This window comes from Vicia villosa, linkage group LG4 (genome assembly GCF_029867415.1).
Source record: "Vicia villosa cultivar HV-30 ecotype Madison, WI linkage group LG4, Vvil1.0, whole genome shotgun sequence".
Lineage (NCBI taxonomy): Eukaryota > Viridiplantae > Streptophyta > Magnoliopsida > Fabales > Fabaceae > Vicia > Vicia villosa.
This window is the reverse complement of record NC_081183.1, coordinates 33,521,016-33,583,969: the sequence shown is the minus strand read 5'-3', so window position 1 is coordinate 33,583,969 and position 62,954 is coordinate 33,521,016. Positions and strand designations below refer to the sequence as shown.

The 62,954-nt window shown below is 36.0% G+C and overlaps 2 protein-coding genes across 5 annotated transcripts; both read left to right on the top strand.

Annotated features, from left to right (window-relative positions):
• Window positions 1-33,827: 33,827 nt before the first annotated feature.
• Window positions 33,828-38,667, top strand: LOC131597012 (uncharacterized). Its single transcript, XM_058869734.1, has 2 exons — window positions 33,828-34,245; window positions 38,546-38,667. Exons 1-2 carry the CDS (start codon window positions 33,828-33,830, stop codon window positions 38,665-38,667), a joined length of 540 nt encoding a protein of 179 aa, XP_058725717.1.
• Window positions 38,668-50,167: 11,500 nt separating this feature from the next.
• Window positions 50,168-53,874, top strand: LOC131594693 (probable receptor-like protein kinase At5g18500). Of its 4 annotated transcripts, none has more exons than XM_058866887.1 (8): window positions 50,168-50,353; window positions 51,431-52,084; window positions 52,168-52,272; window positions 52,389-52,511; window positions 52,628-52,798; window positions 52,879-53,008; window positions 53,126-53,338; window positions 53,426-53,874. In XM_058866887.1, the coding sequence occupies exons 2-8, from the start codon at window positions 51,435-51,437 to the stop codon at window positions 53,540-53,542; spliced, it is 1,509 nt and encodes a 502-aa protein (XP_058722870.1). In that variant the 5' UTR covers window positions 50,168-50,353; window positions 51,431-51,434; the 3' UTR covers window positions 53,543-53,874. The 4 variants fall into 4 exon arrangements, with proteins under 4 accessions (XP_058722870.1, XP_058722867.1, XP_058722869.1 ...); XM_058866884.1 differs by having other exon boundaries at window positions 51,415-52,084; XM_058866886.1 differs by having other exon boundaries at window positions 50,168-50,761.
• Window positions 53,875-62,954: the final 9,080 nt, after the last annotated feature.

Sequence of the window (62,954 nt, the reverse complement as noted above, 5' to 3'; positions counted from 1 at the left end):
GTGACCGTCCTTGTAGGGATTAACTCATTTTTCTCATTCTTTATCATCGTAGTTCCTCCCTTCTTTGGTACCACATGAACAGGGCTCACCCAAGCACTATCAGATATAGGATAGATCATCCCTGCATCTAAGAGTTTAACCACTTCGTTTCTGACCATTTGTTTCATTACGGGATTTATCCGCCTTTGGAGTTGGACTATCGGCTTGTGATCATCTTCCATGAGAATTTTGTGCATGAAAACCGTAGGACTAATCCCTTTCAAATATTCAATTGACCATCCCATGGCACTTTTGTGCTTTTTTAGAACTTCGACCAGCTTGTTCTCTTGGAGAACTTCAAGGTGGGAACTTATGATAGTTGGGCATCTACTTTCGGTGTCTAGGAAGACATATTTGAGGTTCTCCGGTAGTTGTTTCAATTCAGCCCCCTTCTTTGGTTCATCTTTCTTTTCCTCCACTAAAGGTTGCCTTAGATCCTCCCACCGGTTGTGTCGAGAAACTTTAAAAGATGGTATTGCTCCCATCATGGCTAACACTTCCATCTCTTTTTCTTCAACCTCTTCCGTTTCGTCAAAAATTGATAAACTTAACACTCTTTCTAAAGGTAATTGTTGTGACTTCAAAGCATGTTCATTAATAACAACTTGATCAATCACTTCAATATGTTGACTAGTTGCAACATCATCCTTGTATTTCATGGTGTTTCGCACATCAATTTTTAACTCTTCATCATAGACCTTCAGAATCATCGTGCCTTCTTCTATATTTATCAAACATCTCCCGATCTCTAAGAATGGTCTCCCCAAAATGATTAGAATTTCTTCATCTTCCGGCATCTCTAAAATGACAAAATCCACTGGGAACACAAACTTGTCAATATTCACAAGCACATCCTCTACTATCCCGTATGGTCTCTTCACAGAGTGGTCAGCAAATTGGAGTGTCATTCGTGTATCTTGCACCTTACCTATCCCCAATCTTTTGTAAATGGATAATGGTATAAGACTCACACTTGCTCCAAAATAAATAAGGGATTTCTTGAAGGACCTGTCCCCAATGGTGCACGGAATAGTCACAGAACCTCGATCCTTCTTTTTCACTAGAATCTTCATACCCTGTAAAATAGCACTACAAGTTTCGGTTAGAATAATGTCTTTCATGAACTTGGCATTTGCTTCAATGCCTTCAAGAATGGAATGTTTATTTCAAGCTTCTTGAATATCTCCAAGAATTTTTCGAAATTCTTCTTATTCTTCCCCTTCTTCTTATATCTAGTGGGAAAAGGAAGTTTAACGACCGGTTTTGGCTCAATAATCTTCCCTTTCGTCATCGGTTCTGATACAACCAAGTCTTCAGCTTCTACCTCATTTTCCTTTATTTCCATATCAACTTTAAGCAATGGGTCTTCTTCTTCAGCATTTTCCTCTAAAACCTCTTTTTCTTTACCACTTCTAGTGGTTATAACACTCACATTATTATGATCTTTAGGATTTGTGACCGTGGCGCTAGGTAGAGCACCAGGTTGTTGAGGATTTGCAAGTTGTTGTGCTATTTGACTCATCTGAATTTCAAGATTCTTAATCGATGCTCCTGTGTTTCGGAAATTGCTCCTTGTTTCTTCTTGGAACTGGGAGCTTTGAGCGTCCATCTTTTCGATGGCGATCTCCCAATCCGCTTTCCTCGACCCTTGTTGCTGAAATTGTTGTTGAGGTTGCTGATATGGTTGTTGATACGGTTGTTGTTGTTGTGGCTGATATTGCTATTGTTGTGGCAGACCCTGATAAGGAATAGACCCTTGTTTAGGAACATTCCCTTGTTGATCTTTCTAGGAGAAATTTGGATGATTTTTCCACCCCGGATCATAGGTGTTGGAGTAGGGATTGTTCTGCTTCAAGAAGTTTATTTCCTCTACCTGTTGTGATGTTGCCACACAGTGCACGAAAAAATAAGGTACTCCATATATTTCACAATTAACCGCTTGTATTGGTTGAGCTGGTTGAACCTGTGCTACAGTTTGTTTCTCAAGAGTCATTTGTTCCAGTCTTCGTTCAACTTCAGTCGCAATTTGGTCTTCCATTTTAACAACTTGATTTGATAACTTCAAATCGACTAACCCTTCAGGTTGATTAACACAACGGTCATATAACTCTAAATGTTTATTTTCCATATATTTCACAATTAACCGCTTGTATTGGTTGAGCTGGTTGAACCTGTGCTACAGTTTGTTTCTCAAGAGTCATTTGTTCCAGTCTTCGTTCAACTTCAGTCGCAATTTGGTCTTCCATTTTAACAACTTGATTTGATAACTTCAAATCGACTAACCCTTCAGGTTGATTAACACAACGGTCATATAACTCTAAATGTTTATTTTCCGCAATAGCATCAATGATCTTCTTTATCTCCGTGGCTGGTTTAAAATTCGTTGAGCCACCGGCAGCTGTGTCAATGAGTTGCTTCGTCTTCAGCTTAAGACCAATAACCTTGAGCTTTTATACATGTCTTTTATACATGTTCAACTCAACAACCTTAAACCAATAACCTTGAGCTTTTATACAAGTTCAACCCAACAACCTTGAGCTTTTATACAAGTTCAACCCAATAACCTTAAGCAAAAACACCTAGAGCTTTTCCACAGGTTCAACTCAAGAACCTTACACCATGGTTTTTATAGGTTTAGCTTGAAATCTCAAATCTATTACAAAATATCACAATAGATCTAAGCACTTGAATAAACAATTATATCACAACATCAGTACAACACAACTCTGAGATGAATTTTTGTGCAACACAACTCCGAGATGAAGTTTTTCACTCTCTTAGCACTAAGGTTGAAAAAAACTTATAAAGGAAATAGAATGAGTGATATATGAGATTAGTTTATTTAGAAAACTAGTGTGCTGAAAATTTAGGAAACACCTCCTTTATATAGGAAAAATCTTGCTCAAAAAGGAAATAATCCATGGCCTTTTTATACTTTTTAATCGATTAAAAACATATCTTAATCGATTAGCTTAAATCAAAAAAAGGAAAATTTGAATATCACGTCACTTAATCGATTACAAGCCTCCTTAATCGATTAAGAGGTGTTACACTTTATTTTAATCGATTAAAAGAAGTTCTTAATCAATTAACCAGTGTATTTTGTAACACCCCGTAAATTCTTATTTATTAATTTAATTAAGTTTTAAATTAATTATTCGAAATTAGCATTTTATTGGAATTATTGGGAAATTATAAAACGTTAGTCGTTGGGCCAAATGGTGGTGTTAGTAATGTAGGGGTGCTAAGTGAGTGAGCCCATTACTAATTTATTTTATGTTTTCATAAAATAAAGGAAAATAAGAAAAAGAGTTAGAACGTGAAAAGAAGGGAAGCTGAAGGAGAGAACTGAAGAACGTGAAAGAGGAACCAAATAGGGAGAGGACCAAATCAAGAACTTGGCTAAGGTAAGGGGGGACTCTTCGATTAACTTCTCTTATCGTATCTTAAGTGATGATATTGATTAGGCATATTAGTTAGATCAATTGGATTGTATGTTTAGGTTTTAGGGTTTTGGGAGATTTAGGTTGTTTTGGTAGAATTGATGAAATTGATGAATTGATGAATGATTTTAGAGTTAGATGACCTCTAAAATGTGTTATAATTGTGGTATGTTATGTTATTTGATGATATTTTGGTGTGGGAACTGTTATGGTGTGATTGGATTGAGATTGGGAGAAGAAAGATGTCAAAATCGTAGAAAAAAATTATGTATCAGCGTAGCGTGCGTCGACCTACAGGTTCCCAAAAGACCAGCATGAGTCGACTCATGGGTCGACCTGAGCAAACCCGAGAGGGGCAGAAAATTCTATGCGTCGACCTATGGGATTCGTGCGTCGACTCACAGCATGCAAAATTTTTAAATTTTCCGAAGGCCATAACTTTCAAACCGTATGTCCGTTTTTAGTGCCATTTCGAGCACAATGAACCTTATGAGATAACCTATGTGTTTAAATGATGGGATGAGGTGTAACTTCAACTATTTTGAAACATGATTTTATTTCTTGATGAATGATGTATTATACATATATGTGATGAGATGTGTTAATACATGCTATGTTTGAAGTAATAATCATGTGATGATTTATGAGTTGTATAATGATGATAATTGGATGATATTTGAATGATGCTAATATATATTTAAACATGCTTGATGATGATGATGATGATGGTATAATTATGTTATATATGTTGCATTCATTCATAACCATTTGTTGAGGGCTGAATCCTGATGATGTGGGGATTCAGTGAAGGGCATAATTCCCATTGTATGGAATTTGTGCTGGCAGGGCCGTATCTTGATGATGTTGGATCGCTCGGTGGGTTATTCCCATTGATGATGTTTGGTACCACATGCATAGTGTCAGTTCATTCATATGCATGATTTTCATAACATGATTGGATGTGTTTCAATGTTATAAATTGATGATGTGTTGGTTGTGTAGTTGTTGAATTGTCTGAATATGATACAATTGGGTGATTAATATAACTATGATGTGTTATTATTTATGATGCTATTATATTTGTTAATTGCGATGAGACTCACCCTTACTGTTGTCATTTTCAGATTGAGGATAGCGGCTTTTCGACTTGGTGAGGATTAGCTCATGAGTCAGTGCGTTTAGTTTAGTGTCATGTGTCATGCTCTGTTATTATAACACTGGGGACGCGATGTTTTTAAGTTTATGTTTTATAACTCTAGTTTTTTATTTTGATGTTTGAAGGATAAAGTTTTAAAGATGTTGAACTTATCCGTGCGATTTAATTTCCGTTGTGTTACCATGAAGTGTTATAATTTTGTGATGAATTTCCCTCAGTGAATGCATGACATAGACGTATGATGTTTGTTTTTAAAATTTGAATTATGGCACCCTTGTTTTCATGTACTCTGAATAATTTTATTTAATTGTCGCGGGGTTTAGAAGGGTATTACATATTTTTCCTTCATAGTTGATTAAACAAGCTTCTTAATTATTTAAGCACTTGCTTGAATTAGTTTTAAGAAGTTTTATAAAAAAGATGAAAAGTTTAAAATACTTTATGTGTGTGTGTGTGCATCCCCTTAGTACCTTAAGGCATACTCTTGCTTCATTTACAATTAATGATAAAAATAAGATAAAATGTTAAGCAATTTAAACTTGATTTAAACTTTATACAAAATTTATATAACACTTTCAACAGGAACTTGAGACATTGTATTTTGTGTTTGCTTATTTACTAATAAGACTTTAGATATATTCTTTCTTGTTTAATTGTCATCAGCAAAATCATTAGAAGAGATTATATGCACATCACATAGAACCTCTTTTTGTCTTTGAAGAAAAACGGGGAAAAGGTGAAGAAGGTGTTGTTATTCAATCTAGAATTTTCCAATGATGTTGAAGATTATTTCTGGGTGAACGATGAAATCTTAGGAACATGGTCTTTCTACAGCATTGAGGACATGTTGGAACTTTTGTGCCGAGACGTGGGAGCGTCCTTAGATTGGAAATAGAATGTCCATAAAGTGACATGCTAGTTTGTATCCATTTTGAGGTATGTGATATCCCTATGTATGAATGTATGTTCTCCAACCTGTGTGTCACACAGACTATCAACGACATTGAGATTAAGGTTCTTAATCACTTAGAGAAAGCTCCTTCTCAACTCCATCCAGTGAGTCGGACATATGTAAAAAATTTCCAGTATTTATGTGAATATAAGAAGAGATTTCCAACACTAACCTTGCACTTCATACTATTCCATGTTATGAGGAAGTTTGTTGACCCTAATCACCCTCAAGTTTTGGTATGATTAAAACATGGTCATAAATTTTTTGAAGTATACATGGACTCTTTATGGAATTTCAAGGATATGTTCTTCTTCATCGTGCCCCTCAACCATTCCGTGCATAAGAGACTCTATGAAATACCAGAAAAGGTGCTTATGTATGAGAGACAGTAGAAGCATGACTTAGAAACACACGGAAATAGATTAGAGGCTGCTACCTCCAATTATTTTTTCAAGGTACAAATAAGTAATAGGGCAGAAATTAGGTACTCCAAGGACCAGAGAGAAGTTGATGACAAGTTTCCCAAGTGGTGGTCTTAGAGATATTTTCTAACATTTATAAAACATACTTCTACAAATAAGTTGATCTCTTTTATGAGGAAATGAGATTACTGAAAAGACTTGTAGAATTTATACGTGACTTTGAATATGCAGTGGATGCTGACGTCGTCTTCTTTGAGAAATGTACTTGGAAAACTGATTGATGTTTATTTGATGGCAAACCATGTTGGTATCGAAGCCTGTAACCTCTTTAAGGGTGCATGCAAACAAGTATGTGTTGTCCTTGAGGCATTTGATGAGTTAGTCATCCACAAACCTCGAATGATTTGCCCTAAATTTCATAATACATGTTAGGTTATCATCCAGATGGATGAATATAAGGTCTTCAGTTAGGGATTGGCCTTTTAATATTCATTGCGACCTCAGTAGGGAAATGTATCTCTAGTACATGCTCTTCCTTAGACATGGCTTCTTTTATATGTGTGTTGAAATATGCAATGTTGATGATTAAGGGGTGTTGTCTAGAAGAGTCTACCTCCTTCACCATCGATTTTCCCTGGACGGCGACCACGTCCAAGTTTTTATATAAGGCATTGTGGCACCACCCGAATCTCTTCTAGTTTGTATATACTATTACAATTTCTTCCTTGGTGTTATGGTACTTTATTTTGAGATGGAAAATGGATTTAATTAACCCCCCCAAGGTTGTTATGTTAGGTCTCTCTAGAATGAAGTTGTAGATGAACTTGTATGGGATGAAGAGGAATTGAATTTCTACAACCATCTTTGTGATCTCTTCTCCAAAGGTAACCAGTAACTCCATAAAACCCCAAGGGGGAGTTACCTTGTTGTTGAAACCTTGTAAATATGTTCCAATGTATGGAACCAAACTTTCACTTCTCGAGCCTAGTTTGGTGAAGCCTTCATCGAAGAGAATTCTTGATACATCAATTTAGGCCATGGTTATCATGATTATCAAAGGAAAAAATTAGGCTATGAATCCTTTATACCCCTTTGTTGTCTCTAAATCTTAGAATGGGCCTGTAACACCCCAAATCTACCCGGTAAATTATAATACAAAAATTAGAGTATTTAAAAACTTTTCAACATATTCAGGGTATCATATTTCAACATAAACTTCAACTAGTATTTTACTTAACATAGATACAGAGCATTCGAGTGACAATTGATAACTTACTTCATTCTTATAACCACAAAACAACTTCTTTTATCAATAACGCAGCGGAATTCACAACTTTTAACTTAGAAATTATTTAACAATATTCATTCAACTAACACCAAATTCAACTTATAATTATTAAACAACTACAGTAATTACAACATAGGAACCACAATATAAACACCCCCCCGAGTGCTACGTATCAGGGCGACACACCAACTTGGACTCGATGAAGCTACTAAATCTTCAATACTGCGTATCACCTGCACGTTACCAGTATAAAGGTAACGGCGAAACAAAAGAAAGAGGTGAGACATCAAATCAATATAAACAGGTGTATGATAAACAGTATATTAGATCAGATCATACAATTTTTACCACTTTCTACCAACAACTATACAACAAGTAACAGACAGACTTAAATCAGCACCACTTGTTAACAACAACAACATTAAATTAACCATCAGCATAATGACCACAACAATAACTTAATTACAACAACAACTTAACACCAACAACCACTTAATAAAAACAGCAAAGTATCACAACTTAATAGCACCTCAAACAACATACAACTCTAAACGTGACTTAATTATGCATATGCATGTTGTACCAATGGAGCAGAACTCCCAACTTAAAAATCCGCCAGGTTATCGAGGCGTCAACAAGGCGTAAGCCTTCAACTTATTTTGTTAGTCCAGGCCAACATGGTGAGCATTAGCTCCAACTTAAAAATTGCCAATCCAGGCCAATTTAATAATGCTATATTATGCATGCGACAACAACCACAACATCAAATTAATCAATACAACACAACAACGACAAAATGCAACAACAGCAGACAACTTAATCAACATTGGTCACAAGACCGGCAACTGCAAAACAACTTAACAACGTTGGTCATAGGACCTGGAACTTAATCAACGCATCAACAACAACTTATAACAACAACAACTCAATTCAACCAACATTGGTCATAAGACCTGCAACTTAATAATGTCCATAAATCGGGACAAATCAACACAATTCAATTGTACCAATAAATCAACTCATTCAACATAATCCCAAAAAAATAAACCAACCAAAATACCTACTAATATATATGAACTACTCCGACAATTATCAACTAATTCCGAACAACTAATTATACCGCTTAAATCCACTAATTCGGCTAATCGGTATTGTTTTTATATACTGTCATTACTACTACTAGATTATACCGCTCCTGACAAATTAGATCTACTGATACAATTTAATTCCTGTTGTCAAAACTCAGATTATCATCCAATCTGCAACTATGCTAAATTTCAGTTTCTGCCAAATACCAGATTATTATCAATTGTTCAACTCTGTTTATTCCTATACCGGTTTTCTACCGAAATTGCTATCTCTGCCATATTAATATTATTCTGCTACTTATATATATCATCTCTATTATTTTTCTGCTAAACAATTATCCTTGTTGTTCTCTTTATACCATTGTATTGCTAGCACTGCCATTAAATTTACATTTTGCAACTTAGTTATTGAACCTACTATATGCTACTTTAAATAATTCTACTAGCTAATATTATACTACTATGGTCTTCATTAATTAGTATTACTAAGTTACAAAGCCACACCTAACTTTCTATATATTACTAGATTACCATCCATGAACAAGAAAAGAAATAAAGAAAATTATATACATATATACAAGGAAACAAAACAACAAATGAAAACAAAAGCATGTTGGGGCCCCCACCCTTAAGCTAAGGAGCGCCCACCCCACACCTTTGTGGCCCCCGCCACAGATAGTTTTTTTTATCAACTATCTCAGGCACAATATACTCATACTCACTGCAACATTAATTTTCCATCACAACTATAATTTCACATAAAACCAATTTCACAGTAATTCAATGCCAACAAATTTTCATCATACACAACATGTACCGGGACAATTTCAATACTTTCAGACACAACAATCGCAACAAACATACATAGCAGCAAATTCGTACAACTCAATCTCGCATACGGTCTATCATATATCCGATTATAGAGATTGAACCCCACCCTTACCTTGGATTTATGGTCTCTCTAATAATTTCCGGTCGACTCCGTGCTTCGCAGCAGTTTCCAATCTTTTTCCAACAATCCTGCGGCAACTTCTCGTATGCATCAACCCTCCTCTGCCAAATCCTTGTGCCTCTCTTGCCAAAGCCTTGCATGTTTGCTACGTAGAAAAACCCTAGTTTTCTTCTTACTGATACCAATAACAAACCTAATTCCCTTATTTCTTTTTAATTCCAACCACCCAAAAATAATGCTCTTAATGGGCCTATTATTTACACCTCCTTATTTTTTATTTCACACCCAACAACTAAACTCAAGTAAATAATAATAGTCTATTTAATCCACTATTATTTCTAATATAAATTCTCCGACTAAACTGACTAAATAATCCGACTAACCACTTAACATCTCAAATCAACATAATAATCCAATTGCGCTTCTTAGAATAATACTGATAATTCCCAACTTCGACTAATTCCAATAAATAAATCCTTAATTAATTTAATTAATCAATTAATTAAATTCGGGGCGTTACAGGGCCGATCATAGCTCTCTTCTGAAGTTGATTTTAGATTCTCATATATGGACAATGCTTATATGATCTTCCTCTTCATGGTTCCCTTGGACGACTTCCTTAGAGGCAAGAATCCCCATATGATTAATGTAATGAAATGAAAGACTCCTAAGATTGGATTTATGAAATATCACTTTCCTTTCTCAATAGTATTCCTCTCTGTTTCTATCTTGACCCTAATTGATTCTTTCAAGTACTTCAGATTTATTTCTAGGTAAAGTATCACCTTGACTATGGACCGCTTTCTTTGCAGAGATTCATTCATGTCGACGATTTTCCATGGATAATCCATATGTCTCTTGTTTTCCTCTCTCCAAACATATTTTTAGTGTGCCAACCAAGCCCCCTCTTCTTAATTAAATTTTGAATTTCATCTTTGAGATGGATGCTGTCATACCCCAAAATTTGCCCGATCAGATCTACATCTTTTAATTCATCAAAGGCAAAATTAGGAGTCATGGGGTTTGACATCCCTATTGTCAAACCCGCCCTCTTATAAAATATCCTGAGAAATAAATGGGGTGAAATTAACAGGTATCTTGGGTCCAAACATTTGGCCCATCTATCTCAGGTTTGGATCATTTGGTTGGAGTATTTTTATGGGTTTTATTCTTCTAACAATTTAATTGGTGTGATGTTATGTTATTAATTTATTAGGTTCATTGGCTATTATCAAAATAATTAGGGGATTATTAATTATTAATTTTGGTATTATTATTATTAGAATTATTAATTAAGAGCATTATTGATAATTGTTGAACAATAGGCCCATTGGGTGTATAAAACCCTAACCTAATACATTAATATAAATAGGTTTTATTTCTAACAATGAGGGGAGGCCAATTTTCTAACCCTAATGACCGACCTTTTTTTCTACCGTACCATCACAAATCCTCCGATTTTTGCTTCCAAAGAAAAAGACTTTGTTGATAGTCATAACAGCAGCCTCGTGAAGCAGTAAAAATCACTAACTTCCCTTTTATCATACCATTACCTCACCATTATCATCATCCAAAACCTCATACAAATTACACCACCTGTTCAAACTCATGAAATCCACAACCTGTAAATAACATCACCTTCAACCATTACAATAATTTTGCAAATTCAATTCTAACCAATAAATCAAGAATCAGTACCATAAGCCTTTTGATAACCCAAAAGCACTCACTTTTCTTTACCCATAATTTCATCAATTTTCGACTTTTATGTTGCTGTAAATACAATACCACAATTAACAAACTTTTTCTTCGATGCTAAGAAGCAATAACAAACTTGCATTCGTACCAATTCAATCATAAGAATCTGCCGTTTTGTTAGTTTGTTTTGGTTGCAGAAAAAAAAAGAAGAAGAAAAGGAATCGGAGACGACACCGATACGATGCCGGTCATTCCGGCCACCCCAAACATCAGCCGTTTTCAACCAACCGCGGGCAGAACCTCCTTCCGCCGCAGGAACTCATTCAGACAGCAACAACGACAACACGACGGAAACAACCGGGATACCGCCGGTCAGATCTACACCTTCAGACCCGCCGGTCCAATCCGCCCCTTTCGTCTCCGCTTCCGGCGAAGCGCTCACGAACCGCAGCAAGCCGCGAGCGCTGTCCCATGCTCCACGTGAATCATCACTCAACCGCGAGACCGCCATCATGATCCTCTCACTGCTGGCTTGGATCCACGAAAAACAACAACAAGGTTAGGGACGAAGGGATGCTGGGGAACGCGTAGGTTTTTTTGATTTTTTTTTCACGTGTTTTGTTCATATATCATGGCTTGTGGCTACGAATTTAACATGGAGTTGATGTAGCGCGCGTGGCTGGGCGTTTTGTTGGTGAGCGAACTAACCTGGGTTCGATTCCCAGGTTTTGCATTATTTTTCCAAAATCTGTCTTTGCAGATCTCATGTGTCTCACGCGCAAAAGACCACCATACACCTTCACATCCAGGCCACAGGATCTCCTATATACCTAATCTAACGTCCAGGAAATGTATGTATACCATGGACACTTCAAGGCCAACAACATGTGATTATAGCCAGGTTCTTTATATAATTTTTATTATTATTATTATTATATAATTTTTATTATTATTGCTTAATTATTTAGAATTAGATGATTAGATGATAATTAAATATGGTTTTAGTTAATTTATTTAAATTAGGATTAGGATTATGATAATTAGTTTTCCGATTGTATTCCTGATTATTCGACTATTTCGAGTAATTTGATTTAATTAATTTTAATCACAACAAACCCTATAGAAGTTACCCACATATTAGGGTTCGCCCAATCCCATTGGCCCTTGGCCGAATATTAGGATTTAAGTTATTATTCGTTCCGACTAAATCTATTGGTCGCTATGGTTAATAAAGTGATTAATTTAGTTAATCAAAGCCTATAAATTAAAATACAATTATTTTGCTAAATGGTTGTAACCATCGTATTGGTTATGATGATTAGCATACCTTATCAATTTGTTATTATTTGTAATCGTATCAATCGATTATGAGGGTTAACAGTACAAAATAAAATTAATAAATTAATAATTAAAATACATTAAGTCATTATTAGTGATAATCGAATCAATCGATTTGAATTGGTAATGATGCAAAACCCCAATCTTTTAACTATGGTGATCAAACCTATTGATTATTGCGGTTAATTGTGCCAAATCAGGGTTGTACGCCCGAAACATCTAAAATACACTAAACCACAATACTACAGGATTTTTATCCTGGGCAACTCAAAATGCCCTTTCAAATCAAATTCAAACTGCGATAGGCAATTCCAAGAGCCTCAAGACAATTTCAAAACAACTTCATATACAATCAAATTTCAAACCTTAAGGGCGTACAACCCGTAGCCCGAACTACGTTGACTCTGATTCTCCCTAGGGAGATACGTAGGCACTTGGCAACAAGGCGAGTCCCCCACCCTAAAATCTCAATTTTCCCCTTATTCAATTCTTTAGCATAAACCTTACCTTAATACTCTTAGCCATCAAACCTTTGCCTTAGATTCAAAGCCAATAGGAAAGGGTTGAGGGTGCCTAACACCTTCCCTCGACCTGAATATGGTAACTTACCCTGAATCTCACATCTGCGTAGGGTTTCCTATTCGCCCTTCAGAATAGGTGGCGACTCTCTAAGTTATAAAATTTTAGGCAGGTTGCTACAGCTGGCGACTCTGCTGGGGACACACTTAACGGTGAATTACTATGCTCCTAAGGCTTGAGAGGGTTTAGGTTTAGGTTTGTGGCAAACGGTTTAGGTTTTTGGCGAAATTTTTAGGGTTTGGCTAATACGCCAAAAATTAGGGTTTATTTATTTTTGTAAATATCTATTTTTTAAATTTTTTGTTATTCATTTATTTGTGAATATATATTTTTAAATATTCGCTGCTTTAATATATTGTCTAAACTATAAGCGGCCGGATTTCGAGGTTAGTATAAATATTTAAATTTTATTTATTTATTTCCTCTGCGATTTCATTACTGCAATGTAATTAAATATTTATTTAAGTGAATATTCTATTTATATTGCATCTGTTGGGTATATTATATTGTTGTTAAAACCTAAGTGTGGGAGTTAACTTTGAGACCAAAAGGGGACATGAATCGCCTTACGAGTCTCACTGATAACTCCACTCGGAGTGGGTTAGGTATTCGGAAAGGTCCGAAACGAAGCTTGACTTTGTGGAGGGCTGGACTGGATACTTAGCTGATCTCTCCGGGAACCTACCCCAAAAATTCGAACCCCATGGATAAAATGAGTTGTTCCAAAATCCGAAGAGACGAAAAGTCTCGGAGGCTACGAACGACCCCATGAGACCTTCTAGAACACTCCCAAAAAAAAAAGGGTAGGCTCCCTAGAGCCCCCTACGTCGGACCTATGAACCTAGGACTTTTGTGCTTATTATTTGTTTGCAATATATATACTTCGAATATCTATGCGTTGCAATTTTGCAGGTATTCCTAAGTGGTCCCTAGCCTGTAGGGATTCAAATTTCTAAAGACCATGTCTTTCCCACGAAGGACATCACCATCTATGCATTCCCTAGCCTGTAGGGATTTTATTTTTATATCCTTGTATTCTTACAACTACGCGTCCTTCCCACGAAGGACATTTCCATTAACGCACGTCAATTGGCCTCTCGATGGCCATGCGATCTAGTGACTGTCTCGAACGGTCACCCCGTGTTTACACATCACATCCCTAGCCTGTAGGGACTTCTCTTCGTCCATATCGTCCTTAGATAGGTTGTGTTCCGCATAGAGAACCTTCCCACGATGGACAAATTCATTGGTACATGTTGATTGGCCTCTCGATGGCCATGATATTTAGTGACTGTCTTGAACGGTCACTAGCCGCTATCTTCTGCATACTCTCGAATCCAAGGGATTCCCCTTAGCGCGTCATAACATTTACCCTGCAAAGATTCCAAGAGGGTCTAATGTCGCCTCTAAGGCTATCCCTAGGATCATATGTTACACGTCTGCATTGCATACACGGAGTTACAATATAAGGAGTCTCTCGCTTACGCGTGCATTTGCATTTTCATGCATTCATACATTCATGCATTTACATTTGCATCTTCGCCCGCATCCACACCTACCGCGCTAGCCGATTTCCCGAGGCTCACAAAGAAAAGAAATCAGAGGATCATAAAACTATGGAGAAAGGAGGAATGAGCCTTACTAAGGAAAAAGGGGATGTCTTTCACCACGCCAGCCGCATGTCCATGCCTTTCCGTAACGGGTTTGTAAATACAATAAAGGTTGTCATCGAGCAAGGATTAGTTCAACAAAGAAGTTCCCTCATAGATACACTCAAGATGTATCTAGTCATAAAGGGGTTCATCTTAGAACATATCAAACTTACAAGGACGCTCTACGATAACCTGGAGGCAAGGGTCAGTCCAACTGGGGCAATACCCTGAACAAAGATGCCTATCTACAATGGGGAAAAGCGACATATGTTAACTCCCCATCAAAGGTCAAAAAGGGTCATAGGTGTTCTTTGTCAATTTACAAACGCTGAAGGTTGCGAATGGTGTGATACTATCCTTTAGAAAAAGCAAAAGAGGTTCAGTCAAAGGAAACTCATGAAGTTCCGATACGACGAAAACCCACCGCTAACAAATTTATTCCCGACAGATTCGACATGCCCAAGGAAAATTCGAGGTTGCCCTCACTTCTATAAGTCTAAAGAACTATGGAGTGAAACAAGGTCAGTGGATCTACAAAGGAGATTATCCCCAGGATTAATAGGTGTTTACCATGCTCACAATTTCAACCCTTACGATCGCTACGTGTTACTCAGGATAGAAGTTGTACCTTCGGATTTAACAATTCTAATGGGATGACCATGCAGGTTTTGGAGTCAATTTATTCGCTCACTACTACGAATTTCAATTTCAAATTTAGGGTTATTAACAAACTTGAGGGAGAATGACGAATACAAATAACTAAGTCTAGCTAAACATATGCTTTCAAGGTAAGACCGAGCCGAGGATGTACAGGCATTATTTCAATTCCCAAACAGTGGAGATATAAGGATGTTAATCCCTCGTTACCCCCTCGAGCCAGGAGTTGGAGTTTGTTTCTACTTTTAAAAAAAAAACCTTGATTTTAACCAGGGGCAGGGTAGATTTCAATTAATCCAATGGTGTATTTTGGTTGTCAAGAGAATCAGTCAATCCAAGCAAGGGTTCAAGCATAAGGATCAAGCAAAGCAAAGGTTCGAGCACATCTTCTTCCTCGCATTCATCTAAGAATGAGGAAGTAATGGAGATAACATTTACAACAATCTTCTTCCTCATTACATCATTCAAGATCGAGGAAGTATCAAAGGCGAAGCTTGCAAATCAAAATCAACATAGCAGTCACAACATTCAATATCCAAGGATCAATCTCAAAAGGAGTATTCAAAAGAAAAAGGAGAAAAGCGCCCGCTAAGTCAAAATGGAAAATTTCATAAAAGAAAACAAAAATGACTTAGGAAAAATTTAGGGCATCTCGATGGATCAAACTCAAAAGGGTTGGTTCATGCAAAAAATAAGGGGAAAACAAAGGAGAAATACAAAGGATAATCTTGTGACTGCTAAATCATCGAAGCTTCTCATAAACGCTTGGATCTTTACAACATTTTTCATCAGTGCTTGGATCTCTACTAGGGCTTCTGCTCAACATCAAAACCAAAGCGGTTCTCTTGCAAACAAAGCACATCCATTGGATTAAGCGAACTTTTAGGATTCGGAGAACATCAAGGAGAAAGGGGTGGGGTAAATAAACTTTGAGCCTTATATCCATTGTTTCTTAAAACTGTGAACCAGGCCAAGTTACAACATTCAAAAGTCCTAATTGAGGCAAGGTTAACTATGAAAGCATATTACGCAGGATTTGTTATACTGACTCCTAAGTTTGTTAAAAAACTATTTCTAAACCATTGTGCTTCTTCAAGCATTCATTTCCAAATCATCCCGTCCTAGTTCATAACGGACTTCGATTTCAAAACTTGCATACGCATCACATTGGAGTTACTTCTCAAAAGGTACAACGTCATCTGCGAGTATACACTTAGCATCGAGGAGATCTCGAAATGGGTTAATCAAAGGTGATCCTTCCTAATTAAGACTCTGGAATAGGGATAACCACATCTAGGGGGTTCTCCTAAACAGGGGCAAAAATTTCAAGGATCACAGGGGCATGCAATCAAACATCCTATTAACTAGGGGCATTCTTCCTAAGGTTCAATCGACTTGGGGCACATCTCGAAACAATCTCAATCAGGGGCATGTCAAACATGGGAGAAACTTTAAAGGATAGAACACTATGGATAGTACTCCATACCCTGGAGATCAAGGGCATACCCTTCAATCTAAACGTCAAAGCATATGATGAGGTTATTTCCCGGGGCACTTCCTCCATAGCTTGAAGATCATAGGCACCTTTTTTCCACTAAACATTGGGGCATCGGATATCAAATCCATAAGGTAAACAATTCAAAAGGTGTAGAGAACCTCAAAAGGTTAAAGGTGTGGAGAACCTCAAAAGGTTAAAAGACGTGGAGAACTTCGAAAATAATCAAAAGGCATGGAGTAATTCAAAGGGTCAAACTGGGGCAAGGGCGCACAACAAAAGAAAAAGGTGTTCCCACACTTTACAAATCTTTCTCCTAACTACGATCTTCCGAGCTCAAACAAGACAGGTATTGGGAAATCGCGCTAGCATCACACCCCATCCTAGCAAACAGACCTGCAACTCCAGCGAACTATATATGCTTTGGTTATTAATAACCTACCGTTGGGGCATCACACAAATACATACAAATCATGCATTACATACATTGGTTGATACATTACACCGTAACTCTTTATGTGGTCTTCTTCAAGACAAACATTCACATCCATTCAAAAGACCTTTTTCGGGTAATCTTACAGAAGACATTACTTCGTTCCACTCATTACGTCAACCAAGCATACGCATATGCATAAGCATACATAAACATTACAAAGCCAGCATAAGCATAGTCAGGGTATAAGTGCAAGCATGGAATAAACAAGTTCAAAGGGTTTGAGGAGATAAAACCATGAGATTGCATCAGCATTAGCATACATGCATACGCATTAGCATTAGCATATACATATCACAAAAGCCCAATTTTTATTGGCAATCCAAACCATTACAAAGTCCAGTTCCCGTCTGGTAGTCAGTCCTCGTCTGACCATTTCATCAGTATACATACAACATATACATGTGTAAGCATTCACACATACGCATTATACAAACAACAGAGGCATGTGCATAACGCATAAGCATGATGCATACGCATTTACAAAACAAAATTCTACATAGGTAAATTTCGCGACAACACTCGCGAATAACCCTATTGGTGGTACAGGTAAATTCTGCGACAACACTCGCAGATAACCCTAATAACATAGGTAAATTTCGCGACAACACTCGTGAATAACCCTATTGGTGGTACAGGTAAATTCTGCGACAACACTCGCAGATAACCCTGGTAACATAGGTAAATTTCGCGACAACACTCGCGAATAACCCTATTGGTGGTACAGGTAAATTCTGCGATAACACTCGCAGATAACCCTGATAACGTAGGTAAATTTCGCGATAACACTCGCGGATAACCCTATTGGTGGTACAGGTAAATTCTGCGATAACACTCGCAGATAACCCTGATAACATAGGTAAATTTCGCGATAACACTCGCGAATAACCCTATTGGTGGTACAGGTAAATTCTGCGATAACACTCGCAGATAACCCTGGTGACATAGGTAAATTTCGCGATAGCACTCGCGAATAACCCTATTGGTGGTACAGGTAAATTCTGCGATAACACTCGCAGATAACCCTGGTAAAACAGGTAAATTCTACGACGATATTCGCAGATAACCCTGTCAGTACAGGTGAACTTGCTAGAATTATAGCAAGCAATCCTATTGGGGTCCACAAACTACAGAAACTTACTAGAACTATAGTAAGTGGGGGTTCACAAACTACAGAAACTTACTAGAACTATAGTAAGTGGGGGTTCACAAACTACAGAAACTTACTAAGACTATAGTAAGTGGGGGTTCACAAATTACAGAAACTTACTAGAACTATAGTAAGTGGGGGTTCACAAACTACGGAAGCTTGCTGACCATAGCAAGACAATCACACAACCAACAGAAGGTCCTCGCTATTCCTTTTCGGGAACCTTTTCCAGGAAGTCTTCTCCAAGACGTATTCCATCCTTTCTAGGAGCTTTTTCAGGAGCACAAGGTTTTTCAAATGATTCCTCAACTGGGTTTATCACGTTAGTCCCTCGGCAGTGATCTTCTCCAAGACATCAGCAATGACGCACATAGGTTTTATCTTTCTTTTCAGAATTTCTAACATTTTTCAACTAACATAACTAACAATCATGCATCATTTCAACTAACTAACCTCATTCATACATTACGCATATACATACATGGCTCTCATTTATTTTGAGAAGCGCACTGCATCATGCATCGCATGCATCATAAACATTGCATAAAGTCAAAATTGCCTTTTTAGGTCACGCTACAATCTGAATGCGTAGCTCCTAAAAAAAAGAGAAAAGAGAGAAAAAAAGAAGAGAGCATTTGCTCCACAAAAAAGAGAGAGAAGGAAGAAGGAGGAACATTTTCCCTGGGTGGCATCTGTAAGCCCATCTCCCTCATAAGTCCTTCTCGACAAATGCAAATTTTAGGGCATTTCAGTGTCCAATCATCTTCTACCTTTAGATCACGATAGGCAGACGTGCCTATCCGATTCTTCAGGTTTAAGAAGATTGAACAGGGGCAGCTGTCATACCCCAAAATTTGCCCGATCAGATCTACATCTTTTAATTCATCAAAGGCAAAATTAGGAGTCATGGGGTTTGACATCCCTATTGTCAAACCCGCCCTCTTATAAAATATCCTGAGAAATAAATGGGGTGAAATTAACAGGTATCTTGGGTCCAAACATTTGGCCCATCTATCTCAGGTTTGGATCATTTGGTTGGAGTATTTTTATGGGTTTTATTCTTCTAACAATTTAATTGGTGTGATGTTATGTTATTAATTTATTAGGTTCATTGGCTATTATCAAAATAATTAGGGGATTATTAATTATTAATTTTGGTATTATTATTATTAGAATTATTAATTAAGAGCATTATTGATAATTGTTGAACAATAGGCCCATTGGGTGTATAAAACCCTAACCTAATACATTAATATAAATAGGTTTTATTTCTAACAATGAGGGGAGGCCAATTTTCTAACCCTAATGACCGACCTTTTTTTCTACCGTACCATCACAAATCCTCCGATTTTTGCTTCCAAAGAAAAAGACTTTGTTGATAGTCATAACAGCAGCCTCGTGAAGCAGTAAAAATCACTAACTTCCCTTTTATCATACCATTACCTCACCATTATCATCATCCAAAACCTCATACAAATTACACCACCTGTTCAAACTCATGAAATCCACAACCTGTAAATAACATCACCTTCAACCATTACAATAATTTTGCAAATTCAATTCTAACCAATAAATCAAGAATCAGTACCATAAGCCTTTTGATAACCCAAAAGCACTCACTTTTCTTTACCCACAATTTCATCAATTTTCGACTTTTATGTTGCTGTAAATACAATACCACAATTAACAAACTTTTTCTTCGATGCTAAGAAGCAATAACAAACTTGCATTCGTACCAATTCAATCATAAGAATCTGCCGTTTTGTTAGTTTGTTTTGGTTGCAGAAAAAAAAAGAAGAAGAAAAGGAATCGGAGACGACACCGATACGATGCCGGTCATTCCGGCCACCCCAAACATCAGCCGTTTTCAACCAACCGCGGGCAGAACCTCCTTCCGCCGCAGGAACTCATTCAGACAGCAACAACGACAACACGACGGAAACAACCGGGATACCGCCGGTCAGATCTACACCTTCAGACCCGCCGGTCCAATCCGCCCCTTTCGTCTCCGCTTCCGGCGAAGCGCTCACGAACCGCAGCAAGCCGCGAGCGCTGTCCCATGCTCCACGTGAATCATCACTCAACCGCGAGACCGCCATCATGATCCTCTCACTGCTGGCTTGGATCCACGAAAAACAACAACAAGGTTAGGGACGAAGGGATGCTGGGGAACGCGTAGGTTTTTTTGATTTTTTTTTCACGTGTTTTGTTCATATATCATGGCTTGTGGCTACGAATTTAACATGGAGTTGATGTAGCGCGCGTGGCTGGGCGTTTTGTTGGTGAGCGAACTAACCTGGGTTCGATTCCCAGGTTTTGCATTATTTTTCCAAAATCTGTCTTTGCAGATCTCATGTGTCTCACGCGCAAAAGACCACCATACACCTTCACATCCAGGCCACAGGATCTCCTATATACCTAATCTAACGTCCAGGAAATGTATGTATACCATGGACACTTCAAGGCCAACAACATGTGATTATAGCCAGGTTCTTTATATAATTTTTATTATTATTATTATTATATAATTTTTATTATTATTGCTTAATTATTTAGAATTAGATGATTAGATGATAATTAAATATGGTTTTAGTTAATTTATTTAAATTAGGATTAGGATTATGATAATTAGTTTTCCGATTGTATTCCTGATTATTCGACTATTTCGAGTAATTTGATTTAATTAATTTTAATCACAACAAACCCTATAGAAGTTACCCACATATTAGGGTTCGCCCAATCCCATTGGCCCTTGGCCGAATATTAGGATTTAAGTTATTATTCGTTCCGACTAAATCTATTGGTCGCTATGGTTAATAAAGTGATTAATTTAGTTAATCAAAGCCTATAAATTAAAATACAATTATTTTGCTAAATGGTTGTAACCATCGTATTGGTTATGATGATTAGCATACCTTATCAATTTGTTATTATTTGTAATCGTATCAATCGATTATGAGGGTTAACAGTACAAAATAAAATTAATAAATTAATAATTAAAATACATTAAGTCATTATTAGTGATAATCGAATCAATCGATTTGAATTGGTAATGATGCAAAACCCCAATCTTTTAACTATGGTGATCAAACCTATTGATTATTGCGGTTAATTGTGCCAAATCAGGGTTGTACGCCCGAAACATCTAAAATACACTAAACCACAATACTACAGGATTTTTATCCTGGGCAACTCAAAATGCCCTTTCAAATCAAATTCAAACTGCGATAGGCAATTCCAAGAGCCTCAAGACAATTTCAAAACAACTTCATATACAATCAAATTTCAAACCTTAAGGGCGTACAACCCGTAGCCCGAACTACGTTGACTCTGATTCTCCCTAGGGAGATACGTAGGCACTTGGCAACAAGGCGAGTCCCCCACCCTAAAATCTCAATTTTCCCCTTATTCAATTCTTTAGCATAAACCTTACCTTAATACTCTTAGCCATCAAACCTTTGCCTTAGATTCAAAGCCAATAGGAAAGGGTTGAGGGTGCCTAACACCTTCCCTCGACCTGAATATGGTAACTTACCCTGAATCTCACATCTGCGTAGGGTTTCCTATTCGCCCTTCAGAATAGGTGGCGACTCTCTAAGTTATAAAATTTTAGGCAGGTTGCTACAGATGCAATCATCAGCCTCGTAGACGTGACACTTGTGGAACCTACAATACTTTGTTTTTAAGTGGGTGGGGACTCCTTCACAATTTGGGGGTATTTTACCATATATTCTTTGAATTATGTATTGAAAGACTCTTGCTAGATTCTTTCTCTAAACGTGTTCAAAAAGGTGTGCTCTAAGTACCTGGATTGGAGTCCCTTTTTCCTCTCCTTGTCCTGGTCTTCACTATGCTTGTTATTCCTGGATTTCCATGTGTTTTGTTCTCCTCAATTTCTTTGGCCAATAACTTCTCTTTATAATAGATATATAGCTGAGCTCGAGCAAGTAGTTTGATTATGCTTTGTGACTATTCTAACCCCATCCATATTCTACCTAAACATGCAATTCGAACACAAGCCTTTATCGAATATCCATCACTTAAATTCATCATTAGTTCCTTTAACCTCCACAACTTCTCTGGTGAACCAACTGGTGCACTCTCGTAAGATCTCCTTCTTCCTTTGTAGAATTGTGCTAAGTACGACCATTTTAATTAATAGACATTTCTTGGAAATAAAGTAAGATGTGAATTCTTTGCATAGTGCTATCTAAGAGCTAATTGAGTTATTTTTGAACCAAGTCATGGATGTTTCATTCAATGTGAAGACAAAAAGCTTCATTTCATTGTGCTCCTTGCCTGATGGTAATCTAAAACAATGTTCATATGCTCGATGTACTCGTCAGGGGTCTCTGGTATCATCATAAGTCTCCAACTTTGGGAGTTTCTTTAGATACTTAGGGATAATGCATTTAGTGAATTGTTTTGAGAATGAGTTTCGTCAATAACAAGCGACGAGTTGTTTGATGAAATTATGCTCATGCCGCCTTTAGATTAGTTGCTCTCAGGATCCTAACGATTGCAAATTAGAGTCGATGAGCATGATCACGGAAATATATTTGGAATGGCCGCATTACAAGACCTTTATTTATGTTGCAATCTCTGTTGAAATCTTTTTCTGGTTCTCTTTGATACAAAGAAGCCCGACATTTTGTTGTTGTAGTATATTGAAACTGTTAAACAAAAGCTCGTTTGCATTTGGTGCATCGAGTGAGGCTTAGATTTATTGGATAAGATGTATCAGTGGGGGAACTAAAACGTGAGGTGAAGGAAGTGAAATGTGAAGTGGATATAGGTGAGTCTATATTGGAGGAACAAGAGGTTTAAGTATGAGAGATCGAGTTTCTTAGAGCAACAGTTGCGGAATTATGTTGAATCTTGAGGATCAATGATGCGAGAAAAAACTCTTTCATCGTTGTCTTGAATGGTCTAAATGGTTAACTAAAGGTGATTATTTCGGATAAAATTATATAATTAAGTCATATAACTCGGTCTCGATAACAATGTTGTATGAGCATTAAATTAGGTTGAATCAAGTAACATGGTATTTAAAAAGATCTAAAAACTACCTTGACACCTAAAAACTATCATAGAGCAAATCGATTTTCCGTGTGTGTTAAATATTTTTTAGTTTTTTTTCGAAAACATGGATAAATGTCTGATTGATGTGATTTTTATTTTTTTACTATTTTTAAAATTTTAATTTCTAAAACATATTTTATATTTTTGAAGTGTCGTGTCATTTAAAATTAACTTAGATTAAACGTGAGACTAAAATTCAAAAATAAAATAAAATAGAGAAACCAAATAATCGGTATTTGAAATAAGAGACAAAAGTATAAAAAAAAATTTTAAAGTGCATTTAAGCTAAAATAATTATTAAAAACAACATTGCTTTGATTTATGTATTAAATGACGTTGTTTGTGTTTACATTGTTTTGATAAACATTAAGTATATTTTTCCCTAGGCTCTGCTAGGGTTTGGTGTTTTTCTTCTCTTGTGAGAAGCTTGTCTTTTATCCTGGTTCTGGTTCTTTTTGGTCCTTTCTTCCGTTCAGTATGGCGAGTCCGAGTATTGAAAACCTCTTTATTAACGATGACGGTGAGGGTGAAGGTTTTTGTTTCGATTTAGAGAAAGAAGAGTGTGAGATAGCAGATCTGAAACTGTGTCTTGTCGGCCGTTTCCTTTGTGACAGGCCTATCCATGTGCGTTCTATGATGAGTAGAATTGCCGACATATGGAGATCGGTAAAAGGTGTAGCTATCAAAGAAGCGTCGAAGGGTTTGTTTTTGTTTCAATTTGAACATAAGTATGATCTGGAGGTTGTGCTTAATGGGGGCCCTTGGACGTATGACAGTCACCTTCTTATCCTCGAGAAAATCCAAATAGGCGTTCAGATTGAAAACATTTCGTTATTCCACGTTGAATTCTGGATTCAAGTTCATAACCTCCCGACGGGATTTATGTTGGAGAAAGTAGGGAAAGCTACGGGTAATTATGTTGGAGTGTTCATGGAGTATGATAAAAATAATAATACTAGTTTCTGGCGGCAATATATGCGGATTCGGGTCAAAGTTGACGTGAGGCTCCCCTTGAAGCAGTCCATTAAGGTTAAGAACAAAGGGGGAGATTGGTGTGTTGTAAATTTCAAATATGAGAAACTCAGTCTCTTTTGCTTTGTTTGTGGTCTTCTTGGACATTCAGAACAACGATGCGAAGTGAGATTTGCTAAGGTTGATGATGATGGAGTTCGAGCGTGGTCCAATGATATACGTGCTGAGAACAGAAAATATGGGGCTCCAGCATCAAAATGGCTTAGGCAAGATTCTGCTAACAGTGTTGGAAAAAATTCCATGGCGAATGATGCTCGAGAACGTGATGATTTGGCGCGTGAAACACAACCGCTGCATGGTGAGAGTAGTGGAGTCTGCACTGCTTTGCATACACCAGGCCAGCCAATAGGAGCAATTTCTGATTCAACGGTGGCATTCAATTGTCATTATCCTCCCAATAATTATGTCATTATTAGGAAGGATTTCTGCATTAATGAGAGAGATGCTGTTACCCACCCAGGCGTTAGTCAAACCTTCAAACCCCATAATTCCCAGCCGACATTCCCTGATACTCAATCATTGCCAATTCATAACTCTGTCTTGCTGCTGTCCCCCACCCAACTCAATGCTACCGACAATCTCATTAACCCCCGACCCCACCCTTTAAACCATGTCACACGTACAAATGCTTTTTGTAACCCACTTTGGGAACCAAACGAGGTGCTAGATAAAACCGTAGCCACGTCACAAGCCCTTTCTACCATTGCTTCACCAGATAGTGTCAATATTCCCATGCAGAACGTGATTGAGTCTGCTCCTAAAAATTTCAAAAAGCTTTCGACCATAACTACCTTCCCCTCCACAAAAGCCAACCTTCACCCCAAACCTTACAAATTCAAAACAAAAAACTCCCATCCGAAACCAGTTCATGTTGACCATGTCCATCCTCAAACACACCTACAATTTAACTCCCTCAGCCAAAACCAATAGGAGCTTAAAACCTTATCTCAGCATACTTCTGAAAATAATTTGGAAGCACTTGACAAAACCGGAACACAAATGGAACGTAAACGTCGTCGAGAGTTAGTTAAAGGTGAAGCAAACACTCCTCAAGAGATCACAGTGCATTTTTTATCGGCAGGTCCTGGCAGCCAGGACTGCCGGGAACAATGAAGATTCTCAGTTGGAATTGCCGGGGCCTGAGCAACCCGAGAGCAATTCCAAATCTGCGGCGTCTCGCTCAACAACACCAGCCGGATGCTGTGTTCCTCTCGGAGACGCTTGCGAAAGCCCAAAAATTGGAAAGCATTAGAGTACTGCTCCGATATGATTCGTGTCTAGCAATTGATGTGGATTGTAGAAGTGGTGGGCTTGCTGTGTTATGGAAGAACAGCATACAATGTGAAGTGTTAAATTTCTCTAGAAATTTTGTTAATATTCTGGTTCAAGATGACATTAAAGGTGCTTGGCGACTTACGTGTTTTTACGGATACCCGGAACGAAGCCGTTGACAACAATCGTGGGACATGCTCAGTAATCTTCGTGATATGTCAGATATTCCTTGGTGCGTTATCGGTGATTTTAACGATCTTTTGTCCCAACAAGATAAACGTGGAATTCACCCTCATCCGAATTGGCTTTGCGCCGGTTTTCGTCAAGCAGTGTGTGATTATAATCTCATGGACCTTTCTTTGGAAGGTCACCAATTTACATGGACTAAAAGCCGAGGTACAGACCATGCGTTGGAAGAACGTCTTGATAGAGCTCTTGTTAACCCCAGTTGGTTTGACTTTTTTCCCGACGCGAAATTACTCAACTGATCGCGACTCATTCGGATCATAATCCGATTCTTTTAGCTTGCGAACAAATCCAGCAGTGCCGCAAGATGCTCTCTTTTAGATTTGAAAACAGTTGACTCAAGGAGGAGGGGATTGAGGATGTTGTTACTCGCGGTTGGCAGAAAGGTCACAGGCAGAACTTAATACATTGCATTGGTACGTGTGCTGGTGAGCTTGGGACTTGGAACAGACTGAGAGGTAAAAACCATAAAGAGAGATTAGCTGAATGTTTAGCTACTATGGAATGCTATAGAGATGCTCAGGATACGGTTTCGTCGTCTCGGTATCTAGAAGCACAAAAGGAATATAATAAACTGATTGTTAGTGATGAATTTTTTTGGAAACAGAGAGCCAAGATGCATTGGCTCGGTAGTGGAGATCGTAACACGAAGTTCTTTCATAGAACTGCTACTGTGAGGAAAAACTATCAAAAAGTGGAGATGTTAATGGATGAAGTTAATGTACAGGTGCGTGATCAAGAAGGTTTATGTGGAATTTCCCAACGGTATTTTTAGATTCTTTTCGAGAAAAGTGTAGGTGATTATGTCCCGGTTCTTGATCTCATTCAGCCCGTGATTACTGTGGAGGATAACAACAAGTTGTTAGCGAACCTTACTAAGGAGGAATTGTATTCAGCCCTTAGCCTTATGCATCCGGATAAGTCTCCGGGTCCCGACGGTTTCAATCCGCCCTTCTACCAGAACTTTTGGCATATATGTGGTGATGATATTTTTTCAGCGGCGTCTAGTTGGCTTGAGCAAGGGTTCTTCCCTCCATCTCTCAATGACACTAATATTTGTTTAATCCCTAAATGCCCTAAACCCAACACGATGAAAGAATTCTGTCCTATTTCCTTGTGCAATGTAGCTTATAAGCTGGTTTCAAAGGTGTTAGCCAATATAATGAAGGTTTGCTTGGATAAGTGTGTTTCTGAGGAACAATCCGCATTCATTGAGAACCGGTCAATTTTAGATAATGCAATGATGGCTATTGAAATAATTCATGCTCTCAAAAGGAAGACAAAGGGGAATAAGGCTCATATGGCATTAAAGATCGATATCAGTAAGGCTAATGATAGAGTGGATTGGGGTTTCTTATGTGGTATGTTGAGAAGATTGGGGTTTGCGAAGAGGTGGATTCATTGGGTGATGATGTGTGTGTCGTCTGTAAATTACACGGTTCTTGTTAATACTGATAGAGTTGGACCAATTAAACCAGGGAGAGGATTGAGACAAGGTGACCCACTGTCACCTTACCTCTTTATTATTGTCATGGAGGGCCTGTCTGCCCTTATTAAGGGAGCCGTGTCTCGAGGAGATATTCATGGGATCCAGATCTGCAGAGGGGCACCCAGTGTGTCCCATCTGCTTTTTGCTGACGACTGTTTTTTATTTTGCAGGGCCACTATTTTGGAGGTCACTTACCTTTTGGAGTTACTCAAAATTTTTTCCACAGCATCAGGCCAAGAAATCAATCTAGCAAAGTCTGAGGTCTTTTTTAGCCGCAATATCAGTATACCGGCCCAGAAGGATCTTGCACAAATTATGGGAGTCCGTCATGTTCTTGGGACCGGGTCGTATTTGGGGTTGCCTTCGATGATTGGTCGGAGTAAGAAGGAAACTTTTGCTTTTATCAAAGACCGTATATGGAAAATAATTAACTCTTTGAGGGGGAGGTTCTTGTCTAAAGCGGGTAAAGAAGTAATGATAAAGTCGGTGTTACAGGCTATCCCATCCTATATTATGAGTGTGTATATAATTCCTGATGGGGTGATAGATGAGATTGAGAAGATGTTAAATTCCTTCTGGTGGGGAGGTTGTAATAATAATAGAGGGATTCGTTGGATGACGTGGGAGAAGCTTGCTTGTTCTAAGAGGGATGGTGGCTTGGGGTTCAAGGATTTCAGAGCATTCAACTTGGCTATGGTGGCTAAACAAGGGTGGAATTTATTGGCCAATCCCAATACCTTGGTATCCAGATTCTTCAAAGCAAGGTATTATCCAAATAATTCTTTCCTGGATTCTAATATTGGTTCAAATCCGAGTTTTTTATGGAGAAGCCTTTGGAAAGCTAAAGATGTTTTGCGATTGGGTTGTAGGTGGAGTATTGGAAATGGGAGTCTTATAAAGGTTGTTAATGAGCCGTGGATTCGAGGAAGTTCTGATGTTTGCCTAAGAGGCCCGTTCCCCCAAGGTGTGTACAATCTTTATGTTCAAGATCTTATTTTACCTAATATTAAACAGTGGAATATTCCGATTATCCATTCATTGTTTGACAATGTAGTTGCTAAAGAGATCTTGAATGTCCCTTTGATAGAGAATGTGTTGGTTGATGGTTTGGTTTGGAGTGCAGAGAATAATGGGACTTATAGCGTCCGCTCAGGTTACCGTCTTTAGAGAAATTCGCCCATTCATCGTACTAGTTACAAAATGGCCGGCAAGTGGGAAGATTTGTGGAATATCATGGCTCCTCCTAGAGTTAAACACCTGTTGTGGAGGATTTGCCGTGGTTGCTTACCGACCCGGGTTAGCCTGCGCAAACATTTTGTACAATGGCCGGTGGAGTGCCCGGTTTGCGAGGACACTGAGGAAGAGGATTGGCATGTGTTTTTCGGTTGCAATACCATTATCCAATGTTGGCGGGCAGCAGGTTTGTTATCTATCATTGAGCCCCGTCTTCATCATTTTAATGATGCTAAATCCCTTTGATAAGTGCCAAAATGTACTTATTTTGTGTATGTAAATAGTGGCACTTATCGATACTTTTGTTAATACCGTTTGAATAATTCCCCGTTTTGTGTATAAATACGTATACTTTGTGAATAGTTGTATTTTCATATACTTTTATACCAATTAATAGTTTTCCATTCATTTTATAGGTATTCATGCATCTTTGGAGCATTGAGTAATAAAGACCAAAGGCTAAGCTTCAAGAATGCAAATTCTACCAATTCATCAAAGAATAAGGCTCAAAATAAGGATGATAAAAATTATCATTTTGGTTTCCATTCATTCATTATTGGATAGAGCATTGAGTAAGCTTTCCAACGCTTCGAACCGGGCACAATTCGGAGTTACGGTTCTCAACTTATGGCGAAAATAAGATTTCACTTTTGCTGTCAGCCGCTAAGCGGGAGTACCTTGGCTGAGCGACCATGACAGATAGCAGCTCGTTAAATAGGGGTAAAAATCACATTTTTAGGTTATGTTTTGGGGTAATTGTTCCCAAATCATCAAACCATCATTCTTAGGGTAGATTTGCTTAGAAAACAACTTCGGAGGTTGCATTTGGATGATTGGGGGTGGATTGAGCGTCGAACGGAGCTGACAAACCGGGAGATTTTCGGTTCATTTCTCTTCTTCTTTGTGTATTTCTCTTTGGTTGGGTTTTGTATATGATTTTACTTTGAACTCATGTATATTTTTTGATCATGGCGTTATATAAAACTTGCTTTACGAATCTGTGTTGATGTTATCCTGGATTTTTGCTCTATGCTGGGGATTTGGGTTGCTTTAGAGATAAACTTCTTGAATCCTTATCTAGGATGATAATCTGTTGGTTCTGAACTCTAGAGATAGATTTAGAGCTAGCATTCACTGTTTGTATCTGTACTTAATGCTTTCGTGTTTGAGCGGCGCGCGAGAGATCGCCGACGCGAGAATACGGATGTTCTCGCAGCTTTGCGTTAGAGATAACCTTAGTTGTGAGATGATCTCGTTTGTGCTCCAGAGATGGACGCTTATGTGAGAGATACGTGATGACATAGATGAATATCGTAGGTTGAGTATAATGGGTTGGTAAGTGTATGTTTGTGAAGAGTGAATATATTTACATTCCTGATAAGTTATTTCTCTTCTAAGAATGTGTTTATTCTTTTACTGTCTATATCTTTGTTTACTTTTTGCTCATTCAATCCCGAGCTCGAAACCATAGAAACTATTGAATGGCATCTCTCCATCTCTAAGGACGATAATTCCTGGATCAATATTTCCAATTTTTTTTTTGTTGCTTGCCCTATACCGCATTCAACAAAATGGCGCTGTTGCCAGGGATGGTTGTTGAATTGCATCGCAATAGTTTTCGTGGTTTTGAGCTTTGTATATAACGTATAAATTGTATAGTTTCACGTGTATATATTTACTTGTTTATGTTTACTTGTTTATGTTCACCATACAGTTACTTGTATATGTTTGCATACAAGTATACTTTGTTGGTGAATGTTGGTGAAACACGTTGAGATCGGACCGGTTCGTTATTCAAAATCTTCACTTTTCAACTTGTGAATCCAACATTTACCAATTTTCTCTTTTTGTATAATAATAGTTGTTTGTGTTTTATACTTGTGCATATGTGTTTGTTTGTGTATATAGTTGTATATTTTTGTTTTTATGTTCGTATAATCGTTGTATATATTTGTACCCGTAATGTTTGTTGAGTGCTTTGGTTAGGACACTTTCTTTAGGCTTGTACGGTGAGACGTCACCATGGCATGATTGGAGGAAGCTACTTCCCAAACACCGAAACAATAAAGGCGTCGAGCTAACGACGTAAATGGTTGTAAATAATGTTTATATTTCTGTTTATGAGGAATTTAGGTGAAGTGGGGAGTGATTAGAATAGCTGGTTCTGTTCTGATTTTTCTGGTTTTTTCTGTGTCCGCTAAGCGAGCATAGCAGAATTTTGTTTTTCTGCTCTGTACCAGTGGGGTTCCCATTCCACTTGGTTCACTCATTTTTCCCACTTTCACCAAGGCTATTTAGTAGTAGATACTAGTTTTGTTTTTCTAATTATTTTATTGTTTTTTTGGACTCAAATTTTGTTTGGTGATTCGAAGATTTTTTAGGTGATTTTCCAAAGCTTGAGTGTTTCAACTTGCGAATGTATGGTAGGATATTGTTTTTGAAGTTGTATCATTCAAGGTACTCATTTATCGCTTTCTATAACATAACATGTTTAGGAAACTTTTCATTTGTACAATTACCATACCATTCATTCTTTTGCATTACTTGCTTGTTGATTGAATCACTTTAGTTCCCAAACCATAAATGTGAGGAAGCTTTCCATTGTTTACATATGCTGGAGGCCACAATCTTTGTTTTAACTAGATTTTATTATGCTTAATCTTTTGTTTATGTTGATTTTATGAAAGCATGAAAAGGATCAAGGCATTTTGTTTCATTTTGAGCACAACCACCATAACCAAATAGTCAATTCACCTTGTGAGTGTGTGATCATTTGTTAACCCTTTTGAGCCTTTTTGTCAATGTCCATGTTGTTTTTGCTAAATGCTTATCTTTGAGTGTTTAGTTCTCATTTTTGCATGGATGATTGATTCTTTGTTTTCTTGAACCCTCAACCATGATTTTTGGTATGAATTTTTACCTTGCCTTAGAAAGTAGGGAGTATTCATATGATGGTGTGGTTGAATTCAAGTTGGGGAGAGAAATGGTTGTGTACTTATTTGGTTGTTGCTATGAGGTTGAAAAGAAAGAAAAAGAAAAAAAAAGTGAAAAGAAAAGAAAAAAGCAAAAAAGTTTTGAAAAACAAAAAAGAAAAGAGAAGTGAATAATTGTGCTAATAAGTATTGTGATTGGTTTGAGAAACTTGTGGATAAGGAAGAAGTTTAATCAATATTTTGTTGTTTGAATCTTTGGTGGATTGATTACTCCCTTAGGTTTAGGCAAGTTTTTGTTTCGATTAGCCTTAGGACATATCCCTTGTTTGTTAACCAAGCCATAATACAACCTTGAAAAGCCCTTGTGATCTTGCTTTTGTATCTTCAATGTGATTTTTGGATGAATGCATAATTTAATCTTTTGTTTGCAAGATTGTTGGATGAGTGTTAAAAGTCCTTCACCTTTGTGTTTTCTTCATCCATTGATGAATTTTTGCTAGGTGTGATTCATGATGTGAGCATGTATTGTGTTAGAATGTTTTGTATGCTTTTTGTGCTTAGGATTCATTTTATTTACATGTTGTCGTTGTAGTATAGTGGTGAGTATTTACCTTGTTTATACGTTTTTGTATTAAACCATACATTTGTTTTTGGTTTTCAAAACTTGCTGATTCACAATTCTTTGGTTTATTACTTTCAATCCTTTGATTTATTTGACATTGTTTGAGGACAAACAAAGTTTCAAGTTGGGGAGAGTTTGATAAGTGCCAAAATGTACTTATTTTGTGTATGTAAATAGTGGCACTTATCGATACTTTTGTTAATACCGTTTGAATAATTCCCCGTTTTATGTATAAATACGTATACTTTGTGAATAGTTGTATTTTCATATACTTTTATACCAATTAATAGTTTTCCATTCATTTTATAGGTATTCATGCATCTTTGGAGCATTGAGTAATAAAGACCAAAGGCTAAGCTTCAAGAATGCAAATTCTACCAATTCATCAAAGAATAAGGCTCAAAATAAGGATGATAAAAATTATCATTTTGGTTTCCATTCATTCATTATTGGATAGAGCATTGAATAAGCTTTCCAACGCTTCGAACCGGGCACAATTCGGAGTTACGGTTCTCAACTTATGGCGAAAATAAGATTTCACTTTTGCTGTCAGCCGCTAAGCGGGAGTACCTTGGCTGAGCGACCATGACAGATAGCAGCTCGTTAAATAGGGGTAAAAATCACATTTTTAGGTTATGTTTTGGGGTAATTGTTCCCAAATCATCAAACCATCATTCTTAGGGTAGATTTGCTTAGAAAACAACTTCGGAGGTTGCATTTGGATGATTGGGGGTGGATTGAGCGTCGAACGGAGCTGACAAACCGGGAGATTTTCGGTTCATTTCTCTTCTTCTTTGTGTATTTCTATTTGGTTGGGTTTTGTATATGATTTTACTTTGAACTCATGTATATTTTTTGATCATGGCGTTATATAAAACTTGCTTTACGAATCTGTGTTGATGTTATCCTGGATTTTTGCTCTATGCTGGGGATTTGGGTTGCTTTAGAGATAAACTTCTTGAATCCTTATCTAGGATGATAATCTGTTGGTTCTGAACTCTAGAGATAGATTTAGAGCTAGCATTCACTGTTTGTATCTGTACTTAATGCTTTCGTGTTTGAGCGGCGCGCGAGAGATCGCTGACGCGAGAATACGGATGTTCTCGCAGCTTTGCGTTAGAGATAACCTTAGTTGTGAGATGGTCTCGTTTGTGCTCCAGAGATGGACGCTTATGTGAGAGATACGTGATGACATAGATGAATATCGTAGGTTGAGTATAATGGGTTGGTAAGTGTATGTTTGTGAAGAGTGAATATATTTACATTCCTGATAAGTTATTTCTCTTCTAAGAATGTGTTTATTCTTTTACTGTCTATATCTTTGTTTACTTTTTGCTCATTCAATCCCGAGCTCGAAACCATAGAAACTATTGAATGGCATCTCTCCATCTCTGAGGACGATAATTCCTGGATCAATATTTCCAATTTTTTTTGTTGCTTGCCCTATACCGCATTCAACACCCTTATTCTTGATGTTTGTAGTAAAGAAGATAGGAAGGAAGCGGGGCGGTTTGCTATGACGATAGAGGTGATTTGGAAAAACCGTAATAATATAGTGTGGAATAACGATCGAGAGGGATTCTCTAGAATGGGATTGCAAGCCTTCTTTAATTGGCAAGAGTGGTTTACCGCCCAAGATAATCAGAATAGAAGTTCGAGTGCTCATACTCCTGTAAGCTGGTCCCCTCCTGGTGAAGGGTGGGTTAAATGTAATGTTGATGCTGGTTTCAATAAAACTTACAGGTCCACAAATAGAGGGTGGTGTTTTCGTGATGCCATGGGTAGATTCATTACGGCCGGCATTGCTTGGGATATCGGTAATTTATCGACTTTAGAGGCGGAGGCTTTAGCCTTGAAAGAAGCGGTTCAACATGCTGTCACTTTGAACATGAACTGTGTGATCTTTGAAAGCGACTCTCAGTTGGTTAGTAAAGGTATTCACTCGTCGGTCACGGGTTCATCAGAGTTTAATTGTATTCTTCTTTCTATTAAACAATTGTTAGTTTCTATTCCAAACTTTGAGGTAAAGTTTATTAAACGTCAAGCGAATATGGTTGCCGACTTTTTAGTTAAGGCGGCCAATTCATGGTCTAGGCGTAGTACCTTTAATGTAATTCCTCCTTGTATTGATGTTCATTTGATTAATGATGAGTTAAGTTTGATTTTGTCAAAAAAAAAAGTATTAAATGACGTTGTTTGTGTTTTTAAAATATTAAAAGTTCTTTTAACTTATATTTTATAAATAAAAAAGCTAATTTTAACATTAATAAAATATATATTATTGAAAATTAAAATTTAGTTAAAAGCATAAAAATTTTAAAAAGATGTATTGTAACAATATTTCTTATGAAAAACTATATGAAATACCTTTAAATTTTAAGTTGCCGTTTCAGAAAAAACCTTTAAATTTAAGTTATTTTTTAAATTTTGATATTCAAAAAATAATAATTAAATATTTAAATAACATTTAAAAAAAATATTCAAATCGATTTTTCATTTGAAATTTTCGCTAAAAAATTCTTTATAATTTTTTAAAGCAAAAATACGTTATAATATAAAAATCATTTTTTTAAAAAAGTTGGAATAATCAGCCCCATAATATTGAGATTTTTAGTGTCGTTGACCTCATTCGTTTTTTTTTTTTAAACAGTTATTTTTGAAAGAAAAATATGATGATTTAGCCCGTTTAAAAAGTACAACTAGAATTGAATGTTTGAATCATAGTTCTATAGGTTTTGGCCACCATCATCCATGGATATGATTATTGCCCTAACATTGATATTATTCATTAGGGTGAATATGAGGCTATGTGAAATTAAATGTATATCTAGAGACATAGGATAGGAGTATATAATTGATTAACATTTTTTTTATTTAATATGAAATTTTCTATTTTAAGATAGAAAAATTTATATAATATGATACTAATATTAATTTTATTTTAGAATTTATATATCTTAAAATAAAATTATCTATCAAATATTTTAGTTTTAAATATTTATATTTTAGTTTTTATAAACATATATTAATATTGTTATTAAATTATTCTCTTGTGTTAAAGTATAAGTCATGTTATGAATAAAAAAAACTATTACAAATTATAAGTTGTTTTACATTACTAATTTAATATGAATAATATTTTTATAATATTATTTATTATTTTTAATTTCTTTTTATGTCACAAATAAATAATAGTTTTGTAAAATCATATATAATTTTTTTATACAATATTAATTACATTTTTTAAGAGGTTTAAAATAACCAAAATATCATATGATTTGAAAAATATAAAGTACACTCTTAAAAAAAAGAAGCCATTAGTTTTATGTATGATTATATTTTATGTTATATAAATTTTTGTACATTTATGTATCAAAATTAATCTTATGTCTTCTAATTTAACTAGAGATCTTAGTTTGAATTTAGTTATAAAGACATGAGAATGTGAAATTTTTATAAAAGAAAAAAGCGTATTCATAGTAATTTTTTTTAATTAAAAAAATTAATCGCTGCATTGATGTGTAGTCCGAAGATATCTTATTTATACTAAAAAAATATATAAATGTGATGATAAATTTTTAATAAAAAATTATTATTATTATTTTTTTTGACAGAAAATAAATTATATTCATTCATTCAAATCGATAGAGTACATCGTTGCAATACAAATTCAAAATCGCCAAAAACAAAAAGGATGAATCTGCGAACAAATCCACAGCATCCATGTTAATAGCATAAAACGGCAAATTGCATATGCCTACAAATATTAATGTATTGACTGTATTGAGATGTCCGAAATATTCATGCTTTCGGATCTGTAGCGTTGACGGCACCAAAGTCATTGATTGAATCTGCACTAGATCGAAACTAATCTTTCAACCTGAAACAAATGAACACCGCACAAAAACGGAAAAACAAAATACCCGCACAAAGACGAGAAATCAAAATACACCACAGAAATATGGAAAATCAAAACAAACGATGACCCACGAAATCACAAAAAAGACAAAAAGAAAAGGTGTGAAAATCACTTGGAAAATCAAAACAAACGATGACCCACGAAATCACAAAAAAGACAAAAAGAAAAGGTGTGAAAATCACTTATTTAAGTAATAGATAAACAAAAACGATTTGAGGGGTGATTTTGGATCAAAATTGATCCTAAATCACCCCTCTTTGAGAGAGAGAGGAAGAAAAAAAGAAGAAAATTGACGGCTAGGGTAGAAGAGGAGGAGCTGTAAAAAATAAAATCACAAAAAAGACAAAAAGAAAAGGTGTGAAAATCACTTATTTAAGTAATAGATAAACAAAAACGATTTGGAGGAGTGATTTTGGATCAAAATTGATCATAAATCAACCCTCTTTGAGAGAGAGGAAGGAAAAAGAAGAAAATTGACGGCTAGGGTAGAAGAGGAGGAGCTGTAAAAAATAAAATCACAAAAAAGACAAAAAGAAAAGGTGTGGAAATCACTTATTTAAGTAATAGATAAACAAAAACGATTTGGAGGGGTGATTTTGGATCAAAATAGATCATAAATCAACCCTCTTTGAGAGAGAGGAGGAAAAAGAAGAAAATTGTCGGCTAGGGTAGAAGAGGAGGAGCTGTAAAAAAATAAAAAATTATCTTTAAGAGCATGTAAAGTGAATTTATTTTTATTTTGCTACAACTAAGCCATTTAATAATCTATGTTCCCCAAAAATTTAATAGTGATGTTTGTATAGCGGTCAAATGTTTAGGTTCTAAGAGTGTGTTCCTCTCAAGATTTCATGTTCGAAATCCGCTAGATACAAATTACTTATTAAAAAAAATAATAATGATGTTTGTATATTCTAGCTCTTTAATATTTATTTAATCTTCTCTTCTTTTTTTTTTCTTTCCTTTTTTTCTATAAGCAAAATATTTATTACATTATTATGTCTATTTCTCTTTTTCTAAAGTGTTTAATAGATGCATAAAATGCTTTAAAAACGAGTGTTTAATTTGTATATTGATTAAAATATGCACTTAATAATTTCTTCGTGATGAGACATCACCTGTCTCTTGTAAAATGATCATCTTAATTCTTAAGTTACATATATATTTATAAATTCAAAAAGAGTGGTTAGGATCTCATTTACGAAATAGACGTTTGATTTGAATATAAAACAACAAATTTTATTTTTGAAAGGACAAATGTTGACAAAGTTGAATTTGTGCAATATTTTTTATAATATTTATTTAATTAGATTTATCATAAATTCCCTCCATCATATATAATTCTATTAAATATTAACATGGTACATTTTGAATATCTAATCTAATCGCTTTGCTATACCAAACGAATTCAGTTGATTATTTTATTTTTATGCTCTTTTAATTATGTGCCTGAATTAAAATAAATATTTATGGATGTTGGCATACAATCTTCTTTATTAAAAAAAATTAAATTAAGAGAATAGTGCTTCAATATAAGATAAAAATGTATATTTAACATTTTTCTATAAACATTAAAGATTGTTTGTTTCAAAGATTAATATTATAATTTTGGAAATATTATTTCTGGAAATATTATTATTGAGAATTTTATTCTCATCTATGTGCTTGGTGAGTAATCTATTTCCTAGAAATATTTATAAAATAAATTTAATTTAAATTTTAAAATAAAAATAAATAAACTAAAATATTTAAAAGTGAGAAGTTATAGGTGATTAGATATTATTCCGATAGGAATGTAAGATCTCCACCCTACAACACAAGAATAGAAAGTGACAAAATTATGTATAAATAAGTTTTTGGAAGAAAAAGTTCCTAGATATAATTTCTTAAAACTTGAAACAAATATTAAAATTAAAATATTCCAACTTATATTTTCGAAAAAAAATTTGTAATCCCTAAAACAAACGCCCTCTAAAGAAAATCAAACATAAAACTTCCATATTCAATATTTGATTTTTTTAATCAATATATCAAACTTTTAAAATTTTAATTGAGAGTTTGGAATGAAGTTTAAAGTTTTTTTTAAGATGATTTTTTTAAATTAATTTTTTATATAGAATGATAAATGAATATTTGTAATTATATATTTTAAATATTTAAAAATGATATATATATATATATATATATATATATATATATATATATATATATATATATATATATATATATATATATATATATATATATATATATATATATCAAATTTGGATAATTTAACAAATCGGTCCCTACAACAATTTAATCCCATCTCACAATAGTGAAAGCAGTTGCTAGGAGCAGCAGCAACGGCGGAGCTACCATAGGAGAGATGCTAGCTGCTATAGAAGAATTGTGTTGTGAGAACGAAGCACTGCAGGAGAGTGTTAGTGACCTACAATAACAACACACATAATTATGGTTGATAGAGCAAGAAGTACCCATGAATCCATAACCACTTGTTGCGAAGATTTGGAACGCTCCAGTCATTGACATTTTCAAACCACTATCCCTTATATCATTTGATAACAAGAGCGGTCCCTAGAAGCACATAATCAAAATCAACACCCATATGGTTATTATTGGGGTGGATGACTCACTAAAGTGCATATAGATTATTCGAAAGCAAGGAAGACCAAAACACTTCCCGCTTAGTACATCATGATTGAGGTGCAAAATGGGAAAAGCTACATCTATGTTGTGATATTTTGAAGAATATACGGTAGACTTAGTTTTGGTTGAGGTTCATGAAGGCTTGTATGGAAGCCACATATGTGGGAGAGCTTTGACAAGCAGACTTTTAAATTTCTGGCACTACTGAACGAACATGTTGATTGATAACGTTGAATTCGTAAATCAATGTAGAAATACCAAAAATTCTCAAACTCCATCCACGCCCCCGCTGAGATACAACATTCAATCACTTCACCCCGACCCTTCAATCATAGGCTGTAACGCCCCATACTCCTTTCAAAATTATCGACTGACCCCATAAACCAGCACGGGTCTTTTCAGCATGATTTATCCTCACTTACACGCTTTATGGGAAGCTTCCCAGAAGGTCACCCATCCTAGAATTGCTCAAAGTCAAACATGTTTAACTGTGGAGTTCTTATGGAATGGGCTATCAAAAAGAAGATGCATCTTGTTGGTATATGTAGTACCCATCAATCCTTATAAGTTTTCCTTCAGCCATGCAGTCTCATACTTACACAGTCTCAAGATCCATCTCATTCTGATGTGGAAACCACCCTTGCCCTCTTCAACCTTAGGTGTTACATGTGGTGCAACCACCCATCGCCTTCTTCGGCCTCGCGTGTTACATGCTTACCAGCTTCCGTATGGTTCATCCTCGAACCACATCGTACTAGGAGAGATCTGGATCTGATACCATTTTTAATGTCCCATATTGCTTTCAGAATTATCGACTGACCCCATAAAGTCAAACGCTTTCTAGGAAACTTCCCAGAAGGTCACCCATCCCATAATTGCTCTAAGTCAAGCACATTTAACTGTGGAGTTCTTATGGAATGGACTACCGAAAAGAAGATGCATCTTGTTGGTGGGTGTTACATGTCCACCAGCTTCCACATGGTTCATACTCAAACCACATCGTACTAGGAGAGGTCTGACTCTAATACCATTTGAAAATTCTGGTATGACAGACTCGAATGTCAATCCCGATGTCAAGACATCTGATCTGTTATTAATGTAGCACAAGCAGAATAGAAGGATCCCCTTTATTTAATTACTCCTAGAAAAGAGTCAATGAGACCTGGGATCACACACGTTTAGTCGACATAACCAGATTATAATTTTTACATGGTTCTGTTTAGGAACAGCTAACACTTCTGAACCTGATGTTATAAACAAAGTCATAACATTCATAACTGAACAAACAATGCAGAAGATAAATAACATAGTTAATTGTTAAACCAGTTCGGTCTAACTACCTAATCTGGGGGCTACCAAGCCAGGAAGAAGATTTCACTATCAGTAGTACTATTTTATGTAAACAACCTCTGGTTTACAGATAAACAACCTCTGGTTTACCTAGTCACTACCCAATGCAACCTTTATCTTAGAACTCCATCCAAGACAAGAGAACCTCTGGTCACTCCCTAGTGATACCTAACTGTTACAACCCTGCAACAGCTATTTACACAATTAACAATGAACACATACTTGATCTTGCTTCACAACTTCAATCAAGTTTACAATACTCAACTCTTACCTACAGGTTTCGAGTGAGGACAATCACTTATCTAACCTACAAGTTTCGAGAAGGACATGGTAGCCATCCCACAACCTGGGTGGTCTACCTATAGAAACCCTAATGACTACATCGTTTAAAACAAGGTTTTCTATCTAAAACTATGTTACAAAGTTTCCTATTTATAACCTGATCCCAATTGGATTTGGGCTTACAAATCGCAGCACTCCTTGCTGTTACAAATATGCAGAAATATTCTGCTACAAATAAGGTCTTTTAATCATGAGTTTCCTAAATTAGAAAATGCTGAATCTTCAATCTTCTGATCTGATTCTTCCTGAATCTTCAATCTTCTGATCTGATTCCTCAATTATTCTTTTGACCTTTAAATATGTGCCACATAGGATTACATAATATTCACATAGAATATTCTGTATCTGTTAAGTACAAACTGAATCTTCCTTCCAGTTCTACAGGCGCGATGTCATGAGTTGATGTCATGACATTCCATCTAACATCTTGCTTATGCCTGTTTTGTTCTTTTTAAACTTGCAATATTCACATTAATATTATGTTTTACTGTTATTATGTTTTAGCCAAACATAGATGCCAATCAGCCAATAAAAGCACTAACAATCTCCCCCTTTGGCATATTTTGGCTAAAACTTAAACATTCATTAAAAGTGCAACAAAACACAACTACTTCAACTTTGAAGACACCAAGGAAGAGCATAATGTTACATTCTCAGAATTGGGTTTTACCTTCTATTCTTCAGGACTTGAACCACATCATAACATCGTCAGTCTGCTACAAAAATCCTTTTTACACTAGCAAAATCAGAAGATGGTATTCTTCTCCCCCTTTTTAGACACAATATGACAAAGAATGAGCCGATGTCATGATATGCAGTGGAACACCTTCATGCAACACTGATGTTCACGAGGAAGATGATGGGAGAAGCCCTGCGTCTTAGAGGACCAATGGTGGCATAAGGGACCCCTTCCTTAGTCTTGTACCAGAAACCGAATTCTAGCATAGACCTCGAGAGAGGACTTGAGTGAAAACTGTCCACCAATCCTAGTAACTCAGAACACAAATCACAATTGTGTTCATAACACAGATCACAAATCACAACGAAAATGATTCCTATACTGAAGGTTGTATATAATGGAACATCTTTGTTGTTATTGCAGAAAAACCCAAGGTAGAGACCATCAACATCCCCAGCCCGTGTTTTTCTTTTTCTGAGGAGGTTTTGGTATAGCAACCCATCATAATACCAAACCCAGACTCGACTCACAAGAACGCACACGAACGACATTTTGAGGGAGTTTGATTTCTGTAATTCATGGAGATGCTATTATATAACAAATGGAGATTATAGGAAATAACGATGGTCTTTGGTCTTGTTCAATGGTCAAACGGTTAATTAGGAAACAGTTCCAAAAGCTATTACTCTTTCTAAAGCAGTTTTTGACTGTTTTTCTGATAGGAGTTATCTTGAATTACCAGTGCATGCATAGTCATTGATTGAACTTTACATTGACCGTTGATGTATGGATAAACTTCAATTCAGATTTCCTTGTTTGACTTTGAAGATTCAGTGTCTTTAAACATGTCATGACATTATGTCAGACATTGTCACTTTTCTTTCCTTCAAGCACATAGCCCAAGATTCCGTAAAAGATTAAGACAGAGCATCATTTGGACCAATTAACGGACTCCCTACTTACTCACTAGTCATAGACAGAGACTTCTGTTGTTCTGGACACCTTGAGACTGTTAGACACACAGCTACCTCATTAGTGTAGAGAAGGAATAATGGTTACCAGTTGCACATGGTTAGCTTGAACCATTCACAAATAACTGACAAAAGTATCACATTTTCTTCATGATGTAAAAGTATTTTTAACCAAGAAACTTTTCTTGACAAAAGAAGTTACTCCCCCTATCTGAGATAGTATGAGCTTCCCCAATGGAATAAGCTTGAAATGATGAATGGAAAATATAAGACTCATCTTCATATCTTCAAGAGCCGCACCCTCTATTCAACAATCCTGCTGAACACACTCACTATAGCAAATTTGTTCCTTACACTAAATACTTACACCAGAAGCAGAATGTCATAACATTGTGTCTGACATTTGTACTACTAATATTCTCCACAAGTTTCATCTCTTTTTTTTAACAGACCCTTGCCTAAGAAATTTATCTCCTTCAGAAACGATCAACAGATGACCTCTTGATACTAGAAGCACACACAAAGAGGTTGCCAAAATCTCAACAAACAGAACTGCCACTCCTTGAATTTCGTTGAGCATAACCCTACCATGTTTGAATCAGATCATGGTCTGCTTAAGACACTTCGAGATCTTTCTTGATAAGGTGTTTTTCAATCTCACACATTGATTAACATACTCCTTGAATAGAAGAGATTATCCTTTATCCTTAGCTGTGTTGATCCGATCATAGAACTTTTGTCTTCATAGTCACCTTCACTAAGTGAAGTATTCATTATGAAAGTAATTATGTATTGCCAGAACACATTACTAACATCCAGATCAGAACCTGCCCATTCTAATCCACATTATGCCTGAACTGTCACTTTAAGTTTTTTAATTAGTATTATTAATATTAGAAATAATATTATTATGAACATTATTATTATAGGAGATTAAAGGTATTTGGCTTTTTTTTTTGTAATTGTGAGTAGCAAAGTGGGAGGTATGGAAATGTTAGGCCCAAAGAGAGAATAAAAAATTATATTGATTAAGTGAATAAAAAGAAAATTGGAAAGTAGCAGTAAAAAATAAATAGGTTTTCATTAAGAGAAAATAAGGGTTTTGGAGAAAGAAGAATACGTAGAGGATGCCATGAAGAGGAAAAAATGGAAGATGGGGCAAGCTAGGCGCAACCGGAGAATTATAGAGCGGTCTATAATCCAAGGTAAGGGTGGGGTTCTAACTCTATAATCGGTTATATGATGGATAGTGTGTGGGATTGGGTTTATGAAATTGCCTCTGTTTGTGTTTGATTTGTTGTGGCTGTTTTGTTTGTGTTCGGTTGTTGTGGCTGAATACTGAAAATTGTTATTGTCAATGAGTTGCTGTTGAAAAATTTGTTCTAGGTTGATTTGTGTGATTATTCTTCAGCTGATGAAATTAGTCGTTGTTGATGAATTCGTTGTTGAAAGATCTTCCATGTTGACATTAGTATAGTTCTTAAGTGGATGTAAATTATATTGTGTTGTTCTGAGTCGAGAACGAATGGAAAACTGGGAGGATTTCTGTGATGCGTGGGTGGAACAAAAGTAAGGAAGAAAAAAAAGATAATAGGGGGGCACTCACCCCTATGAAGATGAAGGAGAGGGGCTCACCCCTTAAGGAATGGTAAGGGAGCGTTTGTTCCATGTGCTATAGAAGTAAGGGGCGCACGCACACCCCATGTAGATGGAAGAGAATGGCGAGTGCCACCAAGGGGTGTGGTGACCGCCTCCTTCCTTGTAGGATCCACATGGTCATTGTTTTATTATAATAATAATTGCCTTGTTTCCAATGTACCATTAGCCTAATGCAATTAGTTTTAATATAAGTATAATTATGGGGTAGTAATGGTAGTAAAGGAAACACATGAACATTTTGGTAATCAGTGGCAGATAATGAGTAGCAGAAAAATAGTGAAAATTAATGACAGTAAAGTAGTAGCATTTTTAGGATGGATTTAACAGAACTATTATACAGTAGACATCTGCAGAACTGTGACAGGAAATTAATTAGCAGGTTTGAAAGATTAAGTAGCAGAGTTAATTAATTAGCAGAGACTTAATAAGACACACTAGTACTAAGTAGGAATAATAAAATTTGTAGCTGATAATTAATTGGCCGGTATAGTTGAATTGTCCGAATATTTATGGAGCATTTTTCGCATATTTTGGTTGATTCAGTGTGTTGTATAATTGCTGGAAAAATGTGAACTTTCGGGTGGTTTGTTGAATTGCCTTGGATTATTTGATAAATATCAAGTTGTAGGCCCATGGCCAATGATAATTTGTTATTGTGTGCTGTTGAATTATATTTGTTGTTATGTTGTTGTTAACCTTGTCGTTGCATTGTCGTTGTTGTTATGACGTTGTTTATGATGGTTGTTACTGTTGTTATGTTGTGGTTATTGATAAGTTATTGATGTTGTTGTTTTTCCTCTATTAATTGGCAAAGAAATCAAGTTGTAGGCTTATGCCAAAGTTGTTTCGTTGTTGTGCTGTTGTTGTTGTCGTTGTATGTTGTAGGCTTATGGCCAATGTTGATGTTGTTGTTTAACCATTGTTGTTGTGTTATTGTTGTCGCATACATAGCATGCCAAGTTGGAGCTGATGCTCAGTAAGTTGGCCTGGATTGACAAATATTAAGTTGGAGGCTTATGCCTTGCTTTTAAGTTGAAGGTTTATGCCTTGTTGACGCCTCTATTAACTGGAGGTTTCTAAGTTGGGAGTTCTGCTCCGTTATTAAGTTGGGAGTTCTTCTCCAATGGTATCACATGCATGTGCGTTGTATAAATCGCATATCTTTTGAGTTGTTGTGATGACGAGCAAGTGGTTATATCATGTTGATTTTTTTGTTGTGTTATTACGTGGATGATTTTGTTGTGATAAATGTTGATGATTTGGTTGTGATATTATGTTGATGACTTGTTGTGATAATTGTTGTTTGAAAGTTGTTGAAGTGGTGATTTTATATAATCTGACCTAATATATATTGTTTATCATACACTCAATTATATGGTTCGATATCTCACCCCTTCTGTTTGCATGTTACCCCTATGTTGCTAACGCCCAGGTAATCCAGGATGAAGGCTAATTATCTTCATTAGTTCAAGTCGGTGTCGTTGCTCTGATACGTAGCACTCGTGGGGATGAACGCGTGTTGTTTTATTGTTGAATTTATTTTAGTTATTGAATCTTAAGTTGATTACATGAAAGACTTGTTGTTTTGAATATGTTTTAGTTGAACAAAGGTTGTTATGCCAATTGAAGTTGAATATTGAGATTCCGCTACTTAGTTAAAAATTGTTTGCTTTTTAAAAGAATAAAATAGGTGTTGTCAGTTCATCCAAAATTATGTGTTATGTATCTGAATTATATGTGATTGATTGTTGCTGTTGTTTTAAGTTGAAGTGTAGCATCCCATGCTATGTTGGAAATTTTATAACTCTGAATTTTATAATATTCGTTGGGTAGAATTGGGGTGTTACAACAATGAGGTATAACTCTAAGGTGAAATTGATAATAAATGTTGAAGTAGGTAGTGATGTCGACTAGTAAGGGAAAATTGTTTCCTAATTGGGAGGGACCTTTTAGAGTATGGCAGAAAATGTCCCAGGGAGCATATAAGTTAGAAATCTTAGAAAGTGAAGAGGTTCCTAGAACCTAGAACATTGTGAACTTAAGACACTATTATAGTTGAAGAAAGCCTTTGAAGCTAGACAATACGTAGCTTTATAATTATGATCAATGAAGCAATAACACATTAGAGTGACACTCTTTTCCAATGCAATGGAATGGTTTTTAATGAGGCTCTTTAAGTGTTTTAATTAGCAATGTGTTGTATGCCAATTACAATGCTCGAAAAAGGATTTACGTATTCCTCAAACAAGTCTGCTGGTTCCCTACGAGGAACATTGCACCTAGGGGAGACTCTATATGGGGTATTTGCTGGAACCCTATGGGGAACCTTGCGCCTACGGACGACTCCCTATGGGGTATGTGACATTAAATGCCTACAAATGATTAAATCACAAAAAAAAAATTCATGACCGACTTAAGTAAAAAATAATCAACATGGATAAAAACAAAACGCAAATGCCTTAATTAAAAGTTCGGAAATTACAAATCAAAGGGGCCCAACAATGGTGGCGAGATTGCCTAAATAAGTTTAATTAAATATAAAAGCAAAAATCAACATCGTAGCTATGGGGGATGTCTTCAAGCGAATTCTCTATCAGGAAATTCCTATCCTACTTAAAAACCTCATTAATGGGCATCACTTCCTTTGGAGGAAGCGTTGTCTCTAGCTCTTCATCCAGGCATTTTTCATCCTCTGGGTCGACTTTCTCCACTAGGGAAACATACACCACCAATTTGAAGTAGTATATCTCGTCGAGGTTAAGCTCAAGGTACTATCATCATACTTGCTCTTTCGCCTTCTCGGACCCAGTGGTTCCAATAAAGGAGACTGTCCATGTGAGCCTCCTTAAGATCCACCTTAAGACCACTCAGCTTGGCCTCAACGTCAACAAGCTTGGTGGTTTGATTTAGGAAGTTCGTTTCGAGGATATTTTTCTCCTCCATAATTGTGTTCTTTTCTTTCCCGATCTTTTCAAAGGTAGTCCTGGTACCAGCTAAATATTTCTCGAGAGTAGATATCCTTTCGTTTGTAGAGGTAAACATGGTTTGGTTAAGCTCATAACCTTTTTTTCACTCTTTTGATCTCGACCTCTAAATCACCCTCCTTTTTTAATTAAACATCTGAGTCCTTAAGTAGAGCCTGACCAAGAATAACACTCCTCATGACATAAGTGCCAAAGAACTGGAACATCTTCTAGGGACCTAACCATTTTTATTTCACAACATCGTCGGTGGCATTGAGTTAGTTGTATATGAACGAAATGCTATCAAAGTTCTTCTCCTAGAAGTGGAACTCTTATTCTCCAAAAGTGGCGGAAGGTCCGATTTTGAAGGAACATTATGACTACCTTCCATGAATCTCCTTACCTATAGGTTTATAGAAGAAATGCCATCCGTATATCTTATCCCTTTATTAGGATCCACCATACTTCTATATTATGAGGGCGAATATGTACTTTCTAAAAGAGACAACTTGAAAGTGGTCAACGGAGAAACCGAACATATTTCCCTTATGCGGGAACTTTTCTTTTCTTGGTCATTCGGGTTTTGAAGCTCGGGGGATCACTTTAGTGAACGGGTTTATCTCGCCCTTATAGGCTTTGGCTTTCGTCATCGTCACCTTATTCTTTACTATTGAAAGGGGAGCCATCCACTCTGCAAAAATAAAAACAACTGGTAAAAATCAACTAAAAACTATAAAAAATGCGAGACATCAAGAAAGTATTTTACGCAAAAATCTTATCAACGTTGGAAGATCTCCCTCAAGCCTAAGTAGGGCTCTCACCCCCATAATAGCCAGCTGCTCCATGAGGTTGACCACTTCTTTCTCCATTTCACTAAGTTTATCTTGCTTGTAGACCATGATATAAAGGGGTTCGCGCGTCCAATAAATATGAAATCTACGTGTTCCATCTTATTCATATATGACCTTGAGACAATGACATTTCCCTTAACCTGAACAAATCTGTTTTATAATTATAAGTACAAGGGAAGAGAAGAGCTTTCCTAATGATGACGCTCACATAGACTCACCCACCTTTGTTCACCCATTTCGTCTCACAGAGTGAGAAGAATATGTCTTCTATAAGCGTAATATTAAGGACCTAACAACAAATCTTGAATCCTTAAATGAATTCCCAATTGTTCGGATGTAGTTGGGAAAGGGCAATATTGACGATCTTTAGGATGTCAAACTAAATGAGGGTAAAGGGAATGTCGAACCCAAAGTCCTAAAATACCCTAAGTATATAACTAGAAATATTCGCCCCTCCCCCCGAGGCCACCACATGCAAACCTTATCGTTAGACATGCACGACTACAATATCACGTCGACCTCGTTCCTAATATTTGACAATGCTAAATCTAATCATAAGGTTTGTACCCACTCATCTTCAAGGCTGAACGAGTCAATACTTATAGCCTTGTCGTAAAGGACCTCTAGTTAAAAGTAAAGAGTGCCATGATAGATCTAGTAGAAACTAATGCAGAAGACACTATGTCAACTTCACTAATACTAGGAGATCAACTCCGTGAACTACTGTTAGAAGACTCTTGTAACAACCAAAACATTTAATTTATAAAAACTTCCAATCTTCTTTCCTAGTACTCTGTTTTGAGCTCTTTAAGCATTAAGTCCACAACTCACACCTCTCATCATAATTTCGGGCTCTATGACCATCCAGATGAATCACACTCTCGAATAAACACCATGAAAGAAGAAATGAAAAACACTATGAGAATAAAGTGTTAAATGGTGTCATGAGAAGTTGTTAGGGTTTTAAGATAAGGAAAGGAGAAAATTGCAAGAGATACTTATTAAAAATGTAATAGATAGAGCAGAGAGATAAGGAGAATGAGAAACCATAAATCCTATTTATAGGGCTGAGTGGCTGAAAAAAGGACAATTGCATTTAAAACTATTCTCCGAAGGTTTCAGGTAGTAGGGATAAGCCATGAGTTACTGTTATACCTAAGGTGTTTGATAATCATCATAACTAGTGTAAGAGGAATAATCAAGTAACCAAAAAACAGTCGATCACGGTGACAGGCCCCCACGCCTGAAAAAAATTAAAGCAAGCTCACCCAAGAAGGATCGTCTAATGAGGTGTAACAAAAAATTATTAATCGATCTCTGAAAAGTATTTCTCCCATACGTGACTCATGTTTGAGGGGGTTGTACATGTCCGGTTTCTTGGTAGGTCTCAAGAAAAACATTTTGCTCCTATGTGACTCATACTGGAGGGACTGTGTACATGTTCGGTCCCTTGGTAGGTTTCAGGAAATCATTTCGCCCCTACATGGCTCATGCTTAAGGGGTTGTGTACATGATCGATCTATTAGACGGTGTCAACGAGAGTCGAGTGAGTTGCAGCCCAGATCTAATCGAGCCCATCCAAATTGTAACTCATCCAAGAGAATGAGTCCGAGCTAAGGCAGCTGATGGGCCATGTGGTTCATATCGGCCAAAGACTAATACAAAGGGATTATTTGCTTTAGGATACGAGGGATAACACATTTATGGCTAATTGAGACCATTATAGCTTAGAATTTGACAATAAAATTTGATTGCTAGTTACCATTAAGATTTTGCACTAATCAGGACAATCACCTTAAAGGGTCCTTGACGGACCTTAAGTATGAAATAGGTTAGAACTATTATATAAGGGGACAATCACAAAAGAAAAATGATATACACAATTCACAAAGCATCCGATTACGACTTTATTGGTTCCTGGTGATAAAGTTATCACTGATGTACTTTGTCGAGTGCAATATTTATTTAGGTTTATGAAAAAGATTTGATTGATGAAGTTGAAACTCAAAATGAAAGAAAAATTGTTGCATTTACATTAGGAATTCTTAAAGACAAAGGGAAAAAAAATGCAAGACTCATAAAAGAATGAATTAAAATACGAGACTATAAACTTGGAAATCACTATCAAAATCGAGACGTGATCGATGCAGGAAAAAAATGGAAAAGAATGAAATAGGTTAGAACTATTATATAAGCCATAAGAAGATATTAACAAAATGATTAAAAAATGCAAGAATAATTTTCTTTTAAAATTTTTATTTCTTCAAATTATTTTACTAATATAAAATGAATATTTATTTTTAATTTAAATAATATTTTTTAAATATTGATGAAGCGTCTCTATTATTTAAATATTACCTTATAAAAGAGGTTAATAATATACAAATAAAAAGTGATGCAAAATATCTCATAAAAATATAAAATTTGAAAATTTCGGCATGCTAAGAAACATTAATAAATACCAAAATGATTAAAAATAGAAAGTACAAGTAGCAAGTTGAAGGTAAACAAAGAAAAGGTGTAGACACAAGAGAGAGAGAGAGAAGAAAGAGATTGAAGACTAACCAAAACAAAGAAATTATGTAAGTAATGTAATGCAATGTTGAAAAGGTTGTAAAGAAACAAGAGATTTGAAGAAAGAAACATCAACAACAAAAAAAAAGTTAGTATTTTTATTTTTTTGATGGCTTCTCTTTTACTGTATGTAATGTGAGTCATGTCACTGCCCATCACCTACCACTGAAAATTCAATGCCTTCTTCTTCTTCTTAGCCCCACCACAGTTTCCTTCTCCTCAGAGTTTCATGTGCTTCTTGTGTGTTCTTCAATAAGGGTTAAATTTGGTAGCTTTTTTAGTTGGGTTGAGGAAATTTTGTTTTTTGAGATTGGAATTAGGTACCCTTTTCAGCATTTGAGAAAACCCAGGTGGTGGAATTTGGTGATTTTGAGGTTTTTGAAGATGGGTATGAACTTGGGTGGGTTTGAGGGATTTATAACATTGAGGGTTTTGGGAGCATTTGAGATCTAGTTTTGGGGTTTGTTTTGAAGGAGGTGGAGAAATCTGTGTGAAGGTATTTTGTTGAAGCTTTTGTTGTTTGGTTTTTGTTTTTGTTGTTGCATTGGCTGTTTTGTAACTTGGGTTGATTTTTCTTTGGGTTGCTTGAATTTGAAACTTTGCTAGGCTTGTTTTTGATATGTTGAAATGAACAAAGTTTGAGTCTTTCTATGCCTATTTGTTTCAATTGTTATGTTTCCTAGTTGATCCATGTCATAGAGATTCAACAAAGTTTAATTTTGGCTGTCGACTATCTATCACAATCCTCTTCTTTTATCCGGGCTTGGGACCGGGTATGCATAGGCAGGATTGTTTCAATTGTTATATGAAAACCAAATTTCTTAGCTTTTAAGCTTCATGATTTTGGATTTTCCAATGACTTTGGTTGTTTGACCGACATTTCCTTTCACGAGTATCATTTATTTATCATTGATTAGTTGGGATGTGAATTTATGACAAAAATGCAGTTTTTGTTCAAGCCATTTCTCAAACCTCATGCTCTGATAAATCACAAAAAGAGTAATGTAGACTTAGAAATTTGTATTTCGATCTAGTTTCTTGCAAACATTTGCTCAATTGAAGAGTTTGGTGTCATAAGGTTTTATTTTGTAACTTGCTTTGTTGTATGTATCGAAGTGCTTTTTAAAATTTCGACTTTAACTTTTGCAGATTTATTTGTCAACAGCGAAATGGCATCGGATCTGAATTCCGGGCTGTCGAAGAAAACGGTTTTGGGATTGAAAGTATGGGTATTAATGGGAGTTATGGTTGGATTGTTCATTATAATCATTCTCGTTGTGCTATCGGTATGTCTTACTTTAAGAAAAAAATCCAGAAGACGCAGTGGGAGCATGCTTCCTCTTGGCCATATTCTATCTATTTCAGAAGATATTAAAGAAATTAGCGTCGATCAAGTTTCATCAAATAGTCATCCGCGAAACGGAGGTTTTATGAGCTTGAATGACAAGTTTAGTGAAGGCGATTCCGGAAAGGTTTTGATCCAAACAAAGAATGGAGATAATAGCAGTCAATCAGGCTCGTTTAATTGTTTAGAGAAAGATCTGAATGGCTCTCAGTCAGGTGAAGATAGCGGCGGTTTTAGGAGTGTTTCGGTTTATAGATCTTCGTCACATCCTATATCTGCGCCATCGCCTTGTTCTGGGCTTCCTGAATTCTCTCATCTTGGCTGGGGTCACTGGTTTACATTAAGGGACCTTGAACTTGCAACAAACAGGTTTTCGAAAGATAGTATTATCGGTGAAGGTGGTTATGGAATTGTTTATCGAGGTCAACTTATCAACGGGAATCCTGTGGCTGTCAAGAAGCTCCTCAATAATTTGTAAGTTTTTTTCCTTAATAGTTTCGTTGAAGTCGTTACTGTGCAGCTAGTTTATGTAACAAATGTTAATGTTCATCATGCAGAGGACAAGCTGAAAAGGAATTTAGGGTTGAAGTCGAGGCTATCGGTCATGTGCGGCATAAGAACTTGGTTCGGCTTTTGGGTTTTTGCATCGAAGGCACTCACAGGTAGCAAGTTGTTTAATGTTTGTGCTATGTATGCGCTTAATTGTCCGCGTCTCTGTCTCTTGATTCAATCATTTATTTTCATATTTTGTTCTTATTGAACTCACTATTAATTTCAGGTTATTGATTTACGAGTATGTCAACAACGGAAATTTAGAGCAGTGGCTTCATGGAGCCATGCGGCAGCATGGCTATCTTACTTGGGAAGCTCGGGTGAAAATTCTTCTCGGAACAGCCAAAGCGTATGCTCGTTTCGTCTTTTGGAAAAGCAACTAACCTACTAGTTGTTCCAAGTTTATTTTGTGGATGAGTTTCCTTTTTAGCTATGATTAATTTGATTGATTATTATATCTTGTAGGCTAGCTTACTTGCACGAGGCGATCGAGCCAAAAGTTGTACATCGAGATATTAAGTCGAGCAATATTCTAATTGATGATAACTTTAACGCTAAAATATCCGACTTTGGACTTGCTAAATTACTCGGTGCCGGAAAAAGTCACATTACAACTAGAGTAATGGGTACTTTTGGGTAAGCTTCATGTTTCAAATCCATAACTTGTTATTTATTTTGCTCATTCTTTTTTGCATGCTTATGCTTCGATTTTTCAGATATGTAGCTCCAGAATACGCCAATTCTGGTTTGTTAAACGAGAAAAGCGATGTTTATAGCTTTGGTGTATTGCTTCTTGAAGCAATTACAGGACGCGATCCAGTCGATTATAGCCGACCGGCAACCGAGGTGCGTCACTGTTATTTGTTTTCCGCTAATCATAAAACGGAACACATCGGTGCATATGACAAATTCATTTATTCATAATAATCTTTCTGTTGATACATTCTTGGTTGTTTCTTGAAGGTAAATTTGGTTGACTGGCTCAAGATGATGGTAGGGTGTAGGCGGTCCGAAGAAGTGGTGGACCCGAACATTGAAACTAGGCCATCAACGAGTGCTCTAAAACGATCCCTTTTAACCGCTTTAAGATGTGTTGATCCAGATTCTGAAAAAAGACCAAAGATGAGCCAAGTTGTTCGCATGCTTGAGTCAGAAGAATATCCCATACCTCGAGAGGTTTGACATCTGATTCTTATAGTTTCCAATCTAGTCTTTGCTTTATGAAGTTTCCAATGTAGTCAAATAATATGTGCGACATTTCAGGATCGAAGACGGCGAAGGAATCAAGCAGGAAACATAGAGGCAGAGAGCCAGAGGGAGACTTCCGATACAGATAAAAGCGACACTCCAGATTCTAGACAAAATGGCAGAAGGAACTAACCACCATTGAACTTGCAAGTTTTGCATTCTTTCGAGACTCTGTTAGTTCCTATGCCTGCCACTTTTACGTCGAGACACGGAGCCAGAACCGGTAACTTTTGAAGGGTTTATAATATATATACTTATTTTATCTGTTGTTATAACTTAGGTGTAGATGTTAGAGTGTAGATTTTTGTGTATGAATTTGGTTGAATTGTGCTCTTTGCATTAGTGGTGGTGTGTGTACAGTTTGATTACTATTCTTTCCTTTTGTATTTTCATTTGTTTCATTTCATCATTATTATGAAGGAACTGTTCTATGGAAGATCATAAAAAAATGTACTTCATTTTTATTTGAAAGAATGTCTGTTTTTTTTTTCTTTCCATTTTGGAAAGTAATGGTTTTCTATTTTTATGTTTAGAAGTTTTGACATGAGTTTCTGAATGTTTCTGAATCTGTCTCTATTATAGGATTTTTCTTACAAATTTTGGAGAGTAAGTGTTGGATAGTCACAAGTAAATTTGCCCCCAAGTCTACTATTGTGAGTAGGGGTGCTCAAAACTAAACCAACCCAATAGAAAACCGCAAACCAAACCAAACCGAAACCGCAAAAAACCGCATTTGGTTCAGATTAGTTTGGGTCATTTTTTAACAAAACCGCACGGTTCGGTTCGGTTTGCGGTTTGTATTTTGTAAACCGAACCAAACCGAATCAAACCGCATTATGTTACAACCTAAATTTTACTTAACTCACATCCAACCCAAAATTAAACCTATTATACATTAGCCTTTATGAATACGAACAATTTTCTCATCCTTACACATATAATTTCAGTCCCGATCTTCTCAAATCTCTAATAACATTATTTCACCTTCTTTGCCACATACATCTTCCCTCTTCTTCTATAATCTTTACTCTCCTATATTCTTTCTTTTTCACCTTCTCATTTTTATGTAAATGTTGCGTATTTCAGTTTCATTTTTATCGCACATCTTCTTCTCTAATCTCTCAACACTTTTTCTTTTTCTTTTTCACCTTCACTAATCTTTCGTCTCTTCTATTTTTTTTTTTCATTATAATAATTTTATATTGTTTTATGCTATTATTTTATGTTTAATATTTCACTTTTGTCTAATTTAATTTTTACATATTACATGGAAAATTGTTGTCAAAATATGACGAGTTTTGTTGTTATTTGTTAGTGTATGAATGTCTAAATATAAAATTATGTTGTCATATATATATGTGTATGTATGGCTCAATAAAATATTTGTAAAAAACTGAACCAACCGAACCGAATCAAACCGCATTAGTTTGGTTTGGTTCGGTTCGGATTTTTTTTAAAAGTCAACTGAACCAAACCAAACCGCACTATTTTTTCTCTTGCGGTTCGGATGATTTTTTTCGTCAAAACCGCCCAAACCGCACCGCGAGCACCCCTAATTGTGAGTCACAACAGTAGTGTTGGGGCAAAGTTTAAGTCGAGATACATTGAAAGACATTGTGAATACGGGAATGGAAAGGTAAGTTTAACCCGAGTTATTAATTTCGGATTGTGGAGTGGAGCGGCTGGCCTTAAAAGTTGAATAGTAGAAAGTGAAATAATTTTTTATGAATAATCTACTTATATATTTTTTATGCATTTTTATAAAAATTATCATAGATAAATAAAATAATTTTTAAAACCTAAGATCAAACTAATTAAATAACCAAAAGTTCTTAACAAAAAGGTTTAATAGTTTATAGTTATAACTGATAAGTTAATTAAAATATTTGTAAAATTAGTGGTTTAACTAGTTGATAAATGTAAAATGACATAAAAAGATATTTTTTAATTAATAATTAAATGCACATTTAAAATAATTAAAATTTATAAGGGTATTAATTGAAGAAAAAATAGTAAGTCATAAGTTAAAATGCTATTTAAAATAGCAGTATAAAAAAAAGCTATAAACTAGAAAAATAAGTTATATGCTCGTAATGAAAAGACTATTATCAAAGAGATTTTTTTATTATCATACGAGTTTATAAGTTATAAGGCTAAAATATGGCTTACCAAATCGAGTCTAAATTGCCCATTGTTTTCTAATGATATTAGTGTATTATTTTTTTTTAAAGAGAAATAATAATCATTATTATTAGTTGTTTTTCTTGTTAAAAAAATATTACTATATTATTATATTTTCAATAGTAAGTAATCAGTGAAGTGAAATATATGTCGTTAAAATGGGATATTGGATTTGCAAATTGCCTTTTCCAATCCACTTTATCACTTTTTGACTTTTCAATTCAATATTCTCATTTATTTGTTTAATTAAATATCTTTTTGCCTAAACAACTTTATCTTGTACGATTTTCTTTTGTATTTGTGCTACGTTAACTCCAACTCAATTTCATCTTCTTTTGTTCTTTGATTTTCTATTGTATCTGAGCTTCGTCAACTCCAACACAAAACTCTTCAATAACACCCGATAAAAAGTATAAAAAAAACAGCCAAACCGGTTTACATAGGTAGCGACCTGCTTTATGAGATCCTGTCTATCGCGCCTGCGGTAACATCCTGATTTTTATTAATTATTTACTTAATTATTTAATTTGGTGTTTTATTAATTATTTACTTATTATGTGGTATAATAATTATTTAATTGTGTCTTATTATGCTAACTAGTTATTTGAGCTATTAGTAGAATAATGAGATAATATGCTATTGGGCCTAATAATTGAGAATAGAAATAGTAAGTGAATGGGTAGCTAAGCCCAATAGACTTAAGAAAGATAGTAAGAAGGAAATTAGGTTTAGTTGTCATAATTATCATTGGAGAAAAAGAGACAGCTCAAGAGAAGAGAAGAAAAGAGGAGAAAAGAGAAGGTGTGGAACTAGAAGAAGGAGATTCTTCAAGAGGTAAGAGTTTGACTTCCCATTGTTATGGTTATATGTGATTCTATGCAATGAATAGAATATAGGGTTAATAGGCATTTACCCCCTGCCATATAAGCGAGATTTGATTTTCCCCCTCTTAAAAAAAAAATTTGTGATTCCCCCCTTGAGAAATCCAGATTCCAAACTGCATCCCCCCTCATGCTGACTTGGCCATGGAATCTTCATAGTTGGCCTGCCAAGTGGCTTTTCTAATTTTTTTTTAAATCCACGTCATTTTTTTTTCATTTTTTTATATATTATTTTTTTTATTACGTTTTTTAAATTGTTATTTTAATAATTTTTATAAATTATTTTTATAGAGTATTTATTAGTTATTATGAATTGTAAAAATTAATCTTTGGGCCAAAGCCCTTACTTGTTGCATTAGAAGCCCATTTAAGAAGTCTGTTTTTAATTCAAATGGATGTGTGTGTTTGCTATATAAAGACTCACTTTGTCTTTGAAATAATCGATGTGGGACTCAACAACACTAACAAAAAACAACAACACCACCATCCATAGAAATTTGTGGCTAGTGGGCTTTGAATCTTGTATTATTCAACCCAGGTTGATTAAAAGAAAACAAACCCTAGACACTAAACAAAGGGATCCGCCCCTTATGCTATTCTGCTTCGGTCCAACCAGATTCGCTAACACCAAAGTCTAAGTGTAGTGCTAAAGAGGCATACAGGCGGCAGAGGAGGTCCCAGGGAGAGAGGGTTAGGCATACCCAGTAGGGCTCCGAGTTTATTTTTTTTGTATTCAGATTATATATTTCGCACACTATGACTCGGTCTGTATATATTATTTGAATTTTATTTATTATATTCGTATTTTACGTTGATATGTCGTTTGTTTTGTTCGGCTTTTATTCCGAATTACACTAAAATCTGAAAAAAGGTGTTTTCGGAAGTGCATCTCTGAAAACACCCCCCATTTGGTGTTTTCGGAAGTGCACTTCCGAAGTCTGAGAAAATTTTAAAAAAAAAACTACTTCGGAAATGCATTTCCGAAGCAGGGGTAAAGTGAGGTTTTCGCTGGGGGTGACCCCCATAGGGAGGTGGGTAAAGAAAAAACCAATAATAATCATTATTATTAGTTGTTTTTCTTGTCAAAATATATTACTATATTATTATATTTTCAAGTAAGTGATCAGTTAAATATATGTCGTACAAATGCATATTGGATTTGCAAATTGCCTTTTCCAATCCACTTTATCCATTTTTTTACTTTTCGATTCAATATTCTCTCATTTATTTGACTAATTAAATATTTCTTTGCCTACACAACTTCATCTTCTTCTATTTCCTATTGTATCTGTGTTTTGTTATCTTCATCATCTTCTTCTATTACACGGGTTGTGACCCCGACCTGCTCTATGAGATCACGTCTATCGCGCCTGCAATTGCAAACTAAAATATACACCATAAAACTGCCGCAGAGGGTGGGTGCTTCGGCTGAAACTTCTAGGATAGAGCTAATAGCGGACACTATTAATAAGTTTGGTCTAACTGATAAGCTACTTGACCAATCTTATCCGGACCTAATATGAACCATACAATTTGGGAAAAAGCTTGTGATAGTGTGCTGAATCCATGGATACTTGACTATTGGAATGGATTTTAAGATAAACATAGTCCCCTATTTCAAAGGATTTATCACTTATGTGCTTATCTGTTTGCTGTTTCATACAATTTTTAGCTCGTAATAGATGAAACTTGAGAAGCTTGATAACATCTTCTAGTGCAGCTAAAGATATGTTTACAGTAATGCAAGTAGATTCTACTAGTAAGTAAGAAAGATGAACCAGTGGTGATTGTCCATAAACAACCTCATATGGTGCGGTGCAGATGGCAATATGGTAGTTAGTATTCTACCACCACTCAACAAGAGATAACATGTGACCAACAAAAATGGGTTGGCTTGAACACATGCACCTTAAATAAGTCTCCAAACACTTATTAACAACTTTAGTTTGGCCATCAGATTGAGGATGATATGCACTGGATTTATTCAAAGCCAATCCTTGTAATTTGAAAAATTCACTCCTAAAAAGGCTGATAAAAATCAAATCTTTGTCACTTGTAATAGTGTGAGGAATGCTATACAACTTATAAATATTATCCATGAAGACCTTAGCTACATCTTTAGTAGGATAAGGGTGAGCCAACAAAATAAAATATGCATATTTACTTAACATGTTAACAATCACAATTATGACTTGTTTACTTTGTGGACAAACACCATAATTTCTCACACAACTGTGAATGCCCTTATTCATTCATTTCCAATAAAACTGTGACTTAATCCTGGCTAGAGTCCAATCTCTACCAGAATGGCCACCTATAGCAGAATCATGAAGCCATTGAGGTATTGTGTCCTTGAGGGATGGTACATTACCCACTAATAACTTGCCTCTCCTACAAAGCTCACCATTAACCCAAGAAAACTTAGGATAAGAGCTTGAATTCGCTTGCAATGCACAAATAACTGGTTGTAAGTAATCATCAACAGACCAAAAAATTTTGATCATACCTAACAGATCATTTTGTCCATTGTCCAGCAAAAGAGCTAATAGTTCAGCATTAATTTTTCTTGAAAGTGCACCAGCTGTTACATTAGAGACTCACTCTTTGTAATGGATTTCAAATTCAAAACCAATAAGCTTTGCTACCCAAACTTGTTAGAATAGTGTGTTCAATTGTTGCTTAAGAATGTGTTTAATGCTCTTTTGATATGTTTTGATGATAAGAAGGACATGTGAGAATATGCACCCCACTTCTGAACCGTTTAAACAATTACAAGAAGCTCCCTTTCATAAAAAAAATAAAGCTTGTTGCCTGGATCCCAAAGATTTACTTATATATGCAATGGGATGATGATATTGCATTAGTAGTGCTCCAATACCTTTTCTTGAAACGTCAGTTTCCGTTACAAATTTCTTGTTAAAATCTAGAAGCGTTAAGACATGTGCAATAATCATGAATTGTTTTAATAAGGAAAAAATTAGAAGTTGCTTCATTATGCCAAACAAAGTTAGTTATCCTTCTTGAGAAAATTCGTTAGAGCATTGGCAATCTTGCCAAAGTCTTTAACAAAGCGTCTATAATATTCAGCTAGGCCAAGAAACCCACACAATTGCTTTAGATTTTGTGGTTGAGGCTAATTGCTAACAACCATGATTTTAGAGGGATCCGTTTACACACCCTATTTTGTGATAAAGTGTCCCAAGTATCCCCCTTAAGATAAGCAAACGAGCATTTACACTTGTTTAGGCAGAGGTTGTTGTTCCAAACAGTTTGAAATACTAATGCTAGATGATCCACATACTTATGGTAAGAGCGACTATAAATCAAGAAATCATCAAAGAAAATAGTAAAAAACTTCCTGAGAAATGGTTGAAATACATGGTTCATAAGAGATTGGAATGAAGCAGGAGTATTGGTAAGCCCAAAGGGTATAACTAAGTATTCAAAATGTCCATTATGGGTCTTAAATGTGGTTTTATATTCCTCTCTCGTGGCCATTCTAAACTGATGATACCCTGACCGTATATCGAGTTTAGAAAAGATTATAGCGCCTCCTAACTTATCCATTAAATCTTCAATTAGAGGAATGTGAAATTTGTCCTTAATTGCGTCTTGGCTCAATTTCCTATAGTTATCACATAATCTCTAAGAGCCATCCTTTTTTCTCACTAACACAATAGGGGATGCAAAGAGATTGTTGCTATGTTGGAAAATGCCTTGAGATAACTAGGGGTGGCAAACGGGCATGCCCGCCCCGCAAAAGCCCGCCAAAAACGGGGCGGGGCGGGGCGGGCATATTTGAGAGTGCGGGTCTAAAACCTTGCCCCACCCCGCAAAAAAGTGAGGGCGGGGCGGGGAAAGCCTGCGGGCACACAAAAAGCTCATGCTCGCAAAAAAATGGGGCGGGGCGGGCACACTAAAGGGAGCGGGCCTAAAATCTCTCCCCGCCCCGCGAAAAAGTGCGGGTAAAACGGGCTTTCCCCGCGGGCCGGGCCCGTTTTGCCACCCCTAGAGATAACATACCTTGAACTAATTTATCAATAATGGTTTTCTGCACAATTGAGTACTTGTAGGGCCTTAAATTAAAAGGTTCAACACTGTCTTTAAGGGGAATTTTATGGTTAAAACCAAGTCTAGCGGGTGGTAAAGTAGTAGGTTCTACAAATATATCTTCACATGCATCTACTAACGAGGCAAAGTCAAGATGTAAAATAGAGGTATTCACCTGATTTTGGAAAATATAACATGAAGGAGTGATGAACTTGTTGGATGGAGACTACATAGAAAGAAAGCATAATTATACTCCTGGAGTAACAACTTGCGAAAAAGTCTTGTTGTTGATGAGTTTAATACATGTGTCCTTAGGTCCACGAAGGACAAACTTCTTACCATTGATGTTGAATTCCATTTGTAATTTTTCAAAATTCTATAGGATTGAACCTAATGATTTTAGCCATTGAATGCCAAGGATGACGTGCAACAACTAAAGGGAGAATAGTTCCAAATGATAGGAAATACTGATATCTATTTCTGTTAACTCTATTAAATGTTTCACGCTATTCCCTCAACTACAATAAATATTTCACTTTGCTCCCTTAGGCGTGTTATAGATTCCAAATAAGTCCCTTAATTGTGTTACAGGTTTCACATAAGCCCATTAACTATATTATATTGTTACAATGTGGTCAATAAATCAGTAAGTTACACTAGTCTTTTTTTGGCCACTAATTTATACCACAGTTATGTATTAGTGTTATACCAGTGTTTGTATCAATGGTAATTGTAACACCCTTCTAAACCCCGCGGCAATTTTAAACAATTATATCAGAGTAAAACATAAACACAAGGGTGCCACAATTATTTAAAATAAATAAACCAATCATGGTCAAGTCATGCTTCATTAGGAAACGATTTAACAAAAACACAATTATGTTTATCACAGCGGAATAAGAAACATCATCAACGTAATCAATGGAAACATAATCCAACACCAAATAAAATAGAGAATTCTCATAAATCTCTATAACTATTTATAATACGGTGAACTGACTTTATTTGAAATGTTGCGGTAAGCAAGAGTCGCCACCGACTTTTATTTTATCCAATTTATAGAAAGGCTAAAAGAACAGGAAAAGACCTTTTAAAAAGATTTGAGTTCGGGGGGTAAGTTATACAAAGGGAAGGTGTAAGGCACCCTTTGCATCCATGGTTATCCATGGGCTCTTAATTGCTTTGCTCACTTGTTTGTTTGAATTGTTTGAAAAGTGTCGTGTGTGAATAGTAAAAAGATTTCGTTAAGGACTTTAGCTTGTAAATAAGCGTAGCCTTGTTTTGAAAGTATTTGAAAAGGAGGTGTGAAAAGTATTTGAATTTTTGGATTGTGAGCAAGCAATTGAGAACTACCTACCCTAAGTCCGTCTTTTCTTGTTCTTTGAGTCTTTCGGGCGAAAGGGTCTATCCATACCATGAAAAGGCAGGAAGTCTTTCAATTGGATGTTGAAGGGTCATCGAGGGTTCGTTCGCCATAAGACTGTCCCATGCCATAGGGAGGCAGGTAGTCTAAGGGAAGAACCAGAATAGCCTTTCGTAGGCAGCCAGAGGATACCTCAGCCTTTTCGTAGGCAACTTCCGAGGGTCGAGGTCATATTGGTGTATCGAAAGCAGCATCATTTAGGGACTTTTTATGACCTTTGTATTTACCGAGGCAACATGGCTGAGGTATCCTCGTATTCGAGGGACATGGCTATTCTGCAAAAAACACATGGCAACAGGCAACAGAGAGGTTACCCCAAAAGTGTGCGTGTGTGCAACAATCACGTGATTTGATTCAGATATTTATCTTATAATTAGTTATTTTAGGTTAATTACAAGCTTGCACTCCCTAGAATTACTAACCACAATAGTCAATAAATAAATATAATTAAAGCAATACGGGGAAGGGGAAAAAGAAACCAGCGGAGGAAAGGGGAGATGAAACCAGTGGAAGACAATAAATAAATAGGTCTGAACAGGTAATAATTAAGATCCAGGTTTAGGGTTACCGATACTCGAAGCTTTGGCAATTGGCAAACCCTGAAAAGGTGGGAAAAATGGCAAGCAAAAATAGGGTGAGTGCATTATCAGTTCAGGTCAATTAGGGTTAACCCTAATTTAATAAATAAAAATAACATTAAATAAATAAATGTTTAAAACAGAAAATAACACTTAGCTTTAATTTGATCTGATATGGTTGGCGGTCGGAGGAAGCCTCGAGCATTAACTTTGATCACCTGAGAATTGACAGAAAAATAACAGACAGTGAGTGTATGAAGGTTCTTTTATTTGACAAGGCAGAATAAATAATTTAGAGGAATAATAGACAGAAATAATATTTGTATTTAACTAAAAGGGAAAGAAAAAGGAAATAATAAAGAAATTTAATCGGGACTTAGCTTTGTAAAAAGCATGGTGCGTGGTCGGAAGGAACCCTGTTGCTAACCCTA

Bases quoted from the DNA above. Each gene is read 5' to 3' on its own strand.
- LOC131597012 (XM_058869734.1), top strand. From the start codon at position 33,828: ATGACGATAGAGGTGATTTGGAAAAACCGTAATAATATAGTGTGGAAT. The intron at 34,246-38,545 runs GTATTCACTCGT...ATCTCACAATAG, and splicing joins CTCTCAGTTGGTTAGTAAAG to TGAAAGCAGTTGCTAGGAGC.
- LOC131594693 (XM_058866887.1), top strand. From the start codon at position 51,435: ATGGCATCGGATCTGAATTCCGGGCTGTCGAAGAAAACGGTTTTGGGA. The intron at 52,512-52,627 runs GTATGCTCGTTT...TATATCTTGTAG, and splicing joins CTTCTCGGAACAGCCAAAGC to GCTAGCTTACTTGCACGAGG. The intron at 53,009-53,125 runs GTGCGTCACTGT...TGTTTCTTGAAG, and splicing joins ATAGCCGACCGGCAACCGAG to GTAAATTTGGTTGACTGGCT.